The sequence below is a fragment of the Coffea arabica genome, chromosome 11c (assembly GCF_036785885.1).
Source record: "Coffea arabica cultivar ET-39 chromosome 11c, Coffea Arabica ET-39 HiFi, whole genome shotgun sequence".
Classification (NCBI taxonomy): Eukaryota; Viridiplantae; Streptophyta; class Magnoliopsida; order Gentianales; family Rubiaceae; genus Coffea; species Coffea arabica.
Window position 1 is genome coordinate 28778164 of NC_092330.1, and position 72089 is coordinate 28850252.

The 72089-nt window shown below is 33.8% G+C and overlaps 4 protein-coding genes across 4 annotated transcripts in view; 2 read left to right on the forward strand and 2 right to left on the reverse strand.

The window, feature by feature from the left end:
- The first annotated feature begins 7902 nt into the window (after window positions 1–7902).
- Window positions 7903–9381, forward strand: LOC113715978 (uncharacterized). Its single transcript, XM_027240281.1, has 2 exons — window positions 7903–8392; window positions 8669–9381. The coding sequence occupies exons 1-2, from the start codon at window positions 7903–7905 to the stop codon at window positions 9379–9381; spliced, it is 1203 nt and encodes a 400-aa protein (XP_027096082.1).
- A 23014-nt stretch (window positions 9382–32395) lies between these two features.
- Window positions 32396–34986, reverse strand: LOC113716665 (putative receptor protein kinase ZmPK1). The gene has a single exon (XM_027241060.2). The coding sequence runs from the start codon at window positions 34969–34971 to the stop codon at window positions 32641–32643; it is 2331 nt and encodes a 776-aa protein (XP_027096861.2). The 5' UTR covers window positions 34972–34986; the 3' UTR covers window positions 32396–32640.
- A 9160-nt stretch (window positions 34987–44146) lies between these two features.
- LOC113717381 (acetylornithine aminotransferase, mitochondrial) lies at window positions 44147–47002 on the reverse strand. The gene is made up of 3 exons (XM_027242201.2): window positions 46373–47002; window positions 45466–45900; window positions 44147–44853 (listed from the first exon to the last, which is right to left on the reverse strand). Exons 1-3 carry the CDS (start codon window positions 46787–46789, stop codon window positions 44320–44322), a joined length of 1386 nt encoding a protein of 461 aa, XP_027098002.1. The 5' UTR covers window positions 46790–47002; the 3' UTR covers window positions 44147–44319.
- Window positions 47003–65255: 18253 nt separating this feature from the next.
- Window positions 65256–72089, forward strand: part of LOC113715688 (probable xyloglucan endotransglucosylase/hydrolase protein 28) — a 12914-nt gene continuing 6080 nt past the window's right edge. The window contains exons 1-2 of the mRNA XM_027239974.2: window positions 65256–65626; window positions 65729–65829. Coding sequence (XP_027095775.1) covers window positions 65446–65626; window positions 65729–65829 — 282 coding nt within the window. The 5' untranslated portion in view covers window positions 65256–65445. The remainder of the gene's footprint in view (window positions 65627–65728; window positions 65830–72089) is intronic.

Consider the following 72089-nt stretch of genomic DNA (forward strand, 5'->3'; position numbering starts at 1 on the left):
TTCCTTTATTTCCCATTAGAACCTTACCATCTTTCTTCCACTGGACCATTCAGTTGTTTATTAGTTTCTGCACATTTAGCTTTCCATCTCTCCTATCTTTCTCTACCTACTAATTCTTTGTCTGCACCTTATCCCAATTCTCCTATTAACAATGCTAGTTTTGATCCCTATCCCCTATTGTTTTTGACTTCCCATGGTATTCTCATATCCCTTTTCCACTTGTTTGATGACCTTTTCCCCATGTTATTCCCTGTATCTTATTTCACTCGAACCTTCTCTTACCACCAACTCATTTTCCGTCCTATTTGGTGTCTTCTACCTCGTGAGAGGAGATGAAATCATATTCCTTGCTTTCATCTATGCCCCAAACTGCTCTTCTCTCTAATTTTGCCTCTCACATCGACTATTTGGCATCTTTTGTCACTATGCCATATAATATCACAGTTGTAGAAAAAGTTCAGGCTCTTTTCATATTTATATTCTACTCAAATCGGTTCACTATCGTGCTCTACAATGGTCTCTCTAATCAAAGGTTAAGATATGTTGACCTCTACTAGTATCTTCATGTGCTTTCCATCCTTCCCTCCTCCAAGTGGGATAATCACATCCTTAACTGAATTGAATATCTCTCTAATTTTGAACCCTATTGCTCTGCTTAACCAGTGGATTGGTAAATTCTAATCTTGGATCCATAAATGTAAGATCATAAAGGTCTCCCTGTCCTTATCCATTCAAGCACTTCATGGTTTCACTACCAACAATTGATTATCAATAACCCATAGTTGCTCATTTAGCATCCTATCCTTGTTCTTCTCTCCCTAAAAATTGAATTGGAAGATATTCAGGCCTAATTTAGTGACCACCAAATGTCTTGGACACCCCCCCAAACATGGTTGTAGTAGTTTTAACCCCTGTGAAGTTGGCCACTTTTTTCCCATTATTCTCTCTGCCAAGCTCAACTTACACTCATTAATGTTTGATTCTATCTTCCCAACTCTACTTTATTCCCTCTATTTCCTTAGTTGATAAATCTCTACCAAATCGAGTAGATCAGCCACAACCTTTGGATGAGATTTGTAAAACCAGTTCTATTACATTAAAAGCCACGAGACCAAAAGAAAGATAGAAAAATGCAAAATAAATGAGAAAATAGCAAAAATAAAGGAGAAGACCTATTTTTAGTAGAAGATCCTGACTGTCCGCATCTAATAAAGCGGGTAGGTAGCTCTACTACCAGTCCAAATTTGTCAAGGGATCAATCTGCATCTAAATTAAAAGAAGGGAAGACACTAGAATGCTAGACTCTAAACCATAGTTATTAAACCCGACCTCGTCCGGCGGTTGAATCAATCAACCCGATGAACCGGTTATTGGGTTGGACTGGGTTTCTAATTAGACCGTTTAAGCATAAGAACCGTTGACTGGTCAATAATTAGGCGGTTCAACCAAATTAAACCGGAACCCAGCCGATTTTGTTCACGAATCGGGTTTTATGGAAAAAAATTTAGTTAACTTTTGCTAAGATTTGAACTTGGGACCTAAAGATTATAACTAGAGCATAGTTACCACCAAGCCACTTAACAAATGTTAATAGAGTAACTTTCTTATAATATATGAATATTTTGTCAATTCTATCTTTTTTTTTTATTTCTCTAAAATAAATTTATTTGGAATCTTTTAATAAAAACTTATGACCTCCCAAACTCTATAAGTTATAAAATAGATTTAAAAAATAACGTATTACATAATTTATTTTAAAGACAAATATTGTTTTTAATAATTTTTTGCACTTAAAATTCGTAAATAAGTTAGATAATTACACTAAATACAAATAAAATTTTACACTTGAAGTTTGGTGGATTACTAAATAAATTTATATTTTATTGATTCTTATATGAATAAATTATTCTATAGTGAATTAAATTACGTGGGCACTTGCTATAGCATTATTTATTACAATTTATATCATATATCTTATATAAAAAATTATGAAACATAATATTTAAATAGATTTAGTGATCCACTGGTTCCACCAGTCACCCACTGACCTACCTCCTTCATCTAGTTCCTTCCCGGGCAGGGTTTAATAACTATGCTCTAAACTATTTGGTTGTTCGGGACTATAGAATTTGAGAGGTTTAAAGTTTTGAATTTTTAAAAATTTTGGATTTGTTTGAAAACTCTTACTCAGAAAAGGGTAAGACTATACTAGAGAGAAAAGCTTAGAGAGAAGTTCGTGGTCGGTGTTCTGCCTCTTTTATTGCAATGATACTTTCACGAAAAATTTTATCACAGTCCCAGCCAACTAATAATTATCTAGCCTAATAGTTAGTTTTTGGCCAATGAAAAAACTCCAAATAAGATTGTCTAACCCTTTCATTCCATATCAAATACAGTCTAAATAAAATTGTCAAAGCTATTATTAAGTTTGCCAAATAATTAGTTCGAATCGAATGAGAATTCTCATGCTTTCACTGTCACACCTATATCACAGATGCTTCAACTTTAGTATCATGGTGTTTATTGGTGTAACTTTATTTGGTTTGTTGAATTAGTGCTTGGTTTGCTTTTGTCCTTTGTTACTATGTAATGATAGATTGAATACTTTATCTAGACTACGCGCTTGAGGAGTACTGGATTCAAATACTTGGTCTCATGAGTGATGATAGTGTAATCATTGTTTACATAATTTCTTTCCATAACAATTTTGTAAGTCGCTCTAGCTATTGCAATATGCCATTTAGAATGAGCTGAGAAGCACAAAATATTCCATCATGAGTATTGGTATACAAGTAGAGTAGTGCATATGTGTCACATCCAATATGGTACAAGACAACAAAAAAAATCCCAATATAAAATCATGTAGTCACACTCCATATTACCACAATGACAAGATTCTTACAAAAGCATCAGCAAACACAAGTTGTTATTATAGGTACTCTATGTTATGAACCTAACAAACCAACCAGTTCTCTACAATGACTAACCTTAAAATCTATCGATGAAATGCCCTAATTGCTATAAACTGTAGCTCCATCAAAGTTTTGATTAAAAAAAATCTCAAAGCCAAAAGCACAATACAAATTAATAAATGAAAAAACTTCTGTTTCTTCCAACTACATACAATGCTCTTATCTATGTGTAACACAAACAATGAACATTATATAACTAATTGGCACTTCCCCTTTGACGAAATTCCTATATCTACCCTGTATATAAGAAAGAATGGAGGTTTAGTTATTTACCTCTCTTCTTGCCATGTGGCTTTGTAATAGCTTGACAAATGGCATGACTCTAATATTTCTTACCCCTTGCACATCTTTTTTTTTTCTTTGTTCATGCCAAACCTAGAATAGCAAGAAGGGTGGTTTGGTTCTTTGCCTTTTTTCTTGCCAAGTGGCTTTCTAATAGCTTGACAAGTGACATGGTTCTAATATTTCTTACCCTAGTGCATTTTTTTCCCTTTTGTTCATGCCAAACCTAGTATTGCAAATAAATGAAGCCGCTTGCGAGAGCTCTTAAATTGGTTCCGTCAAATCTTGACTCGAATTCAGTCAACATCGAACTTGAGTCAAATTTGAGCTAAGTTCAAGCATAGAAAAACTCAACTCATTAGTTTGTCAACTGCTCGATTATATATATATATATATATATATATATATAATCAAGCTTGACTTGACTTTAATTTGAGGCCGAACTCGAGTTCAAGTTTTACATTGAGAGTTCATCGAATTCGAATTCAAACTTAGTAAAATTGAGTTGAGACTTGAGTCGATTAGGCCAAAACTTGACTTGACCCGACTCATTAGCAATTTTAGCAAAACCAAATAAGTCCAGCCCGTGTCCTTTTTTATCCCAATAATTTTTTTGAATTTAATTATTAGATAAAATGGGAGTGTTGTCCAATTCATCATCATTAGATTAGTTTTACAACATTAAATACTCCATTACAGCTGTTAGATCATTTTTCATTAAACCCTAATGTAATTCAACTTTGCAAAAAACCAGTTGATTGATGCGACGTTACTGGGTTCACTGGCTAATTCAGTTGTTGTATCGGTACTGCCACTATCTCCTCTCTAATTTTTCCTATCCAAACCAGCTTTCCCACATTTCTTTCTTTTCAAATGTACTTGATCTAGTTTTAGCCATAAATTAACCTAGGGATGAAGGAAAGGATGGATTTAGTGCCCCATTTGTTGAATTTTCCCAATGAACATCGCTATTCCTTTGCCATAACAGAGAAAACAACAAGTTGTTATTTGGTTCTTGCTCTAGTGATTTCTTCATCTAGTATGCTTTCTTCCTTTTGTTTTTTTTTTATTATGTTTCACTTGCCTTTTTCCCCTCAAGATTGGGACTTTAGGATTTCCCCATTTTAAATTTATGACCTTTATTGGTGAAAAGGAAGATATTAGTGTTCTGCATGATTCATTTTGAGCTCATGTTAGCCGAGTAAAGAACCAAAGTTAGATTCACTACCCCTTTTTCTTTTGATCCACATCGATTGGCTTTTTCAATTAGCTCCCAACCACAAGAATTATATTTCCCTAGAAGCTATTCCATAAAACTCTTCAAGGACAGCATGGAGCTAATTATCAATAAGGGAGGTTTATTCTGATCTAACCCTTTTATAAATTGTCCTCTGGCCTTGGTCATTTTTTTCTTAGGGTTGTTTTCCTAACAATAATAATTATAAGTTGGATTTCATGAGGCTAATTAAGAAGGGAACTCACATAAGAATTAGAGGGCTTTCTTTCCCCCTTCATATTTCTCAAGATAAGGGATGTGTACTAGAAATAATCATATTATCTTGCTTGGTTATACACTGTGTGCTCTTCTTTCTATCAATTTGTATGAATTTTCTTCTTTTATGTTCTATATATCAATAATATTTTGCTTATTGTTTGTCTTTTAATTGATTTTGTTTTAGTACTCATAAGTTTAATTGCTTCTTTTGGTGTTTGGTATGTAGGAAAAGAAGAGTTATCTAGAAAGCAAGGCTACGGAGTTCTACATTTAGGTATGTTTTCCTCTTATTTTATTGTTGCTTGCTAGATGTTCGATGGTTTGCTTTTGATAGCATGATATCAGTATCCTTGGTCAATTTTGCTTTAGATACTCTCTTTATGAGTCCTACTTGAAGTAACTTTCTTGCACTCAATAAACTCTGCCATATCCATGAGGAGTTCTTAGGAACCTCAATAGTAAGTGTTGGCTTGTCTGGGAGATATTTACCTCTTATCGCTTTGCGAATCAAAAGATTTGGTTTGGTCTAAACCCCCCATAGTTGTGTGGCCAGCATTGCAGTATTGAACTATTGAAGATCATGGAAACCCATGTCCCCACTTTCCTAAGATCTTCACAGCTGATTCCAGCTAATGCATTTTTTGCTTCTCATCATCACTACTCCACCAATAGTCAGCCATTTTCTTGCAAATCTCTTTACACAGTTTCTTAGACATGTATTATAGTTTCTTTAACAAACTAAAACAGTACATGCAATTGGTAGGCATAGCCATAATTAGTGACTTTAACATTATATTGTCATTGTGTTTTCTGTTAACTTAATGCATTGAACAAAGCTATCAAAACTATCAAATGAACATCCAACTTCCAGAACATCTGAGAACACCCTAATGGATGGGATTTATTTAGGGTCATGTAAGCAGGAAGCCCATTCAAAGGAAATGATTTGCGCTGTTGGCATCATTAGGATTCCATAGCCAAGACAACCTTTATTTGCTTTATATGAAATTAATAGTATCAAGGTTTTCAGGCTTTATGTTTTCATTTATTGGCAATATTTCTGTCTTTATTAGGGCCTACATACTTCACGAAAGGTTATGTAGCTGGGAGGTAGAAGTAACCAATTGCATGATGATACCACTTTCAGCTTAATACGTCTTGCTTGATATTGTCAATTCTTATTCTTGGTTCATAGACTTTATCCATTCTTGTTTGAAATGCTTGTGTTGTGAAGCTCCAGTCTTCACGAATATTGTAAAACAAGAAATAACCACAACTAATAGGTTTATCACATTTAGCTAATAATGACCAAGTAACAAACTAAAAGCTGAGTTGGGACTAACTTTATCAATACACTATGAGTATCTGTTCTTGTATCATTGTTTGAATATTAGACCAAGTAACAACTGTTAGGTTTGACCCCAGGAAATTGGTGAAAGGGTTCTTGACAATTCCAAAACAAATAACAAAGCAAAAATAAATGAAACACGAACATAAGAATTTATATGATTTGACTAAATTGACCTACGTTCATGAGCGGAAGAAGAGTAGAATTCCGCTATGAAAGTACAAAAAAAAACCTTAGGAAAGTGTTTTTAGATCCAAAAAACACCTAATATCAAAACATAAGAGAGTCCAAAATATTTTTACTTAACAAAAGACTTAATAACTCAAAGGTCCAAATAACCTACTAAAACTCTTTTGGTTTGATGCGTACTTAATCTCATCACAGGCGCACTCTATTTAGAACCAACTAAGGGAAAGACTCCCTTGTACAAAACATGATAAAGGACAAAATCACACATAACAAATCTTCATCTTGGTGTGTCCTCAACATCGACAATTGCAAATCTGCTCCACCTTCTCCACATAAGTTCCAATTTGCCTAAATCACCAATAACGAATACCAATCAAGTACAAGCACTGCTTGAACTTGTAAATTGGAAGAGGTTTCATCAACATATCAGCAGGATTCTCCTTGATATTAATGTTCTGAACGAGAGCTTTCCCCTCAGCAATAGCATCTCGAATGAAGTGAAATTTCACATCAATGTGTTTTGTCCTCTCATGAAACACCTTAATGTGGATTTAACTCAGGGGCGGATTTAAGGTGGGGGCTGTGGCTCCAATGCCCCCCCTTAAATTTCTATAATACTTATACAATTTTGACATAATTTTAAAGGAGTCCCCAGAGTTTTATTTAGAAAAACTGTGAAAGAATGAGTCACAAAATTTATATCATTCACTTTCCTCCTCCGGTCCCCCATTTCCCCCCAACAGGGCCAAGTACCAATTATATCAGTCATTCCTTTTGGTCCCCACTCCCCAAGTTTCCTTTCCTCCTCTGGTCCCCCATTTTCCCTTCACAACCGACGGCCCCTCTTTCTTCCACACCCAAGCTAACTATTTTTTCTTTTTATCACTTCATCCAATCATATAATTTACTTCCTTTGTCCCCGCTCCCCAATTTTCCTTTCCTCCTCTGGAGTTTGGTCCCCCATTTTTCCCCCAACAGGGCCATAATCGAGAGCCGTTTTTTCTTCCACAACCAAGCTTGTTACTTTTTCTCTTGATCACTTCATCTGATTTAGAGATTGCACCAGAATCAATTGATCTTCTGGGACCTGGTTCCGCCACTGATTTGCAACTCTTTTCACCAACCTTAGGAGACCATCAAAATCAGGTTCTAAACAATTACTTCTTATTATTATTAGTTTGAATTTGTTTGCAAATATATTTCTAGAGCATGAGACTATAACTATTTTAAAGAAATTTGAAAATTGATTAGTTAATGTAATAACTAATAAATGGGTTATTTGATAAATATTTTAACTTGTGAAATGGTGCTTTTATGGATTTATAATTTATTTTTTATTTTCCTTCATTAGTTTCTTATATTGGAGTTAATGTAATGATGAATAGAGGGTCATTTGACATATATTTTAACTTTTAAATTATTCTTGTATGGATCCTTTTGTCTAATTAACTTGATTAGGTTCATATGTTGTGATTAATGATATGATATAGTAATGAATAAATAAGTCATTTAATAAATAACTTTAACTTGTGAAATAGTTCTTGGATAGATTTTATTGTACATTTAATATTTTAATTGGATTAGTACCTTATTTATTGATTTTAATTTCTTTAGCTATGGAGAGATATTTCAAGAGGAAATCAATGGAAAAAGAATCATCCAATAAAGAAGAAGCCAAGGATAATGAAAGTGCAAAAAAAGACAATAAAAGAAGTTGCATGGGGATTAACTTAGATGAATTACCTGCTGATCCAGCCCAAAGAAAAAAAATTGGGGATTATCATCCAAACCTTCAAGATGAAATTCGGAGATATTACTTACAAAAGGGACCATGTCAACTTCGTGAGCATGTTTTTCCACAAAGAAAGATAGGAAAAAAGATGCGTCGATTTGTTCGCGGCTGGTTTGATGATTACAAGAATTGGTTAGAATATAGTATTGAAAAAGATGCCGCTTATTGCTTATGTTGTTATCTATATAGACCAGATGTGGGCGAACAATCTGGTGGTGATAGTTTCATTAAGGAAGGATTCACAAATTGGAAAAAAAAGGATAGATTTGATGTTCATGTTGGTGGTCCTAATAGCGCATACAATCTGAGGTGGAGTAAATGTCAAAGTTTATTAAATCAAAATCAGCACATCGAAGTGGCATTTTTTAAGTAATCAGAGAAAATGAAGACTGAGTATCGGACTCGTTTATTAGCCTCAATAGTTTGTGCTAGATTTCTCCTACACCAAGGTTTGGCTTTTCGTGGTCATGATGAATCTGATATCTCTGAAAATCAGGGAAATTTTCTTGAGCTTTTGCACTTCCTTGCGAGATAATGATGATATAAAAAAGGTTGTTCTTGAAAATGTCCCCAAAAACTCATTGCTCCAGATATTCAAAAGGATATTTCAAATGCTTTGACAAGTGAGACTACAAGCATTATTGTAAATGACATTGGACATGGATTGTTTGCTATTTTATGTGATGAATCTCGTGATGCATCAACAAAGGAGCAATTAGCAGTTGTTATTCGTTACGTGGATTCACATGGATATGTGATTGAGCATTTTCTTGGTATTCTACATTTAAGAGATACTACTGCTCTTTCACTTAAGAAAGCAATTGATGTTTTATTTTCAAAGCAGGGTTTGAGCATATCACAAATCCATGGTCAAGGTTATGATGGTGCTAGTAACATGCGAGGTGAATACAATGGTTTAAAAACTTTGATCATGAAGGAAAATGGTTTTGCATATTATATTCATTGTTTTGCACATCAGCTGCAATTGTCACTTGTAAGGGTTGCAAAGAAACATGTCCAAGTCTCTTCTATGTATAATACATTGTCTACCTTAGTGCATGTTCTTGAAGGTTCATCTAAAAGACAAGAAATTCTTAAAGAACAATGCCTTAAGAAAGTCGTCGATGATCTAATGACTGGAGATCTTGTGAGTGGTCGAGGCTTAAATCAAGAAACTAGCCTTCAAAGAGCTTGTGATACATGTTGGGGTTCACATTTTGGCTCGTTGTTAAAGTTGGTTCTTATGTATGATTCTGTAATAGATGTTCTTTTGATAATTGAAAATGATGGTCTGGTGGAGTAAAAAGGTCGAGCATATGAACTTCTTAATTCTTTGCAATCTTTTGAATTTGTAATCATTTTACACTTGATGAAGAAAATCATGGGAATAACGAATGCACTATTTGAAGCATTACAAAGGAAGGATCAAGATATTGTGAATGCTATGGGTTAGGTCAAAGTTTCCAAGCAAAAATTACAAGCTACTAGGGATGATGGATGGGATTTTTTACTTGATGAAGTTTGTTTGTTTTGTGAAAAACATGAGATCATCATTCCAAAAATGAATGAAATATTCATTACTAGTGGGAGATCTCGAAGAAAAGTTCAGCAAATTACAAACCTTCACCACTATCGAGTTGAGCTATTTTGTGCTATGATAGATTTACAACTCCAAGAACTCAACAATCGTTTCAATGAAATCAATATGGAGTTGCTTCTTTGTTTGGCATGCTTGAACCCAAGTGATTCCTTTGCAGCATTTGATTAGAACAAGTTGATTCATCTTGCAGAACATTATCCTTGTGAGTTTTCTAAGTTGGATATTCTTGCACTTGACACTGAATTGGATACTTATATTAATAACTTGAAATTAGCTAAGGAATTTCTCGATTTAAGAAAAAATCTCTGATCTAGCTCAAAGGTTGGTAGAGACTAAGAGAGATATTGTGTATCCATTGGTTTATATGCTCTTTAAGTTGGCTTTGATTTTGCCTATTGCTACAGTTACAGTAGAAAGGGCTTTTTCAGCTATGAATATAGTGAAAAATCGGTTACAAAATAGAATGGGAGACACTTGGATGAATGATTGTTTAGTTACTTATATTGAGAAAAATATACTTCATGAAGTTGAAAATGAGAAAGTTGTAAACCGTTATCAAAATATGAAAACTCATCGTGAACAATTGTAAATAGTTTAGTTTGTTTTGGAAATAAAATTATTATTACATTAATAATTTTGAGTTTGTCTTTTTATTATTTTTCATGGAATATACATATCATTTGTACTTGTTGGTGAATTTATTTATTTTTTTGCTTAAAAAATTAGAAAAAGAATAGTTAAAAAATTTTAGTGTTATTTTTGCCCCTACTAAGATTTTTTTCTAGCTCCGCCATTGATTGAACTCGCCAAACAAAATCTTTAACCACAAGGCTTTTTTTATTGTTTCAATCACAGCCATATATTCTGCGTCCATAGTAGATAAGGTTACAACAAGTTGTAAAGTAACTTTTCAACTAGCTACACAACTACCACTGCAAAATACATAATCTGGAAGTGATATTTTTCTATCAAGATCACCGGCATAGTTAGAGTCCACAAAATCAATCAAAGTGTCATAATTTCTCCCAATTCTAAGCAACTATTTGAATTTTCTCGCAAGTATTTGAGAATCCAGTTCACAACCTACCAATATGCTTTTCCAGGATAAGACATATATCTAATAACAACATTGATTGCTTGTGCAATATCTGGATGGATACAAACCATCACATACATAATATTGTCAACTACACTGGAATAAGAAACCAATGCCATATAATCTTCCTCTTCAACTATGGTAACTGAGTAACAGATAGACAAAAATAACTAATAAGAGAAGCAATCACAGATTTAGCATTTTTCATGCCAAATTTCTCGAGGACTTTATCAAAATAATTTTTCTGGGTCAAGAATAGTTTTACAATTCCTCAATTTCTCTTGATCTCCATGCAAAAAATTCTTTTAGCTGCTCTCAAATGTTTCATGTCAAATTCACTACTTAACTGTAATTTTAAAGTGTGGATTTTTGACAAATTTTTAGCGGTGATGAGTATGTCATCAACATAAAACAACAAATAATCCATATAAGGATTTCTTTAACAAATAAACATAGTGTTCTTTAACTATCATACATATTCCTTGAATAATCATAACACAATATGAAAGAATCAAAGCTCTTATACTACTATGTTGGAAACTGCTTCAATCCATATAAGGATTTCTTTAGCAAGCAAATATAGTGTTCCTTTCCTTTAATTTCAAATTCCTGAGGTTACTTCATATAAATTTTCTTTTCAAGTTCATCATGTAAGAAAACTGTCTTAACATCAAACTACTCCGAGTCCAAATCATACTTGACAATTAAATCAGGCAAAACATGAATAGAATTATATTTAATAACAGGTGAAAATACATTATTAAATCAACATCGTGTACTTGACTATATCTTTTTGCAGCCAATCATGCTTTGTGCCCTATATTTTCAACCCCTGGAATACATTTTTTCTTCTTAAAAACTCATTTGCATTGAACAGTTTTTTTATCTGAAGGCGGTTTCACAAGAATGCAAGTTTCAATTCGGTGGAGTGATTCAATTTATATGCAAAATCAATCACTTCGTAAAATCATCGCAAGAGATTGCCTCTGAATAGGTAGTAGGTTCACCAATTCCATCATTTTCTTTTGCAACAGACAAAGTATATACAACCAAATCTGCATATTTTTGTAGTCTTCAAATATCCCTCCTTGGTCTATCTTTGACTATGGAAAGTTGCTCTTCTTCTGAATTATTTTCATCAGTAGGTTCAAGTGCATTTACTGATATTTATTGAATAGAAAGATCAGGACTATCAATCTCAAACTCTACTTGCTTCTACATACTATCATCTGCATAACAAGAATTAGAAAATTTCTTCTTGAAAGATAACATAGAGAATTTATAAAAAATAACATATTTACTGATCATAAATTTAAAAGTTTAGGATTAGAACACTACAACCTATACCCTTTTATTCCAAAAGCATACTCAAGAAAAATACATTTTTTAGTTTGAAACTCCAATTTTCATCATTGACATGCAGGTATATTGGACAACAAAAAACTTTTAAATCAAAATAATCAGCAGGAGTACTTGACCATATTTTCTCAGGAGTTTTGAAATCAAGAGCTACAGAAGGAGCACAGTTGACAATGTAACAAGTCATAGAGATCGTTTTTGTCCAAAAGTCCTTTGTCAACCCTTCATTAGAGATTATGCACCTTTCTCTATCCAAAATTATTTTGTTCATATGTTTGACCATACCATTTTGTTGAAATTTCATCCTGACAGTGTGGTATCGAATAATTCCTTCATTCTTGCAAAACTCATCCAATTCACCTTTGCAAAATTTCGTGTCATTATCTGTTCTAAACCGCTTGATCTGTCTACTTATCTGTTTTTCAATCAAAACTTTCTATTGCTTGAAAGTGAGGTAAACATCATTCTTTTATTTAATAAAATAAACTCAAACTTTTCTTGAATAATTATCAATGAAAGTCAACATATACTTGATACCACTCTTAGAAAGAATACGAGTTAGACCCCATAAATCTGAATGAATATAATCTTGAATGACACCACCAATTTTGTCTTATGAATTGCTAGTGAAACGAAACTAACTCTTTTTTGTTTCTCAAAAACACATTGTTCATAGAATTACAATGGCTCAAGACTCTGATCGCAAAAAAGTCCCATTTTGCTTAGTATGCCAAAGCCTTTCTCGCTCATATATCTCAAACGCATATGCCATAATTTGGTGATATCAAAATCAGATAAAGATGATGACAAAACTGCAATCAAACTTGTGATAGTAGATCCTTACAATACAAACAAATACCAGACTTGTGAGCTTTCAAAACAACAAAAGCACTTTTAGAAACCTTTATAATGTAGTTTTTAATTGTGTATTTGCACCTACGAAACTCCAAAGTGCCCAAAGAGATGAGATTCTTTTCCAAATCCGGAACATCTCTAACATTAGTGAGTGTCCTCACAATACCATCATGCATTTTAATTCGGACTGTACTCTTACCAACAACATTACAGATAGCATTATTTTCCATCAAAATAATTTTGCCATTATAAGGTTCATAAGTTAAAAACAAATTTTTATTGGGACACACATGATAAAAACACCTTGAATCTAAAATCTATTCATTTTTAGACCTTGTCCTGTCATCAGTCACAAAAAAAATATTTTCATCATTCTCAGATGCAACAAGAGTTTTGGCAGTTTCAGTATTTTTCTCATCAGGTTTCCCCTTTTGATTTAATCTATTTTTTAATTTAAAGCAATTTGCCTTAATGTGTCCTATTTTGTGACAATAATTGCATTCCAAATTCCTATATCTGAATTTAGATTTAGATTTAGATCTACTAATGTCAAATTCTCTCTTATCAGTTCTGCTCCTAGCAACCAAGCCTTCCGCCTGACCTTCATTAATTTTTTTGATAATATTCTTGTCTATCTGCTACTTAGATTTTAATGTAGATTTAATTTTTCAATATAAAATTATTTCTTGTTCATAAATCATAGTGTTACGAAAATATTTAAAGGACTGAAGAAAGGAGCACAAAAGTAACAGAACTTGATCCTCATTACCAATTTTTGAGTCTATATTCTCCATATTCATAATAATTAAATCAAATTTATCAAGATGTGAGAGTATAGATGTACCTTCAGTCATCCGAAACATCTACAGACTTTTTTTTTTAAAATAAAAGTGATTCTCAACTTTCTTCTTCATATACAAAGTTTTAAACTTGTCCCACATAGTCTTAGTTGAAATTTCAATGGCTACCTCCTGCAAAATTTTGCCAGAGAGATTTAAGATAGTACTAGATCTAGTCTTCTTATTCATCTCAATACAATTTGTATCTGTCACACTCTGGCTTTTTCTCGACTCCCTGTATCACTAAATCAACTTCGTCTTGAACCAAAATAGCTTCCATCTTGAGCTGCCACATCCCGAAGTTGACATTCTTGTATAAATTTCTCGACAACAGTCTTTGTTATTGTCATTGTTACCACAGAACCCAAAGTTTTCAAAGAAATTCTGATACCAATTTGTTAAGTCTAATCCCAAGAAATTGACAAAAGTTTTCTTGAAAATCCCAAAAGACAAATAATAAAATAAAAATAAATAAAATAAAAACACAAATTTATGTGGTTCGATCAAATTGACATACATCTACGTACAGAAGAGAAGCAGAATTCCACTATGAAGAAGAGAGTACAAAAAATACCTTGGAAAAGTGTGCTTAAACACAAAAAATACCTAATATTAAAACACAAGAAAGCCCAAAATATTTTTGCTTAACAAAGGTTTAATGACCCAAAAGTCTAAATACTCTCACTAAATCTTTCTTGATTTGGTGCGTACTTAATTTTATTATAGGTCCAGGCAAAGAATCCATTGTATAAAGAATGACATGAGACAAAGCCACACATAACAACAAGTAACTAATATTTTGGTTTCTATGGACCTTTGCTTGGGTATAAATACTGGTCTCACTATGTAAAAGTGTAGTGAGTATAATCATTAGAATGACTATGTAAAAAAAAGGATCGAGTAGGAAAAATATCAATGATTTGTTTGTGCTTGAAATTAGTAGTACATTGTGTGTTTAGCAGAAGATTTTTGTTTTTAAAAAATAAAGTTCTTTGCTACGCTTTGTGACTTAGTCTTTTTCCCAACTTTAATCAAACAATATATCCATTTGGTTTTATCTTTGTTTTAAAGTTGTTTCATATGTCTTATACTATTTGTCTGGGTCGAGGACAGATAGAATGAATGCTCAACATTGGGCTATTGCACTTTTTTTTTTCATAACTTATGATTGGGATCCAATTCTTTTTGCACAATATGAAATTACTCATGATTTGCATATCATTGCCCAAGTCTTTTTCCAATCAGAATCTACAACAAAAACTTCTACTTCCAAACAAATAGCTGCTATTTTAGAATACACTTAATAATTATTTATACTTTAAAACAAAAAATTGCATGAGCCTAACTTTTCTCCTAAACTAGCATCTTCACACGCAACTGTGAGGCAGATCATGAAGGCCAAAAGGAAGGCAAGTATAGTATTGTCAAGGCATATGCTACTGAGGCATTAGTTCACATTCTAATGGCAATCACGACTGCAGAAACCAATGAAAAAATTCCATACCTTTATGCTACTGTCCTACAGTATGCTAAGAAGGATGAATTTTCAGTCCATCAACCAAAAAACTACTTGATACCATTGCTGAATCTTCTACTAATGCAACCAAAATGCCACCTCCAGTGACCAAAGTGAAGAGAGCCTTAGTTTTTCAAATTGTGACTCTTGAAACTGGTTCAAATTCTGCTGAAGTTGACACACCCGCTTCATTGTCCACAATGCACCCTCAACTTTCGCTCCAGCTAATCTTGCACAAGGAAGTCCTTTGAAGACGTAGCGTGATAACAAACACTAAACTTGCTTGTGATGTGTGCACGAGTCTCGGCCCACGCAATGACCCAATCCGAGTCCCATTGGGTCCAGTCACGCGTGCACGGGCCAAACTCTTCAAAGAATCACTCCAATTTATGGTTACAGTTGTCCAAGACCAACATGGAGTTCACAAAGATATTGAGGGCTTGGAGAGAGACAATCGAGTCATTTACACCATGATCCAAGCCCACGAAGAGTCAAGCGGGCCACCAAGAGAATAAGGCCTTAGGCCCCATCAATTAGTTAGCAATTAGTTAATGATTAAGTAAGAGCATGGGCCGGCCCATCTTGTTCCAAGAACATGGGCCGACTTTTTTCTTTTCCTAGCCTTTAGGGTTTTAGTCACTTTAGCCTATAAATAGGCTTGCTTTGTAAGGTTTAAGGGTCAGAACTTTTATCAATAAAATTGTCTTATTTTCGTTCCTTCCTCTAAGAAGAGTGTTCGAGCCTTTTACTTGCTTTGGCAAGGGTTTTGAGCAATCTTGCGTCTCGTCGTAGATTGTTCTACCGACCTATCCCGTGGAGTAGTCACCTTCATTGGAGTCGTCGTACTACCGTCTTGAATCCAATCGTGTCGTCCGTTTGGTTCTAGATCCCGCAATTTCAAGCGTTGGACATCCTTGTTAGATCCTTGGGCAAAAGTGCTACGTGTCTCAAAACAAGTCGATCGAGGAACGTATCAGTTGGCTTCAGAGCTTTGGTAGAGGTATCTTTCATTATATCATTATTTTTCGTAGTTGTGTCGTAGGGTCTTTGTGTTTTGTCCGCTGCCTTGTTAAAAAAAAAAAAAAAAAAGGTCACTGTTCACCATTACTGTTCACCGACACTGTTCATCGCACTGTTCACAGACACTGTTCATGGTTACTGTTCATCCCGAATACAAATCTGTCCAGCCTTATTGTTTGTGTTATCCAACTTGTTTACTTGGTTTTCAAATCTGGATTTTGGCAAAACTTGTTGGAATTTTGTGAATCTTGAAGAGAATTTACAATAATCTTGAATTTCTTGAATTCTTGACCACAATCTTGAAATTTCTGAAGTTCCTAACAACTTCCTTGAAAGTTCTTGAAAGATCTTGGAGTTCTTGGTAGTTATTATTTGTGGACTTCCTTGTTTTGTGTCGTGGTTGATAGTTGTAGTCAAGAAAAAAAAAACAGAAAACAAAAACAAAAAAAAAAGAAAGAAAAGAGCAATCGGTTGGCAAGAGAAAAAAAAAAGGAAAGGAAAGAAAGGGGCAATCGAATTGTTTTGAATAGGGAACCAAATCTGATTTGTGCAATCTTTCTTGGAGTAGAATTTGGACGTTACCAAAAGTTGTTTCAAGAAGATTACCAAAGGTTGTTTCAAGAAAGTTACCAAAAGTTATTTCAAGAAAATTACCAAAAGTTGTTTCATGAAGGTTACCAAAAGTTGTTCAAGAGAAAAAGGATTTTCAAAAGGTTTCCAAAAACTAACTTGTTTCCAAAATCAATTAGGAAACTAAGTAAAGCACTTGGATAACTGTTTGTACTTATTTGGACACTCTCTCTCCTACCTTTTTAGGAAACTTTCCTAAAGTCTCTCATCTATTTTTAGGAAACTTTCCTAAATTCTCTCATCCATTTTTAGGAAATTTTCCTAAACTCTCTCATCCATATTTTTTTTTGAAAACTTTCCTAAAATCTCTCATCTATTTTTAGGAAACTTTCCTAAATTTTCTCATCCATTTTTTGGAAACTTTCCTAAATTCTCTCATCCATTTTTAGGACCTTTCCTATATTCTCTCATCCACTTTAGAAAATTCTCCTATATTCTCTCATCCACTTTAGGAAACTCTCCTATATTTTCTCCTAATTTTTAGGAACACTTCCCTACACTTTCTCCTACATCTCCGTGATTACTCTTGAGGAAGAAGTTGGTGACAACTATTTGGGCTTGAGCAGCATTTCTCACCTACCTAAACCGACAGGTAAAGGCATTAGGTAAGATCATTAGAGTGCTTTGAGCGAACATACGAGGATGAGTGATACACGAGAGTAGAGTGTACATGCGTGAGTTTGTGTGTGGGAGGAAAATTCCTTTTCTCTGCTAACCATTTTTGCAGGTCACGCAATCATGCCTAGCAGAGTTGTTTCTTACTCATACAACCAAGAATTCTTGGAGAATGAGCCTCTCAAGAGGAGGGGTTCCAAGCGGCCTACTTCCAAGCACAGTTCCATGGAATCTAGTTCACAACGTGGGTATCATTCACTCCGGGAGGAGATGCAACGCCACCGTGCTTTGTGTGTATATGAAAGTTATAAACAAGATTGTGATGAGTATGAGAATGAGCAAAGCAGTTTGCGTAAAGCATCTAAATTGAGGTCAACTTCAAGCAAACGAGGTTCATCTAAGAAGTGTCTTGACAATCAAGACGAGGAGTTTGAGAATTCTCGAATTGAATCAAAGCTTCGTGAAGCAAAGAATGAATTCCGAAGTCGGACTAAAACATTGGTTGATTCTATGATTGAAAGACTTAGCCAAGTGTTGGATTCCCATTTGGAGCAACTTAATCATGTGTCAACCGGTGGTGATAAAGGGAAAAGTCATCCTAGTCCCTCGTTGATTGAAGAGCCAAATATGAATGAGTTACAATTGAGCCATGAACATGAGATAGACAATGAAAATCAAACCTCATGTACAATGAGTGAGCAATGGCCCGAGAAGAATGGAGTGGAAAAAGACAAGAATAATTTGGCCTTAGTGAATAGTAGCAAGGAGGAGTTGGCCGTGTTTACAAAAGCTGAAAATGTGAACATTTTGTTTGCTAACCGGCTAACATGTGTTTTGCTTAGTACCTCTTCTTTTATGCAGGTTAAACAAAGTCAAGTAGAGTTGGTCATGGCATGTTCCATCCCGAAGTCACTTGGACACTTTGTGAGTTTCCATGGAGTTTGTCTTCTATGAACTCAATCTCTTTGGTATCAATTTGTGGAACAATGTCCATTCAAGTCTGTCCGCGCCATTGGAGGATTCATTCGAGCTCATCTTAAAGGGGAAATTCCAGATTCTACTTCTTGTTCTTTACCTATGGTTCATTCATCACCTTTGCCTTATTTTGAGCATGTTACTAGTACTAACTCTTGTTGCTCTTACGTAGGTGTTGATGAGAAGTGTAAAGAACTAGCACTGGAATCTCAAGTTGAATCAATCGGTGGAAGGAATATTGAAGTGTCAAAGGAAGTTTTCTCATTTAAATCTTGTTCTACACCTTCTTACCATTTAATTAATAATGTACCCTTAGTTCTTTACCTGATTTCTGAATTGTTTCAAGTTGAAGGTTATTTTGTTTTCGTAGGTTGTAACGCTGTCCACAATTTTTCAACTATGGTTAAGGACGTGCAACCCGATTTCGTGCTTATTCCTGCTGAAAGTGGTGCACGTTCATGCTTCTTCCCGCGTCCACAAGCTGGCTACCATGAGCTGACTTTACCAACTCCAACTTGCACAAATTCATGCGATTCGTATGGAGTGCGCGTCACTTCATTGCTGCCACTTATGTCAGGTGACAATATGACAATCCATGGCCAAAGGTTGATTAGAGAGCTTTGGATTAATACTTGGAAGTTTCGCGAGCCTTACACAAGCTCTTTCCTATCTTGGCGTATGTCCTTGTTTGAGAGCCTCATGAAGCTGACCAAACGGCATTTAACTTAGCTCATGACCTTTCATTTGTTCCCAACGTGGCTGACCTCCAAATGCACTATCGATTTGAGTTATCATACTACTAACTCTTGTTAGTATCATCCATCCCCATCTAGATTTGAGGACAAATCCTTCTCAAGAGGAGGGGACTGACGTGTGCACGAGTCTCGGCCCACGCAATGACCCAGTCTGAGTCCCATTGGGCCCAATCACGCGTGCACGGGCCAAACTCTTCAAAGAATCACTCCAAGTTCTGGTTAGAGTTGTCCAAGACCAACATGGAGTTCACAAAGATATTGAGGGCTTGGAGAGAGACAATCGAGTCATTTACACCATGATCCAAACCCACGAAGAGTTAAGTGGGCCACCAAGAGAATAAGGCCTTAGGCCCTAGCAATTAGTTAGCAATTAGTTAATGATTAAATAAGAGCATGGGCCGGCCCATCTTGTTCCAAGAGCATGGGCCGACTTTTTTCTTTTCCTAGCCTTTAGGGTTTTAGTCACTTTAACTTATAAATAGGCTTGCTTTGTAAGGTTTAAGGGTCAGAACTTTTATCAATAAAATTGTCTTATTTTCGTTCCTTCCTCTAAGAAGAGTGTTCGAACCTTTTATTTGCTTTGGCAAGGGTTTTGAGCAATCTTGCATCTCGTCGTAGATTGTTCTACCGACCTATCCCGTGGAGTAGTCACCTTCATTGGAGTCGTCGTACTACCGTCTTGAATTCAATCGTGTCGTCCGTTTGGTTCTAGATCCCGCAATTCCAAGCGTTGGACATTCTCGCTAGATCCTTGGGCAAACGTGTTACGTGTCTCGAAACAAGTTGATCGAGGAACGTATCATGTGGCCTTTTCATTAATCATTTGTTTGCACTTTACAATTGAATTGCTAATCTTGCATCTTTTTTTTTTTTTCCCAAAACAAACCTTTTATTCATCAAAACCAGAGCACAACGCCAAGGAACCAACCAGATCCCTACATCCTAAAAGAAAAACGAAAACTACAGAAATTTTGCATGTCCAAAGATAAGAGCCCCCTGGAGCGCTGGGGTAACTGAGACGCTGAAGTAAAAATAGAACGAAAGCCACACTCCACCCCAAACGTTGCGAGCGAATCCGCCACCATGTTCCCCTTTCGGTAGCAATGACCAAACTGATGGCCAGCAGAGGTAACCAGCCGAACAGCACGAACAACTGGCCGAATCACCGCGGGGACCCCCCAAACCCCCTTTAAGCAATTGATCAAGACCAAGCAATCGGATTCAACAAACAACTGAGAAATCCCTAAGCAGCGCCCCAGCTGAAACCCTAACAGGAGAGCCCGAGCCTCAGCCTGCAGGGAATCTAGGGGGCCAAAAGAGTCTGCAAAGGCAATAATAAGTTCCCCCCCCGAATCCCTAATCACCCTACCGCCCCCACTACCACCAACCGTAGAATAGCCGTCAGTGTTAAGCTTAAAAGCACCCTCCACAGCGAAAATCCACCTCACCACCTTAGCTATTAGCACCCTCCGAGTTGACGACAAAACCTCCAGGAAGCCCTCCCATTGGCGAGGCAAACGCGCAATCCCCGGAAAGTGGATTTGAATTAACCTTTGCAATTCAGAAATGATGGAGACCCGAACCTGAGCCCAAGAAACCTTGCGCCCCTCAAACCTGGACGTATTCCTGGCCCGCCATAGGAACCTTGCGCTAATCTTGCATCTTTTGACACAATATTGACAGCCATTAAGAATATGTCCCGTTGCACAACTTAATGGATCTCAATATGTGATATTATGTAATTGTAACTTATCATTGCACTTTATATTAGACAATCAACATGTCGTCTTCTATCTTTATAAGACTAACTTGCACTTGAGGACATCAAACAATTTGTAAAATTACTTGCCAATCTTCTATCATCTTCTGTTATTTTCTACAATGCTAACGGTTTTTTGGTTTGGTTTGGTCTTATATTGTTAAGCACTTGCTTGATTGGTAACTTATGATTTTAGGAATGCTATGTCACAAATATTACTGTTAATCTTATATGAAAAATATAGTAACAGATTTTTATTTTTTTATTTACCCTAAATAGAGGAAAAAATATATTTCTATTCATTTGATTTGGTCATTATAGGGGCCTAGGCTGTGCTTAGCACAGCCAAGAACCTCTTAGTACAAGATATATAGGAAACTACTTATATAAAATAATAGCTACCTAGCACCTACCCGTGCTGTAAAAAGTTAAAAGAACACGCAATTGCCTTTCATGGATAGAGACGCATTTCTGCTACCTACTTTCCTCTTGCATAATAGATCACCATCAAGACTAAAAGGCATAATCTTTACACCATTAACTTTGCTGCTAATGGTCATTCTCTACTTATTGTTTTATGCAATTTGGAAGAAGTAAAGCATTTTTGTCGTACTGGTATTTATGAGTTAAATGTTTTACATGTATTAGTAAAACGTGAATAACCGATAATTGAAAAAATATATATATAAATATATTTAGACGAACTCTTGATTATGTGCTTGACAATAATTACTTTTTGTATGACACTATGATTTTAAAGTCTTGCAAATGTATAAAATTATGCAGCTAGAGATCAATTTTAATCAATTTTCGTTCTTTAGTTGTATAATTTGGCCTACCATTCAAGATGGCGAAGGTGTTGCAAACAAAGGTGCCTGGAGTTTAGTGTACTAAGGTAAACCAAGTAAGTTATAACACTGGAGTCATATTACAAGTCTTGGCGCAAGCTATTTCTAGCTTCAAGCATTCATGTTTGTTTTAGTTAATACTCTTAATTATTTTCCCTTTAAAACATAATCCAAATTATCTATAACATGGACAAATAGTCAGGAATGATCGGTTATGTGAGTTATAGTAATGCTTAAAAATTTAATCAAATCTTAAAACATCTAGCAATTTAGATATACTTTCAAACCTGGGGTAATACAGTTGAGTTCTTTCCCGCCATATGCCTATCATCTGTACAACTAAAGAAAAAACAAATGGTAACTGAACAAAAGAGACCTGGCATTCATGTATATATATATATATATATATTTATTTATTTATATATGTACATACATACATACATATATATACACACACATAAGTATATATACACACACATATATGTGTATGTATGTATGTATGTATCCCACAAGCATATGTTATGCCTTAATTTTGATTGACCCTCAAATCCATGTCCATATTTTATGGAAGAATGTTAATTTTATCCTTCATAAACTGTTGAATTCCTCTCATGCAGGTTCTATGGCTCTACCAAAGTTTAAAATTTAATGTAATGTGTTAATTTAACATGTTGTATGTATTAATTTAGTTTGATACTAGTTAATTGCCTTTTTCTAAACTATTTAAATTAGTAAGTAGAAAGTATCCGATGAATAATCCAAATCTGAGAGTGATAGGTTTTAGTAACAAGAGCTAAAATACACAGGGTTACTCGATAGATTTTGGTAAAAAACTTAGATATACGTGTTAGTGTTTGATAAATAAGATTTTTAAAGATACCCGACCCGCTGTGATTCTACCTACATCCATCACTCATTTACTCCACACAACAGATACCTATCATCCATTCAATCCAAAGCACCATTTCGTCGACTTGTTTGGTTTAAATAGATGGAGTTCATAGCACATGAGCTGCACACTACATTTGCGGCGACACTTTTTTCATTTCATAGATAGAAAATAGTATAGGGTTAAATGAGACTTTAGAAAAGATTAGCAAATTAGTGATTGTAGGCGCATGTTTTCTAGAAAATATTCTCAAAACCAAAGAAGAATGAAGAAAAAATTCCTTAGAAAACTTCATAACACAAATGATCCTTGCGTTGCTAAAGTTTTTGAAAAATTAATGTAAGTATTTTAGTAAGAAAATAATTGGATTTACAATTGTAAAAGAGAAAGAAAGAAAAACTACAAAAAAACAGTCATAATAAAACTTCTATATTCGTGATGGTTAAAAAAATGAAAAGAAATTGTTTCTTAGTCGAAATGGAAATATTGAATCCCCTTTCGAAGAAATTGTATTTTCTAAAAAACTACATTTTTTTTCTTTACATGTTTGTCAATTAAATATTACATTTAAGGTTTGATGTGATTCTTTTATTCCTTTTTTTCTTTTTCTTTTTTTTTACATATAGATCAAGTTATTTTTATATTAAATACTCCTATTATCAAAATATTTATGAATCCAAGGATAATTTGTGTCATAAAATTTTTTTTTTATTCCTTAGTTTCAAAAAGATTTAGTTGCTGGACCTTTATTCATCGGAAAATTGAAACTGGTAATTATAGCATTGCGACCATGTCATTTTCATTTTATACAGCTACAATGGCGTATAATATATGCTGATTTTGAATTTTGTTGTTGCGTGTATCTTTAATTTCTGCTTTTTCTTTCCATATCTTTGCTAGGGGCCTTCTTTTGCAATCATATTGTAGTTTGATTTTAATGAATTGTATAGGTTTTAGCAAGAGATTGATTTTTATTTGATATGAACTATTTCAAAGAATTGGTGATTAATGGTAACCAAATAGGTAAGAATTATTTGTCAGGCTTGATTTGATACTTTGAATTGTGGGCATCATTCGTCTCTGGATGTAGACATCCGTATGAAATATCTAAAGTTTTTTGTCCCATCGATGAACTACTATACGCTATGTTTTGAAATTCGATGGAATTTAGAGATCAGGGGTCAATGGGTTCAATCAATTAGTCCAAGGGTCAAACTGAATAACATCATAAATATGTCATAAATACATATTAATAATATATAAAAAATTTCCCTCAAATTGGTAGTTTACGGCTTTATATATATATATTTCCTTTAAATTGGTGGTTTAAAACTTTTTGAGGAATTTAGATTTAGTCCAAAAGGACTGACTTAGAAATATAAAGAATTATCGATAGAAATTTAACTTTAAAAATGCATTGAATTAATTTGGCACTTTGTTAAAACAATGAGGGGATAAATTAAATCACTAAAGATTGTAGGGATCCAAAGCTGGAAAAAGGAAAAGAGTCACAAAATTGAAAAGTCACAAGGAAACGAGGAACTTACCGCTTGGAAGAATATGGCCCATCATCTTTGGTTTAGTCAACAGCAATGGTTGGTGAATGAATAATAATAAAAAAAAAAAAAGAAAAGTCAAGAAGTTAAAAATGTAAAAATCAGGTTCTAGCAGGTTCTAATGATTTCCGATTAAACCTGTGTTTTTTACTGAGTTTTTGACAAATACTGTTTTAACGAGACTCGGACCAGATGCCTGGCCAATTCTGATGGACCGGCATATCCGTCCGATTCGAGTTTAACAACACAAACCAAACTGTATGGATCGATGACAGCGCCGGTGATTATGTTTAGGTCTCATATTGTTTTTATCACACGTTTAAGTTGTCAAACCTTGGATATGATCTCGATGTAGCAAATATGTAACCTATCACAAGCAGCTGGGAGACTGCTTGGCGTTAAGGTTGTTAGGCATTTGGAGATAGCTGTAAAATACTGCACGTAATGGTGAACAGGAGCTTTTTTTTTTTTTTTTTTTTTAATAAATTTCTTAGCTACTGTGCCTTTTTTGTAAAGAAGCCAAATTTTTTTGCCCACCTCCTGTTAAGCAAGGATTATGATAATAGAATGTTAGGTGAGCTACGTACTTTGAATTTTGTCCAATGGATATACCAAACCTTTGTGATCCATATTCAAGATAGTTTTTAAGTTTATTTGCTTTGCCTTCGCCATATATCAATCTTTCTATTAATAAACTTAAACAAACTGAATTAATCACAGTAATCTTTCCAAAGATTGTTCTTTTTAATAGATCAGACAAATGAAAGCTAAATGTGTTTTACTCTCAGAACAAACTTAAGCAGAGATTCTAGGGCATTCGGGCACCCTTGCGCGATGCGCGAGCAATTAGTTTTTGTAAATCTACGAGCTTGTTTAGCTTGCTATTTTCTAGAGTTTTTGTAAAAAAAAAAATGTATTATAGCGATTTGATGCATGTAAAGTAAAAAGTGATTAAAAAGTGTGTTCACGGAAAATCTAAAAATATTTTTTGGGAAAAAATAGCAATTCAAACAAGACATTTTGTCCACACAACGTCCATTGCCTTAACTTTCACAACTTGAAACCTGGAAGTTTATATTTTTTTTTCCTCAAATATCACCATAGACGTTATAGCTGCAGTAGCAAGTTGGAGCAAGGTGCTAAGGAGTAGAAGAAACCGGAAGTTATACCTAACATGGGATTTGATCACAAGATAATTCTACAATATTAGTTTTCATGTTAATCTAGAGTTTTATAATGTCAAAAAGAAAAAATCAATCAACCCAGATTCCACGTTGAAAAATAAAAGAAGAATATAATGCTAGTATGGGATAATAGGGAATATTTGGTAAAAGGACAAATGAAAATTCCAAAAAAAAAATGGGTGAAAGCTCGAATAAATTCTAGAAATTTTGTTTTGGTTCAATTCAATTATTGGACAAGTCTAGTAATTGATCCAATACCAATAAAAGAATTTCAAATGGCCACTAAAAGACCTCACTTGCCAAATCACCTATGCACTGTTATAAACAACAGTTTTACATGCAAACAAAAGTTGAAATTTTTTAACATAAATTTGCACATAAAACCGTCGAATTTACAAATGAAACATGCATATAATTTTATTATTTTTTTTTGGAAACAAATGCCTTCTCCCGTCCTTTTTTTTTTTTTTTTTTTTTTGGAATTTGCTTGTGTTCAAGCTAAGCTCAATAGACATCGGAAAGAAAGTACATCGTTGTTTAATGTTGCATTAAATGTTTAGTATTGCTCTATGTGGAAGAAATTTACTATCAACATTATTATTAACTAAGTTTGGAAAGTACTTGCGCTATTTAAGGTTGGGTTTAGATTGTAATTTTCTGAAATTTTTATAAAAAATATACATTGTAACGATTTAATATATGTAAGGTAAAAAGGTGATTGAAAAATGTGTTTATAAAAAACGTAAAATAAATTTTTTTGATAGAAAACTTCCTTTCAAACAAGTGCAAAGGGCTGCTGGCTATGAGTGGAGACCGATGGTCGATAGAAAAAAAGCCACTTACAAAATACAAGCACAGTGAAAAGAAGATCTTGACGGATGGACTTATTCATGTCAGAGTTTGTGTTGCATGCGCACCTTGAGCAAGTAAAAAGAAAATTTCGAAAGTGGAATCGGGCAGCGTCCCTATATATAACCTTGCAGTAGTGGACTTCCCAATTACGAATTTTGTCAAACTTCTCTTCCCTTTCGAATTTCTAATTTTCCTTTCCTAAACTTTTCCTGAATACATATAAGGAGTAAATGGTGAAACATGTCATCAAACTATTACCCTTTTTCATCACTTAACTTTTTTCTTAGATAAAAATACCATTCACCTGTTAAAAATGTAATTTCTTGATCATTCTATTAAATTTCGACGTTACACACCGTAAAAAAAATCACGTGTGACAAGCAAAAAGGGTTCTAGAGACAAATTAGTTTAAAAAAAAAAATCATGCACAAAAAATGGTCGACTTCGTCGTCTAACTACTAGTTTTCTTCCTATTGAACAACAAAAATTTTTAAATCTCATTAAATCTCCCGTATTGATTCTTGATAGTAGCTTAGGTGATGTCCACAGAAAACATAAGTGCAGCTAGCTCGCGCACTGGGTATGGACTTCTCTTAGGTCCATGTAGATTATATTTTGTCTTTTCAGGCGAAGATTTCGCCATTATTAGGTTCTGTGCAAGTGGCCCAATTTTGGGAGTGAGAGCCTTTGTTTCGAAAATTAGGTATAGGTTAGCAAATGCTATGTAATTTATTTAAAGTCCTTGATCCTTTAATATAACTAATTTTGACGCTAAGAACATTGTCGTTTCTTTCAAAATTTGTCCCTAAAAGAAAATTTGGACATTTTTACTCTTCAATGATCACTCATGCAAGTCATATGTATGGCCTTCCTATGGCCTTAATACACAAACTTAAATAGAATGACTAAAAAGTTACGTTTTAAAGAGTTGAGTGATATTTTTGGTTAAAAAAAATAGTTAAGTGATATTTTCTGACTAAGGAAAAGTTAAATTACATTTTTGGCTTTAAAACAAAAAAAATTAAGTTGTGAATAGTGATAAAAGGTAATAGTTTGATAACATTTTGCTCCATTTGTTCCTATACAAAACCTAATCTATACTTTTATTTTTGCAAGACTTAGAGACACTCATAACATGGAATTATACATGTAATTTTACTGAATTCTTACTTTTCAGCCATTGGGCCTCCACTTATCATGGTGAATAAATTTAGTCTCTTAACTTTAAAAGGCTTGGTCAACATGATCTTCTTAGGAAAGATTGAGAGTTAGTATCAAATTGAGAGATTGTTTAAGTGATTTTTTTTGGGTAAATTCAACTCACCCCAAATAGATTCTAACTCTAAATTAAGCACTTTACCATTTTTCCTTTTAGTTTTTTTTTTGTCTTTCTTTAATAAAACAAAAAGAGAATCAAGAATGATTACCCACCTACCACCTTGATTTTCTTGAAACCACGAGCTATTGGTTGTATGTGTGAAGCATTTTAGCAAAATGAGCTCAGCAAATTCTCTGGTATTTGCGATAACAACATAGAATCAACTCATCTTGAATAAGGTCTCAAAAATAATTTTTTGACATAAAATACATCAAAATGCTTCAGGTAACTTGCATAAAGTTATAAAATACTTAACAAGTTACTGTTGACATATATCATGAGAAAAAAAAAAACACGAGCTGAAAATGTAATGGTCGAGATACCAAAATTATTTTATAAATTTTAAAAATATTATTCATAAATGCTAGAATTATTCAATCTCATTTCACAATTTTTAAGGAAACATGAATAAATTTTTGTTTAAAATTTATTTGAGTTCTTTTCAGGAACAAAGGACTATTTTCCTCATTGGAAAAAACATTATAGCTAAGTTTTAAAAAGCTTGATGAATCCTTTAGAAAATTTTTTGTTTATGGTATTTATATAAATCAATTGTCATGGAAACCATTATAGGGCCTCTAAATTTTATTAATACAAAAGTACCACATTAGCTGATTGTTTATAAAAGCTGATGGACAAAATTAGTTTGTCATTATAAGTAAGGGACCACATTGTGTATGACTTTTAAGATAAGAGACTAAATTGTCATTATTTGCCTTTGGGTTTTTTCTTTTTGTTAATGGTGCAGGTGTAATTCACGTGACTAGTCCACTTGTTTTACTTAATTTTCATGTGCTACTTTGATCCCTTTTTACAAAGATAAGAAACTAAAAATGTGATGATAGATGAAGGGAGCACTTGTTAACATGAGTGCAATGGAGTTGAATCGAGCTTGAGTAGCATTCTACTCGAGCTTGATTTAACTGAAAAATATAGGTATTCGAATTTGTCAAATATCTTCTTTTAGAGCTTGAGTTTGATTTTGAGTTCAATCAACCCTTTCTCATTAATGTTTTTTATAAAAAAAAAATGTAACCAAATCTTTTCAATAACCCATCACCTCAAGCATTCGAAATAAATGTTAAATAATAAGTAAAATAGTTAAAAATTAAAACTTGAATAATAAGTAAAACATTTAAATTTAAGATCAAATAATTAGTAATACTTGATTAGGCTTGAGAAACACTCAACCATAGCATTTTCAAGCTTGAGCTTGACTCGATTTATTGCTCGATAGCTTGAGCTTGAATCAGCACTTGTACTCCTGCTCGTTAACATGGTTTCAAGATTTAATTTCTTTTTGTAAGAGTAAAACTAATTTAGAAAAAAAGTTTAACTATAGGAAGTACAACTAGTGTGAGTGCGTGCATACACATAGTAACATGTAATCTAGTTATCTTAATAAGTGCTCCCTCATCTTTTTTGGACAAAACTCCGTGCCCAGGATGGGGATGCCAGTTCCTTATTTTATTAATAATAATAATAATACAAGAGTTCGAAAACCACTATGACCAAGAAGGCAATATACGTAGGTTCAAGCAAACGAGCTACTCCTTTACAACCGAACATGAGGAAATTCCCGCCTATCTAAATTTAAGGAAGATCTAACAATAGAAGGGAGTTGTTGAAATTGTAATGTAGCACTTTTTGTGATGTGATGTATGTGAGATAAAAAGGTAATTGGGAATATAAAAATGTGTATTGGAAATTGTAATAATGATGTAAGTAAATAAAATTGGAAAAATAATGCTCAATCCAAACAAACATCCTCCGGAAGCTGCAGCCCTGCCATTTTACCAGTTGTACCATTGGCCTCTCTACAAACATGAACCACTGAAGAAGAGAAATCCAGTAACAACCCTCTAATTCTCCTTAGTACATTGCAAAGTGGCCATTTGGGTACCGCCCATGTGCGAAGCCTGCGAACAAGAGTTTTCGAGTCCACTTCAACCAAAAGACCGTGAATAATAGCCCTTTCTTGGCATAACAAAAGGCCATGCAGCAGTGACAAACTTTCAGCTGTTAATTAATACATCAACCTCTCCAAAATCTTTATAGAATGCAAAAATCAAATTAACATCATGATCACAAAGCAAACCTCCCCTCGAAGCAAGTCCCTAGCAAGGAAACGACTCGGTTTGAAGACCCTAGCAGCACCCAGTTATTCAACGAACCTACTAACCATAAAAATTACTTGTTGGGCATCAAATGTTACCTCCTCAGAATGAGCATGATTTCTCGATTTCCACAAAAACCTGAAAATTAAAGATGGTATAGCGGTGCGTATATGATCCACCAAATCTGAAGAAATAGAATTAAACCAAGACATCCACATTGTCCAAAAGGGTAGTCCTCATTACTTCTAAAATACCAAAAAGTGCTCCCTCATTTGAAAAATCCTAGATAATAAACCGAAGATAAAAGATCAGTTTAGTAACTTCCCTTTGAATAATTTATGTCTTAATATTTGTCTACTGTGCCAAAATTCAATCAATTTTTACTTCATTTTGGACTTACGTAAAACAATTGAAACTAAGGGTTTGCACTAACACCCTCCTAAATTTTACCCTTAGTTGCGCTTTGCCCCCCTAAACTCATTAAATAAGCACTTTGCGCCCTATTTAATATTTTAAGACAAAAGTGGCTTTATTATTTTATTTTTGTTTATTCATTCCCTCGTTTTTCTTTTCCACTACTTTTGTTTAATTTTATTTTTTAATTTTTTACTTTTTTTTTCACTTCTCTCATGTCATTGTTTTGTTTCACTTTCCTATTAGTATTACTAATTTTTATTCTTATTATAATATTGTAATTATTTTTTACTTATAATCTAATTCTTGTTTTATTTATTTACATATTAAAAAATTCAAGACAATTTGTATACTAAAAAAATTGATGTATGTCTATCATAATAAAAAAGTGTATATTATTTATTTATAGTACATCCCAAAAAATAAAGTAACCAATTTTTTAATTTATTTTTTTATGTATAGTTGATTAACCACTATGTTATTACGATATGAATTTATTACTGTTGTTAATAAAATTTAATTTATTCTAAGCTCTAGACATATTAATTTAAGTAATATATGAAGTAATCTATGCCCCTAGATAACATATATTTTTTATAGCATAGACTTTATGATCATTATTACTTTCACTAACAAAAGATAAAAAAAAAGATAGAAATAATATAGATAATAATATCAAGGAGAAGAAAGTAGCCGATTAAAGGCAAAAAATTAAGAAGTACAAAGAAAAGAGACAAGTAGAAAAAGTGGAAAAAGAAGAGAAAAGAAATAAAATAATAATTAATATGGAATGGACACTTTTGTCTTAAAACATAAAGCAAGGGGCAAAGAGTCTATTTAGTGATTTGATGGGGCTAAAGTGCAATGGAGGATAAAGATTGAAGCGGTTTAATGCATATAGCTCCGAAACTAATTTGAGAGATTGAGTATTTCAAAAGATCAAAACTAATGAAAATGATGTTTAGAGAAATGAAATTAATGTTGATGAGGCGTTAGTCTAATATGCAAAGTTGAACCCCTAGAGATTAAAAATCTTAGGTTCAAGTCTCACTCAATGTGAATTTACTCTAGTAAGTTTTAAAAAATGTGAGTTTATTCAAACTAAATAGTAAATTTCGTCTCCTGATTTGTAGGTTATTTGTTGTAATATTTATTGGTCGCACATTGTGGATTATGCGTAATGATATAAAAGAAAAAAAAAAGTACTGAAGTTAATGGGAAGAATTGAAGGTTTCAAGTTAGATATTAAAATCTAACATACTTTTGTTGGGGTGATAAATCAGTTGATGATGTTGCATATCTGTTGATTCTACTATAAGTTCTTTTGACCACTTAGAAAGCTACAAATTAGCCATTATTGGAGAGCAACATGCTGAAAGATGAGCCAAGCTACTCAATACTCAAATTAAATTTGGTTTGACAAAAACTCATTTGAACTTGGTTTACCAACTAATCAATCCAAAATTGAATAGCACCAAAATTGAATAGCAATTTTGTATTCGATAAACTTTTAAACTTGGCTCGAGCTTGACTCGATTAACATAACTTTAAAATTTATAGGTAAAAAATTCAATCTATCTGAGTTCGATTTGAACTTGATTCGATAAAAGTTCGTTTTTGTTCGACTCGATAAATAAACAAGTTAAACTTAAACACAATTTCATTTTTATTAAACTAATCAAACAAATTTAAACAGTAGGGTGCTTCATTTGATTAAATTCGTTTACACCCCTAAACACACCTTTAAGAAACAAAATGTCCACTCTTTCTGAATCCTCAATAGTTACAGAAATCTAATTTTGAAAAATAAATATTTTTACCCTCTGTCCTATATTTAGTGCAAATTGAGAATCACAAGAAGTCAACTACTGTAAATTTTAACCAACTGCTGCTGTCATATGCAAACTACTTTTTGACAGGTCAACCATTTTACACAACAAATGCCTGCAATTAAGAAATGAATCCTGCCAATCAATTCAACCTTCCTTTTCTACACTACTTGACACGCATTTTATAATTAGCTAAAGAAGTATCAATCACATCGGCTCTATGCTATAATATTCATTAATCTCCATAATCATCTTAACATTAACCGATTCTCATGAAAGTCATCTGCGTTAAAGTCAGCTAGTTATTCACAGCAATGAACAGCCAATGGAGCCAAGCACAGATTGAGCACAAATCTTCGCACACCAAATACTACCCACCAAACAAAAAAAGGACAAATAAAAAAAAATTAATAATTGTGCAATTTGGCCTGAGTTTTAATTGGAAACCATCATCTGCAATTTTGATGCTTGCCTTGCTACTCATTGCAGTCTTGATGAAGAAGCATGTCAACTACCTGTCTCATAGTAGGCCTGGCATCTTTGTCCTCCTCTGCACACTTGAGAGCTACGTCAATCAGAATTCCCATCCTTCTCATGTCAAAGCCACCCTTTATAGTAGGGTCTACAATATCCTTCATCTGAGATGCTCTTTCATCAGTTCCCTTAATGTTTTCCTTTACCCAAGTGACCAGCCTTCTTGGCTCCACCACATTGCTCTCATCATTGGCATGGTTCCCAGTGGATCTCCGTCCTGTTATCATTTCCAGCACAACAATTCCATAGCTATAAACGTCAACTTTTGAGGTGATGGGGAGATTAAACACCCACTCAGGTGCCATGTATCCTCTAGTTCCTCTAATCTTGGAGAACATTGAATTGTCAATGGCACTTCTATTCAATAATTTAGAGAGCCCAAAATCTGCTACCTTTGGCTGATAATCAGAGTTCAAAAGTATGTTCTGGGGCTTCACATCACAATGCAAAACCCATTCTAAGCACTCTTCATGCAAGTAAGCAAGTCCCTTTGCTGTACCAAGAGCAATTTCATACTTCTTTTTCCAATCAAGTTTATCTGAATAAAGATTTTTCGCTAGTGAACCATGCTCCATGTATTCATACACCAAAAGCCTATGTTTCCCCTCAGCACAGTATCCCCAAATTTCTATCAAATTCATGTGGTTGAGCCTCCCAATTGTACGTATTTCTGCGAGAAATTCTGCTTCTCCCTGGATGGCTTCCTTGAGATATTTGATGGCAGCAACTCTACTATCTGAAAGCACACCTTTATATACAACACCACTTCCTCCGCGTCCTATTTCTTCGCTGAAATTCCTTGATGCCTTCTTCAGCTCAGCATAGGTGAATTTCCTGAATCCAGTTGCAACCTGAAGGTAACCTTGAATTCTTGCAATGGATCGCCATTGGGTTTTAAACAAGTAAGTGAGTAAGCAGATGATCTCAAAAGCTCCAACTGCCAAAGTACACCAAAGATAGGACTTCACTCGATCTTGTTTTATCTTGTTATAGGGTCTGTCTATTGGTGTGACTTGGTCTTTGCACTCTAAACTAAAATCTTGGTCAGAGTTCTGCAATGTGGTAACATTAAGCGCAGGCAATCTTATGTAAATAGGATCCTGAAAATTCTGTGAACGATACCCATTGAACAAAATAGTCTTTGGGAAACAACTATAGTAGCCCATTGTTAGATCAAATTTGTACTGAAACCCTTTGCATTCACAGTAATTCAGGCATAAACTTTTACAACTCTCCAAGGAGGAATTAGGAAAGTAGCCAATATCATATCCATAATATTCGACATGGAGGAGTTGAATAAAACCTGAAGCACTTTCATTAGTGCAAGAGACTTGGAAATCAGGCTCACATCCATAAGACCAATCCATCTGATTTATCATCCTGTATCCTGGAATACAGATGCATTTTCTTCCAACCTCAGGATCATAGATACATAAACTGTTGGTGCCACAAATACCATGGATCTTGCACGGTTCAGAATTGTGTACCCATGTAACTCGCCAACTTCCATTAGCTTTATCTAGACTGTGGACCCGAAGGCTGCCATCAACGTCAAGAACCAATCTTCTCAATGGTCCAATGCCATGATCAGATGTATAAAATTGCAGCAGATCAGATGACTGAAAATAGCCAGATTCATCTAACACAGCAATCTTACTACCATTAAAAGATGATCTCCCAGCATCCCAAATATTTAACCATGGATCAGGCCAGTATACAGTAGTTATTTCAGGACCCTCGTACCGAAGATGTAGGACACTATCACTATCAAAGTACAACTTGTAAAAACCAGAAGAATAATTGGTTGTGCTTCTGGAAGATACAAGAATTGTCTCACTAGTAAACAACTGCCCTGGAAGAAGTGTATTGGTTGGGAAGTCAAAACTTTGCCAAAGGAATTCACCATCAGAAGTGCTGAGAACAAGATTGCCATTCTCTTGAAGTTTCAATTGGACAGAAGAGTTTGATTTTGTATTACTTGTCCAAACACTGAACTGTCCTGCATCTGTCAATAACAGATTCCCTGAATCCTGCAGAGAGAGCCCAGAATGTTTTCCATTGACAGGTTGATTTCGATTGGCCATCCAAACAACTGTGTAGTTTCCATCCTGTGCCTCGGTGAACCATATCGAGAAGCAATAAGAATTTTCACCAACAATGAGAAATCCAGAAGTGAAAATCCCATCTGGGCTTGAAATTAGAACATCCTGTGTAGAAAGCAATGAGCCTTTCGTTAAAGTAGTATAGGTTGTGGAGGAAGATGGAATAGGCATTGACAGGAATAAGGAAGAAAGGAGAATTGGAAGTAGGACAGCCATGGCATGTCAACGACTTGATTATTCCAATTCTGGAGTTGAATTGGCTTAAACAAAATGCCATCTATACACACTATCCATCATTTGAAAAGTGACAACATGCACACTGACCTAGTCAACCGCAGTACATGATCCTCTGTCCATTTTTCCTATCTAATGTAAAACTATGTAGTAACATTAAATGCATGTTTAGGAGGTGTTTGGTAAATAAGTTTCAAATTCAATAATACCCTAATTGTACCATAGTCTTTTACTTTGGAATTTCACGCTGCATGATTCAGATAAGAATATGCAAGCATTTGAGGACAAGATCCTTGAATTTTTTAGAGTTGCAGTTACGTGCAGTCATGTTAATTCAAAAAGTAGGCCGTCCATGTTAAAATTGAATTTGAAACTCATTTACCAAACACTCCCTAAATATGCATTCAATGCTATACGTCACATCAGCAGTATTAATAAGTGGAACTACATCGTTTTGCATTGAACAAGAAAAATGGACATATGTAATGGAGAGAGAATCTCATCTGGGCAAATAGTTGACTAAATTACAAGTATAATAATTAACATTTTTAAATTAACCATCGAAAAAGTCATTCTTTTTACCATTCATATGGCAGAAAGGTTCTATGGTGCAAAATCACAGTAATAAAATATGGCAAAAATTGAATCATAAACTTATTAATCTATTTTAAATGATATACTGATTTTGACATAATTACTTTTATAGTCTGGTCAAATTGCATACCCCTAATAAAAATTGTAAATATATTGGGTAGCGTTTGACAAGCCATTAAAACAAAATTTGAATTTCTAAACTCTTGTTTTAATTCTGACAATGTTTAATTTTCTTTTGATTTAATCATAGCGCTCGTTCTTTTGAAAGCTAAGCAATACTCGTGACTAGATCTTATATTTTGTACTTGCCCAAGATTTTCTTTTTCTTGTAAAAATTTATTTGTTTATTGGTATAAATTTTAAAACTATGGAAGAAAGAAAATTAAAGATATAAACTAGTAATTAATTTCATATGTATCGTTCATGTAAATAAAGAAATTTGCTAAACACATTAAAAAAGCAATAAAGAGTTAATAGGTATAGATAGTAGTATTTTGAAAATGAATAATTAACAGAGATTTCCTTTTGTTGCAATGGTTAATTTGCACAATTTGTGGTTCACTTTATTTCACCTGTAAGCTGTAAATAACCATATAAACTTCTTATTCACAAAACAATTTTATAACTATATGTTACTTATGTTTTGAGAAAATATAGTTTAACCCAAAAGATATCTTGCAATATTTTGGGTTCATTTAAGAAACTATACCTATTTTACTTAGAATAATTATAACGCAATATATCTTTTTCCTCTCATGTTTTGCTTAATATATTATGAAAAAATATTGATGTGCATGAGTTTAGATGTTTAGATGCATAAAATAAATAATAGAAGAAACAACTAAAATTGGTGACTGAACTAAACCAAAATGGAAAATATTACATTGCCGTTGGGGTATAATAATTTTCATTCTGTGTGACTTTACCATTTCAATCAATAATAATTTATTAATTTATTGAGTGTACTTACAATTCAAAGAAACACTCATTTAATTAGCTAAATTTTTGTTTTCTTTTATAAAAGTATGAATTATTCTATTAATAAAAGGAGGCTAAAAGTCTATTGATTTGCAATTATAATTTAATTCTATTAATGTCTTTAATGTACATACGTACGTGATATCATTTTTCTATTATCAAATGGTCCAAAAGATTTAGAAATATTAAATGATGGATGTTCACTTTCATTTTATTAAATGCATACAATAAATCAAATTAATAATATTATGTATATAAATGATAAGAAAGTCATCTTCTAATAAATAAACACAAAGGTTTGCTACATATCTCATTATTAAACGATGACTTTCTTATAATGAACAAACACAAAGTCTTGTTACATATCTCACTTTTAAATTATGACTTTCATATAATAAACATGTTAGGATCCAGGCGCGGAACAAATAACTATTGAGATATCAAGTGCACAACAATTTAATGAGGAACAAGCCACAAACATGAAAGATAAATGACACACAATATTTAACGTGGTTCGGCTTCACCATTGAGTCTACGTCCATGGAAAGAAACTTGTTCTTTATTATGAGAGGAAAATCTTATACAAAAAATACAACTTGAACCCAAGTCCAACTCTTGTATATCATCTCTCATCTCCCAAGAACCCTCTCTCACACCCCATGTATAAGGCTACATGATGCCCCTTGTGTCTCCTTGTATGTCTCTATTGTGTAGTATGCCAACCCACCTATTTATAGAGAACATTACTGCCAAAAATCAAATAACAATTGGAAACCAATACTATTTCCTAAACTCATATAGAGTAGAAAATAGTATCTAATTCTATCTAAATAGGGTTTTACTTGACTACTACTTCAAGTAACTAAATCCAATTAGAAAACTAGTTATTTCCCACACCAAATAGGAATCTTGACTAAAAGAAATTAAGCCAATTTCCTAACACTTGTTAGGATCCAAACACGGAACAAACAACTATTGAGATATCAAGTGCACAACAATTTAATGAGGAACAAGTCACAAGCATGAAAGATAAACAACACACAATATTTAACGTGGTTCAACTCCACCATTGACTCTATGTCCACGGAGAAAAACCTGTTCTTCATTATAAGAGGAAAACCCTATACGAGAATACAAGTTGAACTCAAACCCAACTCTTGTATACCATCTTTCATCTCCCAAAAACCCTTTCTCACACCCCATGTATAAGGCTATATGATGCCCCTTGTGTCTCCTTGTGTTTCTCTTTGTGTGTCTTTGTGTAGTATGCCAACCCACCTATTTATAGAGAACATTATTGTCAAAAAAATCAAATAACAATTGAAAACCAATACTATTTCCTAAACTCATATAGAGTAGAAAATAGTATCTAATTCTAGTTAAATAGGGCTTTTTGTATGAAAGTGGATGAAATCAAGTCAAAAGGAAAAAAAAATCAGCATTACCAAAAAAAAAAAAGAAAAAAAAAAGGAAAAGAGCAACATGGATCTGCTTCTTGCAATTAGCAAAGCAAAATCCGTGAAGCTTCTTGCAGCCAAAGAAACAAAGAGAGAGAGAGAGAGTCAAAGAAGAAGCAAAAGTGGAAAAATTTTTGGCCGCCTCTCTCCACCTGCCCGCACTAAGCACTATTGGCCATTATGTATTATTAGTTCACTTTCCACCGTAGCCATAACCATTTTCTCAGCCACCTAGACGTTGGTTCCTTATTCGTTTTCTGCGTCGCTAGGATTCTATGCTAAAGACAAAACCTGTCTTTACTTTACCCAGCAACTTGGTTGTGTTTTCTCTTTCGCCCTCCATTAGTCCAATTCATCGGCGTGGTACATTAAAAATTGTCCCCGGAACTTTTTTAACTCAAATCCACTATGTTTTCCCATTCTTTTTTCAACCATATCCGTTTGGATTATCTATTTTTAGGTATATTTTTAAAAAATTTTGCTGTACCAGAGTTTTTAGATTATATTTTGAGATATTTTCAGAAAATATTTTGGAATATTTAAGAGTAGAAGAGTTTCTAGAATATATTTTGAGATATTTTTTAAAATTTTAAAATAATTTTTAGATTACCTTTTAGAGTATTTTTTAAAAATTTTTATTGTATTTGAAAAACACTCCCATCCAAACATAAAAAATTCATAACCCCATATAAGAAAAACATTACCTACAAAAAAAAAAAAAAAGGATAGAGAGAGAATAGGTATGCATATCATGGACGTCAGGAAATCCTAGAAAGAGAGACTGACTGTTTAGATATAGGTATTTTTATTGGCTTTTAATAATATGTTCACACTTTCGTTCTTTAAACAATAGCCTTGCTTATTTTCTGCCCCACTCACTTAAAATGAACGGAAAATTATTATGTTAAGGGTAAAATATTTCTTAAACGTTTACTACCCTCGAAATTATAAAATATTAGAGTTGGTTGATGATTTTGGGATAAAATGAGAAAAGGATGAAGTTAGAAATATAGTGCAAACCATGTAATCCTTTAGTACACAGACGCTAGAGCTAACTAACGAATGACAATCTTGGGCATAAACAGAGAAAACAATATGTCAGAAGGCAAAGTGAGAAACAAGTCATACAACATGGAATCCTACTCTATTGCCAAAGTGAAGGTACAACAAATTTAATTACTGTTCGTGAGCACTTACTGCACATATCTCCCTTGTTATTTAAAGTAACAATACTACCCTTAAACATTTTTATGAAATTTCCTTGTTTGGTATGCATAATGCATATGCTATGAATGAGTTTTAAAATTATTTTTTCATTCTTCTTCCCTCTTATTCTTCTTTTCTATTTTTTGCCAACAAAACTATAGAACTACTACTATTGTTTCTAATTTTTATTGTAATTCCTTGGCGAGTTAACTTTAAATGTGATCCAATGTTTTGCTGGTCTTTATTTGCTATTTCTCTGGTATCAAAATTAACAATAAATCGAAAAGAAATGGCCCAAATCATTTCCAAATTATGGTAATCCCACCACTCGATAAAATTGACGAACTCTAAAAGAATTATTTCAACATTTTCTTCTCTATCTTATAAATTAAATCCCTAGTAAAACACCATCAAAAGTATCATATTAAAGTGACAAAATTATTTTTATATTTGTTTATCAAGCAATAGATATGGACATGAAAATTTTTCACTTCTATGGGAAAGTAAATTAAAATTCATTAAACAAGAGAATTTTAGGGTATTTATTTAAAATTTTGACCAACTCAATGTTAGTTTAAGATTTGGTTACTAAATCTATCAAATCAAGAAAGTAGGTATAAATTTGCAAACCTGAGCTCGATAAAATTTTTAGAAACTCTGTGCATAAATGCTTGCAGTATCGCTAGTCTATCCTAATTAAAGGCAAAGGAAATCCTAAGTGGGTTACATGAGGGGTTGGAGGGGGAGGACTCATCAATACCAGAGGATGCACTAATGCATGACCACCGATCGCTCGGTTTGGTATGGTAACTACCAATGCCAACTTACCTCAAACCGAGGCGGGAGATCCCACCGTTTGAGGGCCAACTTACCAATACCAAATTGGAAACCATTTGTGTTACTCCCCCTATCCCAAAAAGTATCATACTTTTTTATATGGGGATGTTTCAAAATATTTGTTCGATTGAAAAAATCAAAACACGTTTTAATCTCTTTTTTCAATATAATCGTTCGTTCTAATTATATACATGTCATCATTCGAATTCAAATTTTGAATTTAAGGGATAAATTTGAAAAAGAAATATAAACATCACAATCAAACCACTATTTCAAAAAAGTTGGATTCCTGAAATAGGACTAAATAATTGGGACGGAAGGAGTGTGAATTTGTCTAATGTGTCTAAGTTCAAGTGTTAATATTTTGAAAATTTGAAATGAAATTAGATCGATTTCTAAACGCAATCGGGCAATATTGCCATGTCCATGCATATGATAAGTTGAAGCAACCATTAGACAAAGGCTTTGTTTTATTTACACAAATTTGAATGAAAGTTTTGTAGAACATTCCATGTTTTAATTGAAGTTCCCACTGCCAATTTAGGTAATCTACTCCGATGTTCTTTTCTCCACTGGGCCAGCTCCAAATCCAATGGTTTTTCCTAAGCTTTACATGACGTACAAATTGCTGCTACAAACTAATAGGACTATCATAATTACAGGTGAAGAATTTGTTGCATCTTTTATCTTTGGCACAATGCATGCAACACGTGGACCCGGAATAATTTGTTATACTTGGAACTATGGATTTTATTTATTTATTTATTTATTTATTTTGGGACAGGGGGGTCTTTCTAGTGAAGTATTTGTAAACTGCGAACTTTTGTTAAAAGATGTGTGTAATTTTTTCTCAGTTAAAGCATTGAAAGACACTGCTTGACTTGTTTAATTGCAAAGATCTAAAATTTTTTTTAATAAACATTAAGGATAATTTCATTCACTTTAGAAAAATCAACACTAACGATAGAGATCAATAAAAAAATCACAATCAAATCTTTGTCATGATTCTTCGTTTCAATAGGCACGTGGACTCTCTTTGCTGCATGTACTTCTAATGAACCCCCCCCCCCCACCCCCTTTTTTTTTAAATTTAACATGAATGAATGTTCTTTTCTTTCACCAGTTTATTTGTATAGTTAATTTTTTACTATCAATCCCTGTACATGGAATTGGAATGCCAACTCATTATTTTATTAAAAAAATAAATTAATACAGAACTCGAGATGGGCTACACTTGACCTTGAATACGTGGAAGAAAGCAATAAATAGGGAGTTATCAAATCCGTTTGGATTAGCTGTTTTTGAGGTGTTTTTGAAAATTTTTACTGTAGCAGAGTTTTTATAATATATTTTGGGATATTTTTAGAAAATATTTTGGGATATTTAAGAGTAGAAGAGTTTTTAGAATATATTTTGGGATATTTTTTAAACATTAAAAAAAATTTAGACTACTTTTTAAAGTACCTTTTAAAGCACTTTTTAAAAATTTTAATAGTATTTGAAAAACTAGTTTTTGAAAAACTCAACAAATCCAAACACTCGTGAAAGTAAAAATAACGATGAGTATTGCAGCCTTATAAAATGAGTTCTCATGAAAGGAAAAGCTACACTATGTAAGCATGCAGATGCTCCAACTAGAGAAGCAAGTTGTTGGAATGAATTGCACAGGAGGTCTGATGAAAGTCACAATTTCACCCGTTTGCCATAAGGGATATTTGACCATATAACGATCTTATTCAAGTTTAACAAAGCAATCAGCAATATTATGAAGGAATCTGACATACATTAACAAATAACTAATCTAGTCAAGGTGAATTATTTTTTCCAATATAAATTTTATTCTAATAGACTTATATATGTCGATTTGAACTCATATATAATTATATATATTTTTATGTCCACCCAGCAAAGGATTTTTTTCGCCCTGTTATATTATCTGTATCATGATATATAATCTTATTTTGGATTGATATGTTACTATCTTGCATTCTTCTACTCATGCACAACCTTAATATACAGTGTACAATAACTTACATTGAGACCTCAATCATAATAGAGAAAGAGGATAGAAATGTTTGGATTGCATTTTCTAGGATTTTTTGCAGAAATATTACTGTGGCGATTTGATGTATACGAGGAAAAAAGATAATAGAAGAATATAATCACAGAAAACGACGCAATTGTCCGGCGGAAAACGGCTATTCAAACAAAGGCAATTGATTTCAGCTACGCTAATTTTGCTAGTGCTACATAAATCAATATTATTTTATGCTACTCCAATTGTTTAATTTGTTTCTTGTAGCCTAGTTAAATTCATACCCGTTTTTTTTTTGTGGTGCTAGCAACTCCCACATGCAAGTCCCTCTAGAGATGGAAATTCTTTTGAGAATTTTTTGTCAAAGTTCTTGGAATTGCCCTCCACCCTCTCACTCTTTCACCTAGATTTAATTTTACTTTGGAAAAATGTCATTAACTTGCAGACTTATTCATTTGGATTTATTATTCAGGCATTTTAGTAGCAAGTTTTTGTACCCCTTAAATTGTATCATATTTTCATCTACGGAAACTCAGTATTCAAGTACTTGTTTTTGCGTCCTGCATGCTTATCATCCAAAATAAATCGAATTTCAATATCTAGACACTATATATGCTTATAAATATGTAGATTAAACATTTTAGGGTATATATCCTAATAGTGCACTAAAACCCCTTGAAATATACACCAAGAAGCGGTTTACCCCCTAAACTTGTTTTACAGGCATTTTGTACTCCTTAATGATGTATTTGGAGTTTTGACAAAAAAAAAAATTAATGATGTATTTGGAGAAAATTGTCCCTCCTAACTTAATTCTTTGTTCTTTTTTTCTCTATTTTTTCAGTTTTTTTTTTCTTTTCTCCCTCTTCTTTTTCCTTCTATTTTATTTTTTTTCCTTTTCTCTCGCGCCACTAGCCAATTCTTCATTCTACTCTGAAATAATTACCCTGATTTTTTAATTTTCTTTAAATCGTTTTTAATTTTTTTAATTCACTTTTAATAATTCATTCATTATAAACTCTATAATACTACTAAATATACGTACCTACATTGGAAAGCGTATTTGATGTAGTAATGCAATAATTTAAGTGCATATATATGAACTAGTTTGAGTTTTCAATTGCTTAATCAAACGTAACATACTGTAGATCAGACGTGAAAGAAAGGTTCACAAGTTATTTATAGTAAAACATAAAAAATAAACATAAATTATATTAGTTGATTTGTTCACTTGTTAGCCGTAATTATTGACAATTGATTAATCAATTGCTCTATTTCATTACTACATATTTAAATAATTCAAGTACTTAAATCAAACATTTCAAGCTCCTAAATCAAATGGGCTCCAAAATACAATAATATAGATCTTGTCATCATATAGAGTTTATTATTAATTACTGGCATTGGAAAGTAACAAATAGACTAGCTACCACCAATCTAGTATACAAGTTAAACGAAATAACAATTTTTATTTAGGGTGTACAAATAATAATAATAACATGAGAGTCAAATAATGAAAAAAAAATGGAAGAAACTATAAAGAAAATGAAGGGAAATCTAAAAATGATAATAATAAAGATAGAAGGGATAACTTTGTCCAACCATATCATCAAGGTGGGCAAAATGCCTATTAAAGAAGTTCAGGGGTTTTGTGGGCCTTTTCTTTCTTCTTTTTTTTTGTTGTGGGGGAGGGGAAAAGGGGGGGGGGGGTTTAAACTAGCAACTCGCTACATAATTTAGGGGGATTTAGTGCATTTAACCCTTTAATTTATCACTCATTATCTATTACTAGTAATTTTCGTCCAGCTCAATTGTGCAAAGTATTCATGGAATTAGAAAAGCTGGAAGCAGATAACCATCGTGATGCTGAACATTAACCGTGCAATAATTATGTTCTCTTAAAAATGCAAGCGATCAAAAAAACCCCATGGAGAAAACAACATATTGAGATCTACTACACATGATCAAAGAGTTTAAAACCATTAGAAGAGAGTAACTACGAATATAAGCAGTGAAACTATTCCTCATCTAACTAGAATTGATGGTCTCGTGTTTAGGTATGTTAAGATTGAACATACAAATGATACAAGATACTGACTAGTGTATATGACAACAGGGATAGGATTCCATGAACTAAACATAGTCAACATACAAAAGAAACTGAACTGTCATCTATTTCTAGCTACTCCCGTCAAGAGCTGGCAAACAATCGAGCAAGATTTCAGCAGCAATGTCTAGTTCCTGCTCTGATATAACTAATGGAGGGACAAGCCTAACCACATTGCCTTTCCCTGCAGTGAGAATGAGAAGACCAGATTGTCGACATGCATCAACGAGTGGTGAGGCCGGTACATCCAGCTCTATGCCAATAATAAGCCCTAAGCCCCGTACTTCTTTCACATGTGCATTTCCCCCTAATTTCTTAACTAGCAAATCTTTAAAATACTTGCCTTTCTTGGAGACACTGGCCAAAAATCCAGGTTTTAAGATTTTATCTACTACGGCAATTGCAGCACTACAAACAAGAGGACTGCCAGCAAAGGTGCTACCATGATCTCCATAACTAATGCAGCCAGCAACCCTTTCAGACGTCAGCACAGCCCCAATTGGTAGACCACCAGCAAGAGGTTTGGCAAGAGTCATCATATCTGGATATACACCATAAGCTTCATGAGCCCAAAGATAACCAGCCCTGCCTAGGCCACATTGAACCTGTAGGAGAGAGAAAGCATTAGGTGTCACTGTTGTAAACCACATTAAACAGATAGTAGTATAAGGGAATACCATGAAGTAATCAAATGAGTACATTCAACTCTGATGTTTAGCATCCTTATCTTCCAAACATTTCAGGATTGATTTACCAAAGTAAAAAGTTTAATGCAATAAACATCCAATTGTAGTAATTGAGAATTTGTGCTAAGAACTACATCAGATGGAGGAGCTCAGTAGAATCGTGCTGGAGAGCCTTTTTTTCCCCTGATTTCAACACAAGGAAAGTTCTATGACATCATTTTTCTGAATCTTAAATCCCATTTTTTTGACTGTTTGGTAGGCCTAGCATTAACGTAATGGCAACAATTGTCAAGGATTTCGTTTCATGAAAATCCAAGACATGTAAAATCAAAAAGAAAAATGTGAAACAACCACCAAGCGTTAGCTGCAGGATGGGATACCCGACGAGCACCTACACATACTAATAATCTTTTCCCTGAGCTTCTGGAAAACTTATTATGCACCAACAAATGGGGATATGCAATATGGCTATTGTGTCTCACTAAGTACTCCATGTTCCTTGTGCCCAATTGCATGTCTTAATAAACTTACCTCATCAAAGACAAGAAGTGCCCCAGCACAATCACAGGCTGTGCGCAATGCCACCAAGAACTCCTTTGTGGCACTGTATATACCACCTTCACCCTGGATAGGTTCTACAAAAACAGCTGCAATCTTGCCACTACTTATCAGCTTTGTTGCTGCTTGGGTATCACCATATTCCAAAAAGTTGACTCCTGGCATCACTGGTTCAAAAGGAATTCTGTAATGCTCCTTGCTTGTTAAAGCAAGAGCTCCCATAGTCCTTCCGTGGAAGCAGTTGCTGAAGGCAATGAACTCCACAGGTGGCTGTTCTTCACTCGGGTGCAAAGATCTCTGAAATTTCCTTGCAAATTTTATTGCAGCTTCATTTGCTTCTGTACCAGAGTTCGTAAAGAATACACGATCAGCAAATGAGCTAGCAACCAAACGCTTGGCAAGTTCAACCTGAAAATTCCACAATAGCTTTAGTAACATTGATCTTGTTCATAGAAAAAGCAAGAGCGAAATGTAGAACACCAATTTAATCTTCTGGAAAATTTGCACTTTCAAGAGTTAACTGAAGAACCATTTCCATCATACAATCCAGAATTCCCCAAACAAATCAAATTTCCTCGTCCAGAAAGTCCTAAAACACTTACAACTAACACAATTCACATGCTTTTAATTTCAAAATACTACACTATCACTATCTCTTTCCTCTCCTACAACCCACACCAATTTCAAACCTGAAACAGATTCCAAATTCAATTAAAACACCTTCAAAATCACAGAAAAACATAGATTCCATACCAAACACTTGTAATTAAAAGAACTCCATTTGCGCAGATTATACGAATTATTTATTAACTTATTAAATAAACAGAAACAAGAAGCAGAAAAAGAATTCTAAAAAAAAAAGAGAGAGAAAGAACTTTGCCTGTGGAACAGAATAATATATATTGCTGACATGGGTGAGGGTATTAGCTTGGTCAGTCAGCGCCTGCAGCCAATCAGGATCACCATGCCCAAGGGCATTAACAGCAATTCCAGCGGTCAAATCCAAATACTCTCGACCATCAATATCATACAATTTACAACCTTTGCCGCTAGAGAGCACAACAGGGGCTCTAGCATAGGTCCCCACCAAAACCCTGTTCTCCTCCTCCATAATCTCTTTAACCCTTTGAGCATTTTGTCCTAAAGCTGGCGGCTTCGATGAGACAGAATCTGGTGCCCGGACGTCCACATTCAGGCAGGCTAATGGGGACAAAACTTGACGGTTTTGGGAGATTGAATAACGTGAATGGCGGAAATCAACTGGGTTGATGGAGAAGAGATGAATGGAGCTGCTCATGGTTTTGATTTAGGGTTTTGATATTAGTGGAATTGGCTATGCAGATCAGGATTTCAGTCAAGAAATAGGGAGGAAGATGAAAGAGAATAATGCTCGAGGGCGGGGTCGGGGGCGGCCAACGTTCATTTTGCGGCCGACCGAAATGAAAGGGTTAATTGCTTATTACCAACCCGACAGGACCCAGATTGTATTTTGTGCGATTCTGCTCGATTGTTGCACGTGTTTTGACGTAGAGATGCATTGTAATATTATACTGAATATTATTTTATAGGGCAAAATGCCCCAATGACCCTCAAATTATTTAAAAGTTCAAGTTTTGGCCCCTAACTATTAAATGAATACTTTTGACCCTCCATCTAATTAAATGATATGTTTGTGACTCTTCCATAAGCTAGAGTCGTTAAGTCCAACAGAAAGAGCAACAGGTGCGAGGCACAGGGATAAGTGAGGGGCGTTTTCATTAGCACACTATAGTTGCTAGGTTAAAGTGTGAAAAGAAGTCTCTTTCTTCATATTTTCATGGCCATTTTAAGGGCCACAAGGGCAGATGGTGTTTGTGCAGATGATAATAGCGCATATCAGAGTCCTTCAATCCCCAATTGCGGATGCGACAAAACTTGTAAGATGATTACTTCATGGACCGATAGGAATCCGGGGAGGAGGTATGTTGTTTGTGCAGATGGTGGCTACTAGCACTGGTCTTGGATCGATAGGAAAATGTGTCGACGTTCTGTAGAGTTGATACCTATTCTTCTTAAGAGAATCAATCGGACAGAAAAAAAAGAGAGATAAAAGTGAAGATGTTAGAAGAATGTTGGAGAGAAAGCTGGAAAACAAGAATCAGAAAATAAGAGAGTTGCAAAAAGAAATCCGATCACATAAATGGTTGACCAAGATTCTAATAAGGTGATTTTTTATTACCTGGGTCATTGTGATACTACTTGTTTGGGTTCAAAAGGGAAGGAATGCAACCTATTTGCAATAGATTAAGGCCCTATTTTAGACTCTATAGGTGTAGTAGCAAATGTACGCTCTGTTTAGGACTCTTCAGATGTAGTAGCAAATGTACATGATGGATAGTTTTGTGGAATGTTTAGCTAGTTTGGTGAAGCTAGTGTATGTTTAGACAAAATTTGTAAGCCCTATTGTTAGTTGAATAGCATGATATTCCTATTGTAAATTAGATGCTAATTCAGTCATGAATGATAATGATAGTGTTAGTTCATTTGAAATGTGTTACTAACCAAGGTTCAACAGGCAGAAGAAATGTAAAGAACCAATTCCCATTAATCAACCGAAGTCTTGATCCCATATACAAAAAGCAAGTTTACACCAAATTTTCGACTAATTGTACCACAAATCAACCCCTATAACAAAAACAAGTTTCCAGCCAACTAATTACAATTGATAACCAGCACATATCCATGAACCAAAAATTACAATTGAAAAAAAGAGAGTTGTTGCTGGCCTTGCAGGTTGACATCATTTACAATTATCACCAAATGACAAAAAGAGAAGTAGTTGTCTCTCATTTTTCATTCCCTTGTCCTCTTCCAGACTCTCTTCCCCTCTTTTTTCTCCCACTCCAATTCCCTCTCCAATTCCCAACAATAAATGGGAGGCCCTTTCCTAAATAAGCATAGTTCAAATTTATCATTCCATCTGTATCAGTTAATGGTCTCTTAGAAGAAGTCCTTCTAAGTCAATTGGTATGCAGCTGATAAGCAGGTTGCTACAGCTATTGGGAGTGCTCATATGTAGCCTCTTTCTAATGAGATGGCTCATATGCAGCCTGTTGCTGATGGGAATGCTCTTGTGCAATCTCTGGTTGCTTGGATTGGTTCTGCATAGGCTACTAATATGACCTTTCATGGGTACCCTACTGTGCTCTCGTATATTGTCTGGCTTTGCCTCAAGCCCTTTTGACCTGTCATCATTATAAATTACATGAATACATTATGTTTGAAAAACTAATACCAAGACGTATCAAGTTTTAAAGCTCCTGACCTACTGTGATGTATTTGTTACTGACTGCTGCCTTTCACTAACTCCTATTTGTTGTTGATCTTCCTGAGACATCCTTGAATTGTCCTCTTTTTTGCATGTTGCTACATTATATCCTGCTGCCCACATTTCCTGTAGTGTATCACAACTCTTCGCCTTAATTTTCTTCCATGATTTTTACCTTCAGTTACATCCCTTCTTCTAGCTTTCTTGGGCCTCCCGGGTTGAGTTACATTTAATGGTGGGTCCAACACTGGCATTGATGAAGGGGGCTAATGATCCAAACCACTAATAGGCTCTAGCACATGATTGTAGATTCTAAGGAATAGCTTCTTACTATAACACTTATCTAACTCTTTGTGCGGGTCACCATTGTTCATGTGAATAAAAGCAATGGCATGATAGAAAGAAATACCACTCACTTCCCATAACAGACATGTGCAGTGCCTTTTTTTCAAATTAATAGCAAATTGGGCCCCACGTGGGCCATGAACTTGATAACCATCAATTGAATTGAAAATTGGCTTCCATTGACTTGCTAATTTAACCCTCTCTTTCACAATTTCCCTAATCAATGGGCCTGTGGGACCTTTGCACCTTTGTATTGCTAACTTTTTTATGTGAATCCTCTCCATCAGCATAATTCTAATTGACTCTAGCATTGATATAATAGACTATTCTCTTGCCTCCAAAATGTGTGCATTAAATGACGCACGCAAATTATTTACTAGCATATCAGATTTTGTGTGAGTAGGGAAGACAGCTTTGCACCAGTGTCTAGGAGGTGGAGCATTCTTGACCTACTAGAAGGCCTCTTTATCATACTTTTCCAAGTCATCCATAGCTTTATTGTAATGTGGGACTGTTGTGCTACTAGCAATATTTCAAAGTCTATCCTTTAAGCCTTGTCCAGGATGTTTTCTTTTGAAGTTCTTATACATATGCTGCATGCAGTAGATATGTTCAGAGTTCGGAAGCATGCCAGAAAGTGCTCTATCCAACCCCTATAGCAAGAACAAACAAATGGATAAGTGTGGCTTGCAAAAAAAAAAAAAAAAACTAATAGCTATGATACAATAAATGGCATACCTTCTGCCGATCAGAAATAAATGTGTAGTGGAATTGATTGTTAATTTCTAAGTCACTCTTCAAAAGTGTCAAGAATCACTTCTACTGCTTAGTTGCTTTTTTTTTTTTCCAATAATTGTCCTAGATAGGAGCCCTTAGTGTGGCAACCATTCAATCCTATTATTGGTCTACAACTATCATGAAATCCTTTCTTCATTGGCCCTAAACAACAATACAATCTCATGAATCTAGGATTCTCTCTAGGAGTTCTAAATGGAGAAAACATCACCTCCATAATACCACTAGCATGAGTTTTCATTATCTCTTCACAATACTCCCAGATTTTTGAGTGTTGTGCTTTAGCAGAATCCCTTACCAGCTCAACTGCCTTTGTCTTTGCCTCAGTAGCAACCCATCTAGATATATCTGTTTCGTAGTCTTTATGCACTGTTTGTCTTAACTTCCTAATTGGCATGTGAAGGTTTGTTCTTATCCTCTCAACATACCTATCAACCAACCATTTGGCATTTAAATTCCTATTTTTCCAAGCGTGATTGCGATTCTCGTGCATATCATTCATTGTTTTCACCACCAGATCATTTGTTCCAAGTGCCTTCTCTATCGAAGCAAAGACAAACCACTGATAGGGTACTTTGTATTTGGCCATCACTCTCTTTGGCTCTTTTTTTTTTGTCCATACTGGCTTTCCCAATCTGATACCATACTCTCTAACAGTAGCCTTGAATTGGGCTCTTGATTCAAATTTCATTCCCAACTCAAACTTGGGGTCAGCCTTGAACTGCTCCATGGAAAAGTCCTTATATATCCATTGATACCCATCTTCCCTCTCGGATGATCCAATATCACTGTTTAGATGATCAGCTATGTAATCTTCATCCAATGGATTGCTCTCAACCCGTTCTCCTGTTGGTTGTTGCTGTGTTAGTCTAGATTTTCTCTTTCTCACTTGTTTTTTCTTGTCTATAGGCTATTGAGATGCTTGGCTTTCAAACATTGGTTCTTGGGTCTGGACATCTGCATCAGCTTGTTAGCTTCCAAGTCTTTGTTGCTGTTGCCTGGTTTTTGAACTTGCTAGTGTCCTAAGTGACAAGTGTGGCTGCTCTGTAACCTAGCTATCAAGTAGATCTTCTAGCAGCCGTTAATCACCACAATATTCTGCACCACCACTAAACCTATTGAATTCTACATCCGATTTTGAGTCCAAAGCATCCTCAATGTGAACTTTATCTTGAAACTATATATTGTTGGTCACGATCAATAGGCTATTGAGTACTAGTTGTTGCTGCATCACTGTTTTGTCTATCTGTAGGTTGCACATAGTTAGGAATTGCTTCTTTACCAGCATCGCCATGAATCTATTGAGTACTAGTTCCAGCTGCATCATTGCTAGGACCTTTTCCCGTCCAACTACTTGAACTTGCAGCTGATTCAGTGAATTTGTTTCTCTTGGTCACCAAATCAAGACAAGGATGGCTAACAATATGGCCTTGCTCATCAAGCTCTTCAATCAAGACCCCCCAGATTTTCTCCTTTGCATGTCATTCTCAAGAGCTAATTCATGTGTCAATACTTCCACAATTTCTTCTTCTATTAAATGGTTACAGTACATCTCCATCACTATAAAAGTGTAGGCCCATTCACAAAACATATTGATATGCTGATCAGTAGATAACTCCCTTAATCCATTTGATAGGTCTTTGTCTGGTTCAACATAATAGTACATCAATGTTGCATCAGCATGACCTAGCTCCTCAACCATTTTGTTCAATTCATGAATAGACATTCTCTCAACATTGCATATATCCACATAGTCAGCTTCCCTATCAACATAGCTAACTTACTGTCCCCAACTAATTCTACCCTCATGATGTATCTATATAATGAACCATTTGAACCTAGGTGCTGCAATCAATGTGAAAATTTTTTTTTTAATCAAATCAATTTATTATTCATGAGTTATCAGTAACTAGTCCAATTTAATTACCCCGTATATGAACTACATTCCAATGTTGTTGACTAAAAATGTTTACTTTAATCAACAACTACTAATATACAAATACACTATTATCTTAAACCTTGTTTCTTAGCCCATTTGCATAAAGACGTCAGGACCACATTTCTTGTCATTGCTGACAACAAAACCCACTTTTAGGACCACAAAACCTCACTTTTAATACCACCCGTATAGATTAATATTTGCAATCCTAAGCCCTAACCCACCCACAGTGAACACCATACATCATGTCGTTCCCAACCCACTGAACAGATCTACATATGAATGACAAAAGAGATAGTTGTAAGAGCTTGAAGATCAACATGCTATACACCATGTACGATTCAATGAAATCATCCCTTCTTCTGATCCTCCAATCTATTATCGATGAACGTACATTTGAAGATTTCTTCTACATGCAAACACCTTCGATCCTTTAAGCAACTATATCCTGAATTTTTTGTGTTGAGGCATTTGGGTTTTCATCGATGATTTTTTTGCGTAAGATGTGGATTTTGGTAATGGACTTGCCATTTACCAGATAGTGAATCGTTTTACTCTATTGGTGACTTGTGCTGACGAAAACGTCCCTCACTTATGCCTTGTGCCTTGCACATGTTGCTCTTTCTGTTGGACTTAATGACTCTAGTTCACAAAAGGGCCACAAATATATCATTTAATTAGATAGAGGGCCAAAAGCATTCATTTAATAGTTGGGGGGGCCAAAACATGAACTTTTAAATAGTTCGAGGACCATCTAGGCATTTTGGCTTATTTTATATCAAGTACTAGTAAGGCCTGGCTGTGTGTACCCTAAAGTGTTCAAGGGTAACAAAATTTGAATGATTGTTTATGAGTTGAATGTCATGTGTAAATATATTATAAAGAGCATCTTAATGCATTGTTGGTTAATAAAGCGAAAAAATTCGTTGTAATAAAAAGCAAGTATTAACGCATAAATAAAATAAAATAAAATAGATAGAAAAAGTGGTGGCAATTCCAGTTGGTTTATGTAGGTTTAACTGGTACTAAATAAAATAAGTGAAATAAGTACTTGGAATAAAGTGATAGGCAGAGCAAAAATCTTGAGTAGTGAAAGTAATATTGCAAAAGGAAAAAAAATGCAAAAGAAAGTATATGTTACTGTAGCAAGATATAAATGCATAGAATTGTTGAAATGAAATGTAAGAAAAATTGTATTACCAAACGTGAGAAAACAAGAAAGTGAAGAAAGCTTTCTCGCTGCTATGTGAGAACGAGACAGAAATAAAACAAGAAAGAAATGAAAAACAATAAAGGTTGGCAGTGTATGTAATGGTATGTACTATACTATTCAAGGTTAGTTTGTTGATAATAATTTCATCTAAAAAGGTAGTGTATGAAATTTAAACTAAGCTAGTACTTTGCCTTTCAATCTAATGGTTATAAATAGATGAAGTACAATTGTTAATTCATCAAACAGTTGACTTTCTTGTGAAGGACAACGTAACTTGGAAGAAAAACCTAAGTATCTAATCTGGTTAGGTAATTAAGAAAAAGTTGAATAATTGAAGAATGAATGTATTATTTGACTTGTGACTTATTACAAGCAAAGCAAAGGCAAAATAGAAAAACCAAGCAATCTGTAAGTTGGCTTGTTGAATAATCTAATAATCCAATAAGTTTGGAAAAATGTTTTTCTCTCCAAATTAGAACTAACAATAAATGAGCTTTATTGAATAATTTAATAATCTGACAGCATAGAAAATAAGAAAAAAATGCAAATCTAATGGTTACCATGAAAACAAGCATTTTAATGAAATATAACAGAGATACACATATTTTTGTCATTTAGACATTAATGCAGTCGTTTGATTAAGAAAGGAAAACATTAATTGTAATTAAAAAAACACATATTAAGGTATAAATGAATTAAAATAGAATTGATAACAAAAATATATGAACATAAAGTCAAATGCTACCAAATATTTTAATATGAACAAATTAAAATAAATTTGAAACATAAAAATGCACACTATATTAAGCAGCGGTAATAATCTTTTAATTTATGATAAGATGAAATTAGTTTTAAATAATCTTTTTCATTACATTAACAAAATAACAAAATGTCAAAGAATATAATAATTTGAAAAAGTCCATGCAATTCGACGATTTTTAACAAATGCAACTTAATTTGTCAAATATAACTTTAAATGATAATTCATATTGAAATAAATATAAATATAACTTAAATAATAATAATGATAATAACATTGTAATTCGATTAAAACTTAAGTTAATTTGTCAAATATAAGTTGAAATGATCATGTAAATGACACTGCAATTGAATTATATCTCTCCAAAATTTAGAGTTTGAAAAGTCTATTAAAAATATTTCAATCTTATGACCATAGGTAGAAGACCTTACTCTCCTAGTCAACCTTATAAAACAATGCCAATTCCATAAGACAATGCCATGTCCATAGAGAAAGCAAAAGAGAAAGCACAAAATTCACCCATAGTGCCACATGTTAACAAGAGGAGTTGCTTCAATAACTTTGAACCTTTGCTTATCTTATAGTAAGATTTTATTAGTGTGTAGCATTTGTACTTTGAGTACAATAATTTAAAGTAATTGTAGACTAAATAATGTAAAAGGTACAATAATCGGACCAAATTGCACGAAATTTCAACGAGGACTGAAATGAAAGGGTTAATTGTATATTACTAGGGGTGCAAATTTCTACACGACTTGAAAACACGACACGAATCTAACACGAAATTAATGGGTTTGGGTTGAGGTTTCGGGGGTTCAGGTCAGAATCGGGTCGAACCCGATGAACCCGAAAAGAAAACAGGTCGATTTCGGGTCAACCCGTGGGTGACCTGATATGACCCGTTTACGAATTAAAAATAATTTAATAAATATAAAATTATTTTATCTAACTAAACTGAATTATTCTTTTTTTCAAAGACATTAATTACTTAATCCTAAAAGAATTTATTTAATTTGTATGAAGTTGAAATTATTATATTTGGACAAATAATATATTATATTATTTTTTACTTTTATACTGTTTTAATTTATTTTATATTTTGTTTGGGATAAAACACTTTTATGGTGTTTAATTTATTTTAGATTTGGTTTGGAATTATTCATTTAAATTTTTATTACTTGATTATGTAATTAGTTTTGTGATAAATTGATTTTATTAGAAATTATAATGATAAATTAATAAATTAAAATTAAGTTTCGGGCCATTTTGGGTCGACCCGCCAACCCGGAATTTTCGGGTTCGTGTCAGGTATTCTGACCCGTTTCGGGTTGACGGGTTTTTTTGTTATACCCGAGTCTCAACCCGACCCGCCAACCCGAATTCGACCCGATTGCCACCCCTACATATTACCAAACAAACCTTGTAAGCAACGGGTATATTTGTTAACTAGTCAAAAAAAAAAATCTTCCTATATGTAAATCATGAGGAGGAAGTTTGGGATTAAAATTTTATGTCATTTTTTGAATTATTAATTTTATCCCTATAAAAAGTAAAGATTTACTAAGAATAACTACTTAATTTAGTAACTTCTAACAACTTCCACACCCAATAATTTCTATTTGTTTGTCACAAAAAGTCATAACTTCTTTTTTTTTTTTTGCAAAAAAAAAAAACTTCTATTGAATTTAATAAAAAACTTAATATTTTTTTTTAATTTGCACACCCTCTTTTCCTACTAGTAAATAATAAATATAGATAGCACTAGTTAAAGGGTTCTTAATTAGGTGTAAATTTTACAGAAAGGTAATGTATTAAAGCCTTATACGTGGTAAATGGCAACGTATTTAAATGGAAAATTTGGTGTAAATTTTGTGCACAAAATAATTACAATTGTTAGAAAACCTTATTTGACTAATATAAAATAAAAGTTTAAGTACAAATTGAAAAAGGGATAATTTTAGAAACCTCGCTTGAGGTTTCTAGCAATTTCACTGACCTCTCTTTAGATTTTCAAAATTACACTGACTTCATTTAGCAAAACTTGGAGCCCAATTGCTTACATCACACGGTGTGAAATTACTATCATTCCCATGACTTTATGTGTCATTAGAAGACTAAAATCTGATAAATAAGTCATTAGGGCACAAATTAAATCTTTTAAATTCATTAACGAACATAACTATTGGAATCTTGCTAATTAATCAAAAACCCTAACTGCAATTAAGGAAATGGCACCAATTCATTCACCAATATGGCATCATTTTGTTGATTGACATTAGGGACAAGGACAATAAATTAGTCCTTTACAATTTTGAAAAAGGCATCAAGGAGAAGAAAGAAAATTAAGGAGAAACATGGAGAAGATGAAAGCTGTAGAAACCTGCAATTTTGGTTCCAATTGGTGAGGCAATGATGGTAGCATTCTAATTTTGTTGTTTTGAAGGAAAAAGGAAGGAGTATAGAAGGCAAAATATAAGTTTTTTTTTCTACTGTAAATTGCAAAAAGAACAACAAAAAAGGTATGTAAGCTCTGTCATCTCTCAATGTAATATGATCAAATATGACATGTTACTTTCAAAACATTAAATTTTCAGAGTTCATCATGATTCACATTAAATCCCACATGTCAAAAACCATGAACTTAGTTGGTTGCTAAGCTAGAAGGCATGCAAAAAATCAACATCTATTGTGTTGATCATAGTTGTTGAATGACTTGATAATCTACACTAGACAATATAGTTAGATAAATTGCCTATTCTGGTACATGTAGTTAGATAAGTTGTCTATTCTGCCAAATCTAGTTTTAGAAATCAAAGTTGTGCTTTTTTTTTTTCTTCATTTATTGACTAAAAGTGTTTCATTATCACATAATCATGTTAATGGTTGTTAGTACTTAACTATTAATGTGAATAATGTAGGATGGTGAACATTGGTGGTGCTTTATGACACAGTTGTGCATTACACGGGAAGAAAAGTGAGGATTCCAAATGTTGATCCTAATGGCTACTTGTACATTAACTCGGTCTATGATGTTGCCGAAAAGTATTAAGTGAAATACCTGGATATGTAAATATGATGATACATATGAGGCATGAAATTCCTGATGCCTTGATTCCTGCTCAAGCTTGAAGATGCCATAGCTTCTACACCTTCAATCTTAGCTTGCAAAATGGCTGCAATATATCACTCTTTTCCACCTTAAATGTTGATGCTTAAAGTGAAAATGTTTCATCATGCTGGTTGATAACTTTATAGGCTATTGCAAAGGCATTCAAATATAGCTGTTGCAAAAGAAACCAGTAGCTTTTTTTTTTTTCCTTTTTTGTTCGAAAAGAAAGCAGTAGCTGTTGCTATAACTTTGACCTTAAATGGTTAGATGCCACTTCTGACTCTTTTTCTTTATTTCACAAACATCCCCTCACTTCTACTACTTTATTTCTGGCTTTTATTAGTTTTTATTATTTTACTAATATAACTTGTACGCCTTGCCTTCAAAAAGGGCATTTGTGGGAACAAATTTCCTTCTTTCTTCTAAAATTACTTTTTTATGTTCACTTTTTCTGACATGGACTGATTTTCTTACCAAATTCCAAATCTAAAGGAAGGTCAGTGTAATTCTAAAAACTTTAGAGGAGCTCGATGAAATTGTCAAAAATCTTAGGGGAGGCTTCTAAGATTATCCTTGTCGAAAAGAAAAAGAAGAAGAAAGTATTACTCGTAAATGCTTAGAATGAGATTAGAGCAACTATACATTAGTGAGTCAATGGTTTGTTACCTATTGAAAGGTTTCCATCGGTGAATAATAAGGATAAACAAATGGAGAGGAAAGATGTGTTTAAAAACTTTGTAATATTTTATGGATTAACTCTTTATGCATTAATAGCATATAAATTAATTTTTTATGAACTAATAGTGTATTGAATTTTTCTTAATAGTTTTATATGTATGTCACACGTGCATGATTTGAATTTCAAATTTGAATTCATATTACGTGCACATTTACTATTGAAATCATTAGTTTCATTTTGCATCCTTCAACTATCCTGTAATTTCAACTTTGACCTCTAAATTTTAAATTGAGACACTCTAGTCTCTAAACTATAGCCCTTAAACTATACATCAATTCCAATTTTGACCCCTAAATTCTAAATTAGATCACTTTAGTCCCTAAATTATAATACAATTCTTCATTTGGTTCCTAAACTCCTGCAATTCTTCTACATAGTCATGTATACATTGAACCAATGCCAGAGCCCCAGATGAAGCACAAGCTGAGAGCAACCCTGCTAGAGTTGATGCATTGGGTTTTACTTCTTCCAGCATCATCAAACCCAGTAAATCTAATGCTTCATCTAGCAGGCCACCTTTAGCACATCCATCTGTGAGACAATTCCACAAGACAACATCTCCTGCAGAAACGTTAGCAAACACCCTACTCCCAGAATCAATGCAGCCCATTTTACCATACATGGAAAATCAAAGCATTTAAATCCAAGCAAAAACCAAACTTTATGCAATATCCATGTAAGCACTCACCTGTCATAACGCAATTCAGTTCCCCAGCAACCAAGATAACACTCAAGATTGTGGTCTTGCCAACAATTTGACCACTGGTACATAACTGCCTAAACAAGTCTACAACCAAATAATTCTGAGATGCACAAAGATATCCTCCCATCAAAATGTTCCACGATATTAAGTCTCTCCTTCCTACAATTTCATCAAACAGTTTGCGGGCCTCCCCCATTCTCTGACAGGCACAGTAAAATTGCAAAAGCTATTTTCTTTACATTCAAAAATAGCTGAAACCCAGATTTCACAACAATTGAATGAACACCAAGGCCAGTCCAAGTGGCAAACTTTTTGCAACAAGATTAAGAACTTAGACAAAAGTAAATTCATCAAGCACAGCTTCTTGAGCCCTCAAGGAATTGAAAAGAACAAAAATCTATTTTTGATTCTCATTCATTGAATAGGCTCTCAGGATAGTATTAAACATATAAAGATTTGGTTTTTGTATATGTTTGAAAATGAAGCCTGCATAGTTTATATCTTGTATTGAACATGCAAGAAGCTTGCCAAGTGTGAATGGTAATTGATCAAGACCAATCTAATGATGTGAGGGACGTTTTGAATAATTTTCCTAACAAAAAAAAAAAAAAAGGTTGAAGGCTTTGAAATTGAAGAGAATTGACAAAATAAATCTAAAATTAACTTCAGTCACCCCCTCTTTCTTTTAGAAAATGACCTTCTTGAGAGTGAGTCCATTTAATTGTGGAAATTGCATAGGTCAGACTCATTACTAAATGATTTTTTTCATTTTTCATTTTTATATTTAAACGTAAAGAATCACAAGTTATTTCTTTATAATTTTGAGAGTTACATTCTTTCAATGAATTTTATTTTTTCAGTGCGAGAGAGAAACCGGAAAACAAGGGAAGTTAGAAATAGGGGAATTCGAACCCTATCCCTACAAACTCGAGAAAAATTTTAGAGTTTTATCTGTCTTCATTTAGCTAATCCCTATGATTTGTGATAAAAGTTCATACTAAGCATCTTTCAAGTGTGATTATCACAAAATATCTATCAATTCATGCAAGTGCTCAAATATATTAACATAGGGAGCAAAGCTTAACTAAAACTTCATGCTATAACTAGAGTTGCATAAATAGATTTTTATTGTTTAAATACTACTTCAAAAAATGATTGTCAACACTATAACTTTCAAAGTTATAAACAACTCTTTCAAATCTATCGTTGTTTTATTCCTTATTTAAAACTTTTAGGCCCCTAATTTACAGATACTTTCCCTTATTATTGTCATGCTACCATGATCCATACTACTTATAACTGAAGAAAACAATTAATTGTAGAAGAATAGAAAAAGAAAAACAATCTCACAATATACATTTCAGATGTGACGTCTAGCAAAAATTTTGGTTTAGTTGCTGGTTGGGTTCATTTAAAGACAAATTATCATCTGCAACTTTTCAATCAACTTGAGAGCATGCTGGCACAAAAATTCAACGCTTACACGAGAAAGTTGGAAGCAATGATTAATTACAACAACTAATTCTTGCAACGGTAAACCAATTTCTTTATTTCCTCGAAAATGAAGAAAAGAAAACTTTTTTTTTTTTTTTGGTGCGGCAACATTGTCAAAGACAAAGAAAAAAGTGCACAAAAGTACATAGAATGCAAGATTTATGGGAAATCTTATCACGGGAAATTTTAGCATCCGGTCCTACACAATAGTAATAATATCTTTTTCTTCCTCGTATTCTACATATCTTGAGGAGGATTTCCAGCCGCAGTAAGTTCTTCAGCATAATCAATTCAGTGCTTGACATGGTCAATAACAGTAACAGATGTTGCAGGAGATGTTATAGTTGCATACCTAACTTTTTGACATTTAATCTTCCATATTAATGTTGGCTTCAGTACAAGGACTTTTTTTTTTATAATTCAGTTAAAGGACTTAAAAGTGTATTTATACTTAGACCATGGTCCATTCTTTAGCAACTACGAGATAAACTTGTTCAAACTAAGTCTAATATATACTAATAATTAACATGGCGAAACAATAATTATTTGTAGACTGAAAATTTTGTGAGATGATGCATTTTTTGGATTGTGATTTTTAGCAAAAATTTTTTTACTTTTTTCGTAAACGTATTTTTCAATTGCTTTTTTTTTATCTCATATACATTAAATCGTTACAATACATTTTCTGTAAAAATTCCTAAAAATAGAAATCAAAACGGAAAGATTTCAAACTAGTCAGGTTTATAAACATTCTAGGCTCGATTTCTGTGAAGGTTGAACCCTGAGGAATAAGAAATTCTAAACTCAAATTCCCCTATCTTTTTCTCGTTTCTTAAATCCCATCATTCCCTTGTCGGAAAAAATATTTTTAAAAGAAAGAGTTCCGTTTTTGTGTATATGTTGCTGGAATAATTATCTAATTGTCATTTTTGTGAGTGATGCTAACCAGCAAAAAAGAAAAAGCCTTTAGCAAACTCATGTTTTGTCTAGGTTTTGTCATAAAACTCTTAATTTCCATTGGAAAAATAAAAAGATAAACATGCATAATGGGCAAAAATTACTCATCCTAACGCCAGAATAGACTGTTAACATGTTTTTCAACGATATACATATACATATACATATACTCTGTGTGTGTGTGTGTGTTGTGGGGGGGGGGGTTAGCTCTGACAAAATGATCTACTAATAAAAATCAGTAACAAGGAGAATATTCCTTAAAACAAGGCAAATGAGTCTTACAAACTAAATTAATCTCGGTAGGCTAGCATGATGCCTTTGGTTGAAACAAAATTTTCTTACATCAATGGCGAATATTTGCTAGAACTGCTAATACCTTTCTTGGAAGACTATTTGATGCTTTGAATTTGCCATTCACATTTATATTTGTAATTTTGTAGAAGATCTCCAATATTCAAGCCAGTAGAGGTCAAGACTCAGGTACAAAGTACCATAACCAAGACAGCAACACCTACAAATTACAATGCACCTTGGGATTTTAACACAGATCTTGCTTCCAAGACCCAGTAATTGGCTAAACACCTTTCCTCAAAAAAAAGAAAAAAAAAAGGTTATTGGTTAAATAAAGCATTGTTATTGGCGCATGTTAGTCAAAGTCCCCGGAATCAGATTAATGTGCGCTTATCAACCGTTCAGCTGATCTTTCCCATGCAAGCACATTTTCCCGTGATTAAGCCAACCATCCTTGCGAAATCTTTACAGAACTTCACTGAATCAATAAGGAAAATTAGACCTCATTTAACAGTTCACGTAGACTTTGTGGTCACCAAATAATCATAATTATCGTTTGTGATATCAGATGACATCGGTTATCCGGTGAATTTCTTAGAAAAGATTTTTTAACGCGTGTCTATTACTATTAGTACGTCTGTATCACACCCATTCTATTAATATTATGATTCTCTCTCACATTTATATTTTTCTTATTTAAATCTATTTTTGTTATATAAAATTAACATCTGAACACCATCATAACGTGCTTATTATATTCATTAGATGAACCTTCCTTAGAATTCCCTATATTTTCTTATCCCAATAGTAATTACATTAACCTAATTTACGACTCCACCTATGGACCATATGATACAAGTAAAACCTCATAGCATAAGGGAGACAAAAAAAAAATAACGTTGGATAATGCAAATTATACTAGCACAATTACCTGGCAAATCGAGAACAAAAAACAAGGGGGACCTTTGTCTTTTACTCAATAACCAACCATGAATATTGAGCAACATAAATGGAATGAATTTTTTTCATCCTAATAATTTTTTCCCTCAATAATATTGAGGTAATAAACTTTGAATAGTTTCTCAATGTAAAAATGGATTTTATAGTGTTCCTAAAGCAATACCCGTCACAGTTTTGTTTACATCAATGCAACAACACATGATAGAAATCCTCAAGGGTCAACCTCATAAATTTTATTCCGAAATTTACCTATGGAGAGTGATTTTTTATTTAATCTTATTAATAGTTTATCGTTACCTTCCCGTTAATAATTATTATGTTTTTTCTACTACCAAACCATTTAAATATAATTTTGGTGGCACAGGTGGATAATGGGTAAAAAAAAAAAAAAAAGACAACGACCCCTCATTTGGTGGACGTTACCAAGATAGACGGTGAAGGCACTTCTTCTGTTGGATCCGAATTGAGCCCCAAATTAACGGCGTCAGAATCGGAGAGTGTTACCACGGGACCCACGTGGAAACGGCTAGTGGTCTGACGTGGAGGACATTCTGGCACGTCATCAGTCATACGACAAAATACTAAGTACGATCCTACTCTCCTCAGGCCTAACTAGCGGTTTATTTTCCAACGAATTTAATATTACCAGAACTCGCCACGTAGGATAAAACGCATCACTGCCACGCTCCTTTACACGCGTTCCTCGTTGGCTAGAGCGTTTTCCACTTTTTCTGGTCGTTCCATTAAATGCCCTTTGCCTCTGTTTCCGGTAAAACGCTTTGACGGTAGGGCAAATCTGTAGTTTTATTTAAAAGATGAGGTTACTTTTGGTATAAGGCGCACTAAGCCAAAATAGGGCGGCTCCTGGCCCGTTACCAGCTGTCCATTTCTTCAAGCTTTTTCTGGTTGGATGGATTTTGCTTTTACTATTTTTATGTAGGTTTATGAATTTTGGGTAAAGCTTATGATTTTCAAAAAGCAGTAATAATAATGTGAGAAAAGGTGTCCATCTTTCTATTTCAAAAGTCATTTTCTAACTTGGTGCTTTGGCCCTATTATTGCTTTCTTTCTTTTTGGTGTTAGTCCCACTTTGCCCCTACGTTCTCAAATAAATATAACTCTGTGTTGCAAAAGTTTTTTCTATTTGTATTTTAACAGGAAAAAGGAAATGGAGATTTGAACTCAAGATCTCTAATTTTTCGAGTTTCAATAATTACCATTAAATCTTTTAAATATGTTTTTTAGATAATTATAAGCAGATTTTCGAACCTTTTTTTCAAGATACAGACGCATTTATCAATAAAGATGTTATGATAAAATACTAAAAAAAAAAAAATCTCAAACAACGACCATCCAAACAGAGCAGTATATACATATGTATTCAAAAATAATCCGTGTAGATTCACTTTTGTCACGATTTTGTTACTTTATCACTCTTTGAAGGCATTAAGATTTGAATAGGTTGCTTTATTCATGTTCTAGCTTGAAAGCTTCAAAGGGGGATAAAGGGACAAAAAATGGATGTAAAAGTGGAAAAAAGACAAGTCATTCCATTTGTTTTAACCCATCTTTTCTGGCAGACAATTGATATATTCTTTCTATACTATTTGTCTCCTCTTTACTCTTAGTATCGTAGTGATTAAGAGAATAACTTTAATCAATCTTTGCTTAGAAGTCTCTCGATTCAACGAGTCACTGATGGTTATTATTCCAATTTTAACTTAGTGAAATCCTTAAAAGTATGCAATACATCCAAGGTTATGCCTTTAGTTTGTAACTCGGTTTGACAACAAAGTGCAACCTAATTTGTAAAATGCTTTACTTGTAATTGATAACAAATCATGGATTCGAATCATCAAGGATAAGTCGAGAACCATTGTTAATTCTGTTTGGTGTGCACAATTATTTGGTGGATATAATACGAACTTCTAATACATCATCAGTTTTTAAAATATGTATGATTCTCGATTTTCCACATAGATGTCCAAGGGAAAATATTCGTTTTAATTTCAACGATGATATAATAAAACAAAAAGGCGACGAGAAAGACTTTTATTATGATAAGTGATTAGATTTAATTCACTCATGAGACCTCACTCTAATGCCTAATGGCACACACAACATGACTACACTGTTCCTAAAGCAAAAAACTAGTAATTAGTGGTTCAATTTACTGTTACTCACTAAATTCTAGTTAACTTTTTTTAATCATGTGTATTTATTTATTTAGTCGTAAATACTAAATACTAACCAAACAAGGATGAATCCTTCTCACTTAAGTATAGTTTTTTCACGTAACAATATGAATTCATATTATTCTACCCAGCATAAGAACAACATAAGAACCTATATGCAATATATGTACACGTACAAACATAACAAATGGGTCTATTTAGTTAGACACTTGCTAAGATGTAGTTCAGGTGTTAAATTTTTAAAAAATAAAAATAATTAGAAAAAGTGTGTAAATATAAAGAATTATTATTATTATTATTATGTACATTCACACAATAAGCTAAGTGTGATTTAAGTATGCTAACGACGGTCTATTGGACATTCATTACAAAAATCCATCTAAAAAGTATTGAAACATTTCACGTAAACTTATTGAAATTTGTCTCACCACAAAAGTTTTTAAAAAAATCAATGTTACATAAAAACACGTGCGACTATGATTTATTGCCACAAAATCACTTTTTAACTTCCTCTATTTCGACTAAAAATTAATTAGAAAAATTTTTAAAATGAACATCTTTTGCAATGTGGCATACGTAGATAAAAAGATAATTAAAGAATAAAAATAATTAAAAAATATGTTTGTGATGTCAAAATATCTTTCTTTCAAGTAACTCTAAATCCAAATGCATGTCCATTTGTTTGTCCAACTTATGAATTGATTTTTACCAAGTACACAGTAGTTAGTAAGTCCCAAATTAAAAAATTAGCAAAGCACTTTTCACTAAATAAATAATACTAATGTAAAATACTACTAAAACATCTCTATTTTCTCAACTGAAATTTTGTCTATGCTTTTGAACAGTTCACAAGTATCACCTTTCAGTCTCAGCACCCAATAAAATCACCCGCTGTTGTCTCCCATGTCATTAGCCTTGTCACTCTTCTCTTTCTCTTCACTTCCATAGAGATTGAGACTCTGTTTTCACTCCTTTTCAGTCACTCTTCATATCATCTCCTCTCTCTCACATTTGCTTCCTCAGTACGACTCTTTTACACACACATCACACACTGAACACCCCAAGAAACACCTGGAACGATTTCACTTATACAGACAAACTGATCACAGAAAAGCTCTTTATATATATGAAAAAAAGGACAAAAGAATGGTGAATTTTCATCTGGGATTTTTTGCATTAACCACCTTCATTGTTTTGGTTTGTGGGGCTTCGAAAAACCTTCCGATTCTTTCATTTGATGAAGGGTACTCTCAGCTTTTTGGTGATGATAATCTTATGGTCGTTAAAGATGGAAAATCAGTTCATCTTACTTTAGATGAAAGAACAGGTCAATTCTTCTTAATTGTTTTATTGGATTTCTAAGAAATGGTTCTGTGGCTTTCCTTTGACCTTTTTCCCCCTTTGTTGCACTGGTTTGTTGTGATTACAGGTTCTGGATTTGTGTCACAAGACATTTATTCACAGGGATTCTTCAGTGCTTCTATTAAGCTTCCAGCAGATTACACGGCTGGCGTTGTTGTAGCATTTTATGTAAGTTTTTCCTTGATCAAGCTGAAGAATCCCACATAACCTTGTGATCAAGGGTACAACTTTAGAGACTCACCCTCTTAGACTCTCGTCATGGTTCATCCTTCTCATTCTTATAAAGAAAATAAAATAAAAAGAAGCCCAGATTGGATTTTCTTGATCATATTTTCTCCATGGAGTTTCTTGATTTTCATAATTTTACTGAAAATTTTTCAATTTTTGGGATTATAAATTGAAAAACCGTTCAAAACGTCCCTCACACTTTGCAAAATAACTTTTTTCATCCCTCACTTTTAAAAATGTAATTTTACGTCCCTTACAAATTTACATTGGTCAAATTTGAACCCTACTTAGGTTTCCGACTAGTTTTTGGTCGGAATTCACCACGTGCCTTGCACGTGATCATACTTTAAGGGCAAAATTGTCAAATCAAATTTTATATAATTCCCTCACATTTCATAAAATAAATTTTTTCGTCCCTTATATTTCATAAAATGAAAATTTTCATCTTCACATTTTTCAAAATGAATTTTTTCATCTTTTATTGATCATGTGTGTGAATAATATTTTTTAAATTCATATATATATTTATTTGATTTCACCTAAACAATACGAATAGCATGTGAAATCAAATAGAGATATATTACATACTATTCGTACTGCGTAAGTGAAATCAAATAGATATATACATGAGTTTAAAAAAAATTGTTAGTTTTTCGCTTATATTCATTTTCTTTTACTCGAAATTTGAAAATAAAGAAAACATTTAATCCTAAATATTATCGAGTGTTTATATCGAATTAAATTTGGATAGAAAAACTAAACAAAAGAAAAGTATGACAAAAAGAAATAAGCGATTGGCACTTTCAAATTTTAAAACAATCACAAGACAAGTAATTCAAGTGTTGGTTTTAAAAATGTCGAATAGAAATTTCAGATTTAAACTGAAATTTATTAGCACAATTATAGAATTCAAGTTAGGACTCATTAATTAGATGACCTTATTATACATCTCAATAAATAAATTATTACCAAAAGAGAAAGGTCACAAATATTGAATAGGTTCAAATGGTGAAATCATATAAATATATACATGGGTTTCAAACAAAATTATTAGTTTTAAACCCCTATATATATTTATTGAATTACATGTGTACAACTACAATTAGCATGTTTAGATGAAATCCAATAGAGATAAATTACATGTTATTCATACTGTTCAGATAAAATCAAATAGATATATACGTGGATTTATAGAAAAAAAGCTATTCGTACAAATGATCAATGAGGGATAAAAAAATTTCATTTTGAAAAATGTAAGAGATGGAAAAATTCATTTTTTGAAATGTGAGAAACGAAACAATTCATTTTGTAAAATGTTAGGGTCGAAAAAATTTATTTTGTGAAATGTGAGGGACTATGAATCAGATTATGTAAAAATTTGATTTGACAATTTTGTCCTTAAAAAATGATCACATGCAACTCACGTGGTGGATTCCGGTCAAAAACTAGTCGGAAACCTAAGTAGGGACCAAATTTGGTCAATGTGAATTTATAAGGGACGTAAAATTACACTTTTAAAAGTGAGGGACGAAAAAAGTCATCTTGTAAAATGTGAGGAACGTTTTGAACGATTTTTCCATTATAAATTATATGCAATTTTTTTTTTCCAAAGAGGCAAGGTCTTTTTCTAATTTTCCTTTTGGGTTAATCACATTTTGTCCCCTTAAAAAATACCCAATTTTTCAGTTTACCCCCTAACATTTAATTTTGCTCACTTAACCCCCTTCAGGACAAAATTGCCCTTGCATTATTTTGACTTTTCATTTACCTTGTTTTCCTTTCTTTTATTTCTTTTTCTCTTTCTTCTTTATTTAATTTTTCCTCTTTCCCACAAAAATCTTCGCCTTAATGATTGAAATTAAAAAAGAAGAATTGCAGAGATCTATCTTCTCATTAAATGATTAAAAAAGATATTCAAATCACTTTTCTAAAATACAATTTTTTTTAGCCTTTCAATTCTTTTAATTTTGAATTTTCCTCTTTCCTTTCTAGTTTCTAATTTTATTCTCAAGAAAATATCATAAGATGAAATTGTTTTTGACAGGTGCCGAACTTGTGCAATAATAAATACCTACTCGAGAAAAATACAGATTTTGTATATAGCGGTGAGTAGGGTCGAATCCACAGGGACTGGGGATAATTCGTTTCTTCTAGAGTCCAAAGTATGGGGGGTTTTGGATTAAATGCTAACTAAATAAATTAACTGCAGAAAATAATTAATTAAAAGAAATGATTGGGGAAACTCTAGCCAAGGGTACACATCAGAAATGGTTCATGCACTGATCATTGATGCAGAAATAATTCCAACATTTAGCAGTAGATTAGTTATAGTTGTCATGCACGCGATAAACAACCAACCCTTCCTTAATTTCTCGATAGCTAAGGTACGACCGTTAGCTATTTCTCTAACCCAAAAATAACCCTAGGTACGACCGTAAGATTTAATTTCTAGATTGCATTAATAATTAGAAAGACCCAATCCTAACCAACAAACACGCTACGAGGGTTTGTTTAAATTAGATCATATGCTCCCCTGACATAAACCCAATTACGCCAGTTGCTACTGAGGTAGAGATAACGAACAATTACGGATTCAATTACCCCTATTTAGCAAAAATAGCCTATATGAATAATTAATTATTGCGCACTAATCAATCATACACAAGGCCATAGCAATTAAAATCAAGGAACATATAAATACCAATAAATGAAGAAAATAATTAAAACAGATTCGATCTCACAGTAATTGTCGAACCAAATCGTCAGTTGTCCCCTTGACTAGAAAAGCTTAACCACGCCTCATGAGAAAATCTCCCCGTTGGAGAATATTGTCGAACACCTGGCGTGTGTCAGAGGCCAGTCTAAGGAAAGAAAGAAAAGAAACTAAAACTAAACTAAAACTAGAGATGTCCCTGCTACTCTACGTTATCCCTATTTAAGCAACACGAGGAAGATGACTAAAGGCTATCTAGGTGGTCCCCACACATGTGGACAAAGCCCTCCAAGTACTTCTTGTTCCAAGTCTCTTTCCCGTAGCTTTCTTTTAAGAGCCCAAATGACTAGATGCTTTCCACTAGCTTGTGGTCCCCCACCAATTCAAGGGCCCAAGAATTGAAGCCCTTAGAAGTCTCCCTATTCCCATAAAAGTCCCTCCTTTTTGGTAATTTTCTGCTTTGTTCCTGAAATTAAACTCCAATACCAAATATAAGTAAATATTAATAATTAAAACAATATTTGGCAAGAATAAAAGGGGAAATTAATAATAAAATTACTAACAATTAACACCCTATCAATTCCCCCCACACCTAAATCATGCTTGCCCTCAAGCATGGGAACAACAATTGAACACCAAAATTTGACCATGGCTGTTACTCCAACTACCGTATTGCCAAGACACCAAGAAAATCATATATCAAGCGACACAGGTCAAGATCCAAGAAAAATCACCCCGGTTAGCATCTAAACTACCAACTCCTCCAATTTAAAGCAAACTAATCTAAGGAAAAGGAATGGTTGCTCACATTTATCAGTAAATGGTCCAGCTATTAACCAAAATCTCGACATTAAGATCACAAACCGGCAAGCTGAATTATTCACATACTAACACAATCTTTATTTTATTTTTTTCCTTTTCGTTTTGTTTTTGTTTCTTTTCCTTTTTTTTTTCTTTTTGAATAACAAAAGACTCAGTCTATAACCCTTAGAACCTTTTGACGCGAACTCCAACATTTGATAGATGGAGAAGCCCGGTTACTCAGCTCCAATTGCTACGGGACCACGCACTCATAATAACTACTACCTTTTGACGCGAGAATCGACACTTTAGGTGAAGATTTCCGGTTACTCAGTAGTAACTACTAGCGGAGTACAGTCAATTCTTATTTATATCCATATAGCACGATATCTAAAAATAACACAAAAATAACAGCAGCAAGCCTCAAATTTCCAGACATGGAGAACTAAAATTAATAATTGGACCAATTCACACGATTAATGCCAACAATCATTCCCTATGCCTAGAAAAGTTAACCAAAAATAGGAAAAGTTAAGCAATCATTGATATTCACCAAAGAGATATTCCTGAACTCAACCACACCAACTTGATACCCTTTTATTATATAAAAACTTGGCAATAGCAGAATTAGAGGCAACAATCCAACATCAAAACTTGGTATTCATATGAAGACTGACCACTAGAAAAAGAAAAGAAAATAAACGAAAAAGAGATGCATATCAAACTTAAAACAAAGGAAAAACACCTAAAAATCGAAAATTGGAAATACTAGCACCCAAACTGATCCCCCCACACCTAAATCACACATTGCCCTCAATGTGATAAATAAATAGTAATAGCAAGGCGAAGGGCAACGGGACTTCCCTGAAGTCGTCAAAATAGGGGCGGATCGGGCGAGAACTGAGTAGCAAGACCTGCATGGTGCATAAATGCTGCCAAATTCTGCGCCATGTGAGGTTCTAGGTGTCCAGACCTAGAAGATGACCATGGCCTCACCATTGGTTCTAAAGATCACTCCACTTGACAAGAGACAACAATGGCCAACAAATAATGGAAACAGGAAATTCAAAGCAATAAGAATTGAAAAGCCAACCCAACGAATAAAATGCACAATTCAACCACCCAGAGGTCATACAAATACCCCCAACACTTATAGCAAATGCAATCAATAAGTACTTATGGACCCCATGTAGTCAAATTCAGAATTAAGGTCGTCCAAAGTGCAACAACTGCTCCAAATACCCCAAGCAAGTCAATTAAAGGCAACTGACTTCAACAAGCAAATGCAAACTGCACATTCATGCCCCAATTCAACAAATAAACGCAGAAAAGTAGCCACAATACTAGAGCACAGCTCCCAATAATGCAACAGAATAGCAACTCGAACAAACTAGGAACTGTGCTAGTGTCTTAATAAATCAACAACTTTCAGCAATTAGACACAATCGGACCCAATATCGTAACAACTGTCTCCAATTGGACAGTCAATTACCCACTTCAACCTGCTAAAATTAGCAATTGACCCAAGAAAATGGCAACTCCAGCAACAACAGTTCAGAAGTTGGACAGAAACAACTCAACCACAAATGCCCAGTAGTCGATTAGGCAACCAATAACACAGGAGTAACAAATATTATGTAAACTACCCTCACCAGTACCACTGGTGCATGCATAAGGAAAATTGAAATCAAATGGCCAACCCAAGACATGTGATAACGCCAAACACACCACTCAGTACCACTGAATGGCAGAGGGTAACACGGGACCCAATTGACACGTAACTCCCAAATTACCCCCAACAATTTCCAAACAAATAAACTGGCACGAAAGTCATCAAATTTATCCCCCAGATGCGACAGAAATCTCAAGTAGTCAAAACCCAATAAGCACAGGTATCTCCCAATTCAAAAAGGTAATGCACAATAAATGGCCCACCAAATTAGCAATGTAAAGTCCTGAGCAATTTACGCCCAACAATTCAATCAATACCAAAAAAAACTGCCCCAAACAATGTAACAGTTACACTCCACGGGCAAGGGATGTCCAACCAATTTCACTCGAGCAAACTATAAGCAGTGCTAGTGTCTAAACAAATCAGCAAATTTCAGCAATTAGACACAATTCCACCCAAAATCTCAACAAATGTCCCCAATCGGACAGTCAATTACATATGTCAACCCACTAAAACGCCAATGACCACAGAAATTGGCAACTCCAGCAAACTGTCCAATGTGAATATAGCAATTTGAACCACTCGGCAAACTGTCCCCAATAATTCAATTTAGTTCACCCACAATCGATAAGTAATGAAAATGGTAACCACATAAATTATGCCCCACAGATGATGGCAATTAAAACAATTAGAGAGCAGCAAAGTAGACTTCGGTGAATTGCAAGGGTTACCCATGCAAGCGAGATAGTAAAATCGATATTAAGGGTTGGGAAGACTAAATACCGACACCTGGACGCCTACAAGAAGCGATGGCGCAGCGAAGGAGAGGCGGCGACCTTGGGGTTGCGCGAGGTGGGTGGTGCTTGATGGTAGCAGCGGCGCATGAGTGGAGCTAAGTGGAGAGGCTGAGGATGGCAGTCTCGCGGCTGTGGGCTCGCGAGGTGGGGCGGACAACAGCGAAAGGTGGCTGAGCGGCGAAGTGGAGATGAGCTCGTCGTGGGCTGGACGATCGCC

Bases quoted from the DNA above. Each gene is read 5' to 3' on its own strand.
- LOC113716665 (XM_027241060.2), bottom strand. From the start codon at position 34,971: ATGCCTATTCCATCTTCCTCCACAACCTATACTACTTTAACGAAAGGC.
- LOC113717381 (XM_027242201.2), bottom strand. From the start codon at position 46,789: ATGAGCAGCTCCATTCATCTCTTCTCCATCAACCCAGTTGATTTCCGC. The intron at 45,901-46,372 runs GCAAAGTTCTTT...TGGAATTTTCAG, and splicing joins TATATTATTCTGTTCCACAG to GTTGAACTTGCCAAGCGTTT. The intron at 44,854-45,465 runs GTAAGTTTATTA...TCTCTCCTACAG, and splicing joins CACTTCTTGTCTTTGATGAG to GTTCAATGTGGCCTAGGCAG.
- LOC113715978 (XM_027240281.1), top strand. From the start codon at position 7,903: ATGGAGAGATATTTCAAGAGGAAATCAATGGAAAAAGAATCATCCAAT. The intron at 8,393-8,668 runs GTAAATGTCAAA...TCATTGCTCCAG, and splicing joins CGCATACAATCTGAGGTGGA to ATATTCAAAAGGATATTTCA.